Source organism: Triticum aestivum, chromosome 3A (assembly GCF_018294505.1).
Source record: "Triticum aestivum cultivar Chinese Spring chromosome 3A, IWGSC CS RefSeq v2.1, whole genome shotgun sequence".
NCBI classification, from domain to species: domain Eukaryota; kingdom Viridiplantae; phylum Streptophyta; class Magnoliopsida; order Poales; family Poaceae; genus Triticum; species Triticum aestivum.
Window position 1 is genome coordinate 679,982,560 of NC_057800.1, and position 60,948 is coordinate 680,043,507.

Consider the following 60,948-nt stretch of genomic DNA (forward strand, 5'->3'; position numbering starts at 1 on the left):
GCGTGAGTTGTGAAACTATTCCACATTTTCTTAAGTGTGCCCCAAACTCGTGACTCAAGTATTCTCCTCCACGATCTGATCGTAGAAACTTGATTTTCCTGTCACGTTGATTTTCAACCTCACTCTGAAATTCCTTGAACTTTTCAAAGGTTTCAGACTTGTGTTTCATTAAGTAGATATACCCATACCTACTTAAATCATCAGTGAGGGTGAGAACATAACGATAGCCACCGCGAGCCTCAACACTCATCGGACCGCACACATCAGTATGTATGATTTCCAATAAGTCGGTTGCTCGCTCCATTGTTCCTGAGAACGGAGTCTTGGTCATTTTACCCATAAGGCATGGTTCGCACGTGTCAAATGATTCATAATCAAGAGACTCTAAAAGTCCATCAGCATGGAGCTTCTTCATGCGTTTGACACCTATGTGACCAAGGCGGCAGTGCCACAAGTATGTGGGACTATCATTATCAACCTTACTTCTTTTGGTACTCACATTATGAACATGTGTAGCATCACGTTCGAGATTCATAAAGAATAAACCATTCACCATAGGAGCATGACCATAAAACATATCTCTCATAAAAATGGAACAACCATTATTCTCAGATTTAAAAGAGTAGCCATCTCGAATTAAACGAGATCCCGATACAATGTTCATGCTCAAAGCTGGCACTAAATAACAATTATTAAGGTTTAAAACTAATCCCGAAGGGAGATGCAGAGGTAGCGTGCCGACGGCGATCACATTGACCTTGGAACCATTCCCGACGCGCATCGTCACCTCGTCCTTTGCCAGTTTCCGCTTATTCCGCAGCCCCTGCTTTGAGTTACAAATGTGAGCAACTGCACCGGTATCAAATACCCAGGAGCCACTACGGGCACTAGTAAGGTACACATCAATTACATGTATATCACATATACCTTTTGTTTTGCCGGCCTTCTTATCCGCTAAGTACTTAGGGCAGTTCCGCTTCCAGTGACCGCTTCCCTTGCAATAAAAGCACTCAGTCTCGGGCTTGGGTCCATTCTTTGGCTTCTTCCCGGCAGCTTGCTTGCCGGGCGCGGCAACCTCCTTGCCGTCCTTCTTGAAGTTCTTTTTACCCTTGCCTTTCTTGAACTTAGTGGTTTTATTGACCATCAACACTTGATGTTCCTTCCTGACTTCTACCTCTGCTGATTTCAGCATAGCAAATACTTCAGGAATGGTCTTTTCCATCCCCTGCATATTGAAGTTCATCACAAAGCTCTTGTAGCTTGGTGGAAGCGACTGGAGGATTCTGTCAATGACCGCATCATCCGGGAGATTAACTCCCAGCTGAGTCAAGCGGTTATGCAACCCAGACATAGTGAGTATGTGCTCACTGACAGAACTGTTTTCCTCCATCTTACAGCTGAAGAATTTGTCGGAGACTTCATATCTCTCGACCCGGGCATGAGCTTGGAAAACCATTTTCAGCTCTTCGAACATCTCATATGCTCCATGTCTCTCAAAACGCTTTTGGAGCCCCGGCTCTAGGCTGTAAAGCATGCCGCACTGAACGAGGGAGTAGTCATCGAAACGTGCCTGCCAAGCGTTCATAACATCTTGTTCTGCAGGGAGAACGGGTGCGTCACCAAGCGGTGCTTGTAGGACATAATCTTTCTTGGCAGCTATGAGGATGATCCTCAGGTTCCGGACCCAGTCCGTATAGTTGCTGCCATCGTCTTTCAGCTTAGTTTTCTCTAGGAACGCGTTGAAGTTGAGGACTACGTTGGCCATTTGATCTACAAGACATATTGCAAAGATTTTAGACTAAGTTCATGATAATTAAGTTCAACTAATCAAATTATTAGTGAACTCCCACTTAGATTAGACATCCCTCTAGTCATCTAAGTATTACATGATCCGAGTTAAACTAGACCGTGTCCGATCATCACGTGAGACGGACTAGTCAACATCGGTGAACATCTTCATGTTGATCGTATCTTCTATACGACTCATGCTCGACCTTTCGGTCTTCTGTGTTCCGAGGCCATGTCTGTACATGCTAGGCTCGTCAAGTCAACCTAAGTGTTTGCATGTGTAAATCTGTCTTACACCCGTTGTATGTGAACGTCTGAATAAAACACCCGATCATCACGTGGTGTTTTGAAACAGCGAACTGTCGCAACGGTGCACAGTTAGGGGGAACACTTCTTGAATTTATTGTGAGGGATCATCTTATTTACTACCGTCGTTCTAAGTAAACAAGATGCAAAACATGATAAACATCACATGCAATCAAATAATAAACGTGACATGATATGGCCAATATCACATAGCTCCTTTGATCTCCATCTTGGGGCTCCATGATCATCTTGTCACCGGCTTGACACCATGATCTCCATCATCATGATCTCCATCATCGTGTCTCCATGAAGTTGCTCGCCAACTATTACTTCTACTACTATGGCTAACGCGTTTAGCAATAAAGTAAAGTAATTTACATGGCGTTTCTTGATGACACGCAGGTCATATAAAAGAATAAAGACAACTCCTATGGCTCCTGCCGGTTGTCATACTCATCGACATGCAAGTCGTGATTCCTATTACAATAGCATGAACATCTCATACATCACATATAGATCATTCATCATTCATCACAACTTTGGCCATATCATATCACAAACCACTTGCTGCAAAAACAAGTTAGACGTCCTCTAATTGTTGTTGCAAGTTTTACGTGGCTGAATTAGGGTTCTAGCAAGAACGTTTTCTTACCTACGTTAAAGCCACAACGTGATTTGTCAACTTCTATTTACCCTTCATAAGGACCCTGTTCATCGATTCCGCTCCAACTAAAGTAGGAGAGACAGACACCCGCCAGCCACCTTATGCAACTAGTGCATGTTAGTCGGTGGAACCGGTCTCACGTAAGCGTACGTGTAAGGTTGGTCCGGGCCGCTTCATCCCACAATACCGCTGAAGCAAGAAAGGACTAGTAACGGCAAGAAAGTTGACAAATCTACGCCCACAACAAATTGTGTTCTACTCGCGCAAGAAGAACTACGCATAGACCTAGCTCATGATGCCACTGTTGGGGAACGTTGCAGAAAACAAAAATTTTCCTACTCGTTTCACCAAGATCATCTAGGAGTTCATCTAGCAACGAGTGATTAGATGCATCTACATACCTTTGTAGATCGCGAGCGGAAGCGTTCAAAAGAACGGTGATGATGTAGTCGTACTCGACGTGATCCAAATCACCGATGACCAGCGCCGAACGGACGGCACCTCCGCGTTCAACACACGTACGGAACAGCCACGTCTCCTCCTTCTTGATCCAGCAAGGGAGGGAGGAGAGGTTGAGGGAGATGGCACCAGCAGCAGCACGACGGCGTGGTGTTGATGGAGCTGCAGTACTCCGGCAGAGCTTCGCTAAGCACTATGGAGGTGGAGGAGGTGTTGGGGAGGGAGAAGGAGGCAACCAAAGGCCAAGGCGTTCAGGTATGAAGTCCCTCCTCTCCCCCACTATATATAGGAGGGCCAAGGGGGGTGGCCGGCCCTAGGAGATCCAATCTCCTAGGGGGTGCGGCGGCCAAGGGGGGTTTCCCTCCCCCCCAAGGCACCTAGGAGGTGCCTTCCCCTCCTAGGACTCTTCCCCCTTCAAACCCTAGGCGCATGGGCCTATGTGGGGCTGGTGCCCTTGGCCCATTAGGCCAAGGCGCACCCCCTACAGCCCATGTGGCCCCCCCGGGACAGGTGGACCCACCCGGTGGACCCCCGGGACCCTTCCGGTGGTCCCGGTACAATACCGATAACCCCGAAACTTGTCCCGATGCCCGAAACAGGACTTCCCATATATAAATCTTTACCTCCGGACCATTCCGGAACTCCTCGTGACGTCCGGGATCTCATCCGGGACTCCGAACAACATTCGGGTTACTGCATATACATATCCCTACAACCCTAGCGTAACTGAACCTTAAGTGTGTAGACCCTACGGGTTCGGGAGACAAGCAGACATGACCGAGACGACTCTCCGGTCAATAACCAACAGCGGGATCTGGATACCCATGTTGGCTCCCACATGCTCCACGATGATCTCATCGGATGAACCACGATGTCGAGGATTCTATCAACCCCGTACGCTATTCCCTTTGTCTATCGATATGTTACTTGCCCGAGATTCGATCGTCGGTATCCCAATACCTCGTTCAATCTCGTTACCGGCAAGTCACTTTACTCGTACCGTAATGCATGATCCCGTGACCAGACACTTGGTCACTCTGAGCTCATTATGATGATGCATTACCGAGTGGGCCCAGTGATACCTCTCCGTCATACGGAGTGACAAATCCCAGTCTTGATCCATGTCACCCAACAGACACTTTCGGAGATACCCGTAGTCTACCTTTATAGTCACCCAGTTACGTTGTGACGTTTGGCATACCCAAAGCACTCCTACGGTATCCGGGAGTTACACGATCTCATGGTCTAAGGAAAAGATACTTGACATTGGAAAACTCTAGCAAACGAACTATACGATCTTGTGCTATGTTTAGGATTGGGTCTTGTCCATCACATCATTCTCCCAATGATGTGATCTCGTTATCAATGACATCCAGTGTCCATAGTCAGGAAACCATGACTATCTGTTGATCAACGAGCTAGTCAACTAGAGGCTCACTAGGGACATGTTGGTGTCTGTTATTCACACATGTATTACGATTTCCGGATAACACAATTATAGCATGAATAAAGACAATTATCATGAACAAGGAAATATAATAATAATGCTTTTATTATTGCCTCTAGGGCATATTTCCAACAGTGATGAGACCCACAGGCGATGGTACGGGTGGCGACTTGGCGCATGTCTGGTTGTTGCCTGCTGAAGAGTAGGTGGATGAGCAGCTAGCGGACATGGTTGTTGCGGCCAGAGCTTCTGATGCTAGGCAGAGTAAGTAGAGAAGAGGAGAAGCAAACATTGGATATGTCGGTTTCATTACTTGCAGAGTAGTATAGATAGTCATAGTCTAGGTTTGGATTCGAACCAGCTAGAGGAGCACGTCTTTCTTTTTTCTAAAACTCGACAATGTCTCTTTACTGGTACACTAGCTTGTTCTGTACGCCTTCCCAAGTCTTTGATTTTCTTTCTATATATAAAAAAGTATGCTACTTGGTGTCCGCTTAGTCAACAAACGATTGTGCCAACCTTGACCGTTGGATTGACATTCAACATCTGTTGCGTTTCTTCAGTCTCTTCTTCCTCGAGCCGCCAAAGCCAAACCAGCGCCGGCGGGACCGCCTGCTCCCGCCTCCCACGGCTAGCTGTGATCTTCCCCGGCTCCTGTTTGTTCCCGTCCGAGGCCTCACCATCGTCCTCCGCCTTGGTTCGCTCGCTGCAGCGCCGCCCTCCGGTGTTGTCAACATGGTCAACAACTGAGAGGAATAAGGAGATGACTGTACAGGGTGATGATGACAGTAGGGACCCAGCAGTGCGCGTAGTAATTTTGTTTTTTCGTGACGGAGAAGGGTATCAACTGGGTTGTGCGGGACCCGTGGCCTGTCTAGCCCAGGCATTTATTTCATATGTTTAGCACACGACCAGCCCAGTCTGTTTTTTTTCTTTCTGAAAATGGCTAGCCAGCTATTTTGTTTTTTGCAGAATAACCAACGTAGGCCTACTTGCTTTTCTACGCCCTACTGGGCCAAAAATCTTTCAACACGAGGAGGGATGCATTTTGCCCAGAAAATGGGCTATAAGTAATAAGAAATGGGCTATAAGTAATGATAAATGTGCTGTAAAATGAAAAAATACAGCAAACAGACAATTAGTTCCATAATAATGTTTTCTTTCGGATTTTGATATTTTAAATTTCATTGTTTTTGTGCGGGTAAAATTTCATTGAATTTAAATTAAGGTATATTTAGATTTAAAATTAATTTGAGTCTGGCTAGAAATTTTGGGTTGTATGCTGTTTGGGACAGATTTGGAGGCTGACTTGTGGGTCTACTAGGTTGACGTGTACTTTGGCTTTGTCAACTTAGTCCACAAACGATTCTAGCAGTAGTGACCGTTGGATGTTAATCCAACGGCCGTGCTGCTTCTTCAATATCTGATCTTCTTGCTCCAGCCTCCCAAACCAGCTCCGGTGGGACTACCTGCTCCCACCTCTCGTGGCCGGCTGTGCAGCCACACAGGCCGCACCGCTCCACCCTACTTCATTGTTGGTCAGGCCATTCCTCTACTCGCCCACACCTCCTGTTATTTTCCGGCGACGGCAAACGGGCCAGTAAACCCTCGTACTCCCCACCGCTTGGGCAACCATTGCCGAGTCTTCCCCGGCTCCGTGTCGTTCCCTTCCTAGGCCTCGCCGTCATCCACTGCGATGGTGCTCTCGGCGCGGCCTGGTCAACATGGTCAACGAACGACATCCATCGACCGTGGACTGTATGCATAGAATAATGATTCCTCCACCTGGCAGCTGGGACCCACCGGAAGGGCCTCTATATTTCGCGAAAAAAACGTTCCCCCGCTGACATGTCGGACCCACCAGCTATATCTTCGCACGCAAGGAAGTGCCTCCTTATTACGCACAAAAAAATGAATACCCCCTACTAGCCGGGACCCACCATTGTGGGAGGCTGACTTGTGGGCCTACTAAGTTGACGGGGACGGAGGGCTTTGTCAACTTAGTCAATATGAACGATTCTAGCTCCAGTGACCGTATGATGTCCATCCAACGGCCATAGTGCTTCTTCAACCTCTGGTCTTCTTGCTCCAGCCGCCCAAAGCAGCGCCAGTTGTGTCGCATGCTCCTACTTCCCATGGCCGGCTGTGCTGCTGCGGAGGCCTCACCGCCCCCTACTATTCCCACCGCTGGCCAGGCCCTGCAACGACGGCAGCCTCACACCGTAGCCGAACCAGTGAACCCTCGTACTCCTCTCCGCGCGGGGGCTTCCACTGCTGCGTCTTCCCCGACTCCGCGTCGTCCCTTTCCTAGGCCTCGCCGTCATCCACCGCCGTGGTGCTCTCCGCGTGGCGTGGTCAACATGGTCAAGGAACGACTTCCATCGGAAGAGTACTGTACGTGGAGAGGCTGACAGCTGGGTCCATGGCCACGGCCCAGTTTTTTTGTGATTTGCCAAGTAAGTCGCTTTGTCAGCCCTGTTGGGCTGCAAATCTTTCAAGACGAGGAGAGCTTTCATTCGGCTGCTGAGAAAATGGCCCATCAGTAATGAGAAATGGGTTGTACATTTTTAAAACACATCAAACCGGCAATTAGTTTCAAATATCTTTTTTTTCATTTCGAGATTTTAAATTACATTAATTTTTATGCGTGGAGAATTTGTTGGATTTTATATTGACATACATTTATTCTTAAAATCAGTTTGAATGTGAGTCGAAATTTCGGGATTAAAAATAGTTCGGACCGCACCGAAATATGCAAAATTTCGTATAATTTTTTAACCGTGGCCACAATATGGGCTGTAATGCTAACAAAAATAATATGAGCTCCAAAAAAACCTTAATAATTAGGAAATGGGCTGCAAATTATTAGAAATAATGGCAGATGGGTTGTATGCTATTTTCCACAGATTTGAGGCTTTCCTAAAAAAGGTTGACGCACAAGCAGTGACTATTAGATGGCCATCCAACGGCCGTCGTGCTTCTTCAATCTCTGCTCTTCCTCCTCCAGCCGCTCAAACAAGCGCCGGCAGGACTGCCTGCTCCCTCCTCCCCGCGGCCGGCTGTGCTGCCGTGCAGGCCTCACCGCCCCACCGTACTCCCATCGCTGGCCTAGCCATCCCTCTACTCACCCACACCTGCTGTTATTCTCCGGTGACGGCAGACGAACCAGTAAACCCTCGTACAGTCGTACTCCCCTCCGCGTGGGAAACAACTGTCGAGTCTTCCCTGCCTCCGTGTCGTTCCCTTCCTAGGCCTCGCCGTCGTCCACCGCCCTGGTGCTCTCGGCGCGGCCTGGTCAACGTGGTCAACGACCGACATGCATCTGAAGTGGACTGTACGTGGAGAGGCCGACAGCTGGGTCCACGGCCGCACGCAAGGAAATGCCTCCTTATTACGCGCAAAATAATGATTCCTCCACCTCACATCAGGGACCCACCGAAAGGGCCTCTGTATTTCACGAAAAAAATGTTACCGCCACTGACAGCTCGGACCGACCAGTTATATCTTCACACGCACGGAAGTGCCTCCTTATTACGCACAAAAAATGAATACTCCCCCTGTTAGCTGGGACCCAGTATAGTGGCAGGCTAACTTGTGGGCCTACTAAGTTGACGGGGACGGAGGGCTTTGTCAACTTAGTCAATATATGCACGATTCTAGCTCCAGTAACCGTACGATGTCCATCCAACGGCCATAGTGCTTCTTCAACCTCTGGTCTTCTTGCTCCAGCCGCCCAAACCAGCGCCGGTCGTGCCTCGTGCTCCTGCCTCCCGTGGCCGGGTGCGATGCGGCGGAGGCCTCAGCGCCCCCTACTACTCCCACTGCTGGCCAGGCCACCCCTCTACTCACCCACACCCCCTGTTATTCTGCGGTGATGGCAGCCTCACACCGCAGCGAACCAGTGAATCCTTGTACTCCTCTACGCATGGGCATCCACTGTCGCGTTTTCCCCGGCTCTGCGTCGTCCCCTTCCTAGGCCTCGCCTTCGTCCACCGCCCTAGTGCTCTCGGCGCGGCATGGTCAACGTGGTCAAGGAACGACTTCCATCATATGTGGACTGTACGTGGAGAGGCTGATAGCTGGGTCCACGGTCGCAGCAAGGAAGTGCCTCCTTATTACGTGCAAAATAATTATTCCTCCACCTGACAACGGGGACCCACCGGGCCACCGTATTTCGCGAAAAAAATGTTTCCCCCTGACTGCTGGGACCCACCAGCTACACCTTCGCACGCAAGGAAGTGCGTCCGGGTAAAAAACAAAACGATTCGCCCCCCTGACTACTGGGACCCACCAGCTACATCTTCGCACGCAAGGAAGTGCCTGACAGTCGGGACCCACCTGGTCGAAGCATACGTAGCATTGTCATTCTGGTCGCGAACGTGTACGTACATATATATTGGTCGATGTAGAGGCGCGCACGTGTCGTAGTAGAGGCGCGCACGTAGCATGTACACGTACGTACAGCGGCCAGGGTGCAAGAAAGAAAATACGGCCACGTACGTACGTACGGGCAGGGTCTCGAATGCCTACTCGCGCATACGTACGGCCAGGGCTCGTGTACATGGTTGGGTCGGAACGGATAAACAGCGTCATCGTCGTGTTCATGGGGAGGCAACGGAATGCGTCGTGTTCATGGGGAGGCAACGAAATGCGTCATGTTCATCGGGAGGCAACGGAACGCGTGGGAGCCAACCGGCTGGGTTGGAACGGAATGTGCGGCCGTGTTCATCAGGAGGGCTTGGACGGAACAGGCGATGGAAACGAGGCCTGGCGTACCGCAGAACGGAGGAAACGAACCTCCTATGGTCGAAACGGGGGTCCTGTTGATCGGGAGGGGTGTGGCGTACCACAAAACGGAGGAAACAGACCTCCTACGGTCGAAACAGGGGTCCTGTTGATCGGGAGGGGTGTGGCGTACCGCAAAACGGACCTCCTACGGTCGAAATGGGGGTCTTGTTCATCGGGAGGGGTGTGGCTTACCGCAAAACGGGACTCCACGGGATACTGTTCATATCCACTGTCGACCTCCTCCAGCCTCCACGGGCTACCGTCAACCTCCTCCAGCCTCCACGGGCTCCTATTCATCCAGCCTCCACCGCGCGCTACTCCACTGGCTACTGTTCAACCACCCCTCCACGGTCTATTGTTCATCCAGCCCTCCACACCATGGGGTCCTGTTCAACCACCCCTCCACGGGCACCCCTCCATCGTCTACTGTTCATCCAGCCCTCCACCACACCACGGGGTCCTGTTCATCCAGAGGCAACGCCACCGCTCACTGTTCATCCAACCCCCCCACAACGCTCACTGTTCATCCCAGAGGCAGCATCGATCGGCTTCAGTTAGCAGCAGTAGCGAAGGAATCGCTCGATCGGGTTCAGTTAGCAGCCATCGATCGATCGCTCGGGTTCAGTAACGCGTAGCCTGCAGTGCAATCGTTCGGGTTCAGTTAGAGCCCAATGCCTCGCTCGGGTTCAGTTAGAGCCAACGCCTCGCACACACGCGCGTACGTGTACGAGAGAAACGCGCATCGCTCGGCCCCCGACCTCCCACCGTAACCGGGAACTCCCCGAAATTTTCTTCGCCCTTGCTTCTACCACGATTTTTTCTGTTATGGACGGCCCAAAGAATGTCATGCAGCTGCGTCTCCGGCCCGCCCAGGACAAAAAGCCCATTTTTTGTCATGATTTTTTTTCATAGAAGTAGGAGCCCACCACATCTATGATGATACCAGGTTTTGTCACAATTATCATCATAGAAGTGTCATATGTATGACAAAAAAAATCGTTCGGCCCAAAATGTCACGGATGTGCCTTTTTGTAGTGTTTGATCTCCATCTCCAAAGCACAGTCATGATCACCATCGTCACCGACGCGGCACCTTGATCTCCATCGTAGCATCGTTGTCGTCTGGCCAACTATTGCTTCTGCGACTATCACTACCGCTTAGTGATAAAGTAAAGCAATTACAGGGCGATTGCATTGCATACAATAAAGCGACAACCATGGCTCCTGCCAGTTGCCGATAACTCCGTTACAAAACATGATCATCTCATACAAAAATATAGCATCATGTCTTGATCATATCACATCACAACATGGCTTGCAAAGACAAGTTAGACGTCCTCTACTTTGTTGTCGCAAGTTTTACGTGGCTGCTATGGGCTGAGCAAGAACCGTTCTTACCTACGCATCAAAACCACAACGATAGTTCGTCAAGTTAGTACTGTTTTAACCTTCTCAAGGACCGGGTGTAGCCACACTCGGTTCAACTAAAGTTGGAGAAACTGACACCCGCCAGCCACCTGTGTGCGAAACACGTCGGTAGAACTAGTCTCGCATAAGCATACGCGTAATGTCGGTCCGGGCCGCTTCATCCAACAATACCGCCGAACCAAAGTATGACATGCTGGTAAGCAGTATGACTTGTATCGCCCACAACTCAATTGTGTTCTAGTCGTGCATATAACATCTACGCATAAACCTGGTTCGGATGCCACTGTTGGGGAATGTAGTAATTTCAAAAAAATTCCTACGCAGACGCAAGACCATGGTGATGCATAGCAACGAGAAGGGAGATTCGTCCACGTACCCTCGTAGACCATTAAGCGGAAGCGTTATGACAACACGGTTGATGTAGTCGTACGTCTTCATGATCGGCGATCCTCAGTACCGAACGTACGGCACCTCCGCGTTCAGCACATGTTCAGCTCGGTGACGTCCCACAAACTCACGATCTAGTAGAGCTCGAGGGAGAGTTTCGTCAGCACGACGGCGTGGTGACGATGTTGATGAAGCTACCGTCGCAGGGCTTCGCCTAAGCACTGCTACAGTATGACCGAGGTGGATTATGGTGGAGGGGGGCACCGCACACGGCTGGGAGAGATCAATGATCAACTTGTGTCTTCTAGGGTGCCCCCTACCCCCGTATATAAAGGAGGGAGGGAGGAGGTGGCCGGCCAAGGAGAGGCGCGCCAAGAGGGGGAGTCCTACTCCCATCGGGAGTAGGACTCCTCCTTTCCTAGTAGGAGTAGGAGAGGGGGAAGGAAAGGAAGAGGAGGAGAAGGAAAGAGGGGGTCGGCCCCCCTTGCGCTAAAGCAATTCAGTTTGGGCCTGGGGGGCGCCCCACACTCCCCTTGCTTCCCTCTATTTCCATTAAGGCCCATGTAAGCCCATTAAGCCCTCGGGGGGGGGGGGGGGTTCCAGTACTCCGGTATTTGTCCGGTAACCCCCGAAACCCTTCCCGTGTCCAAATATAACCTTCCAATATATCAATCTTTATATCCCGGCCATTTCAAGACTCCTCGTCATGTCCGTGATCACATCCGGGACTTCGAACTACCTTTGGTACATCAAAACATATAAACTCACTCTTGCAAGTGGCCGTGAAGGGATTGACAACCCCTTTATCGCGTTGGTTGCGAGGTTCTTATTTGTTTGTGTAGGTACGAGGTGACTCGAGCATGGTCTCCTACTGGATTGATACCTTGGTTCTCAAAACTAAGGGAAATACTTACGCTGCTTTACTCCATCACCCTTTCCTCTTCAAGGGAAAACCAACGCAGTGCTCAAGAGGTAGCAAGAAGGATTTCTGGTGCCGTTGCCAGGGAGATCTATGCCAAGTCAAGACATACCAAGTACCCATCACAACTCTTATCCTCCGCATTACATTATTTGCCATTTGCCTCTCATTTTCCTCTCCCCCACATCACCCTTGCCGTTTTATTCGCCTTTCCCCTCTCGCCCTCTCTTTCCATTCGCTTTCTCTCTGCTTGTTTGCTTGTGTGTTGGATTGCTTGCCTGTAATGATGGCTCAAGACAATACTAAATGTGTGACTTTGCCAATACCAACAATAATGACTTTATTAGCACTCTAATTGCTCCTCTTACCGATGCTGAATCTTGTGAAATTAATACTGCTTTGCTGAATCTTGTCATGAAAGATCCTTTTCTGGCCTTCCTAGTGAAGATGCCGCTACCCATCTAAACAACTTTGTTGATTTGTGTGATATGCAAAAGAAGAAGGATGTGGATAATGATATTATTAAACTTAAGCTATTTCCGTTTTCGCTTAGAGATCGTGCTAAAGCTTGGTTTTCGTCTTTGCCTAAAAATAGTATTGATTCATGGAATAAGTGCAAAGATGCTTTTATCTCTAAGTATTTTCCTCCCTCTAAGATCATCTCTCTTAGAAACGATATTATGAATTTTAAGCAACTTGATCATGAACATGTTGCACAATCTTGGGAGAGGATGAAATTAATGATACATAATTGCCCTACACATTGTTTGAATTTATGGATGATTTTACAGAATTTTTATGCCGGATTGAATTTTGCTTCTAGAAATCTTTTAGATTCGGCCGCGGGAGGCACTTCTATGGAAATCACTTTAGGAGAAGCTACCAAACTCCTAGATAATATTATGGTTAATTATTCTCAATGGCACACTGAAAGATCTACTAGTAAAAAAATGCATGCAATTGAAGAGATTAATGTTTTGAGTGGAAAGATGGATGAACTTATGAAATTGTTTGCCAATAAGAGTGCTCCTACTGATCCTAATGATATGCCTTTGTCTACTTTGATTTAGAATAATAATGAATCTATGGATGTGAATTTTGTTGGTAGGAACAATTTTGGTAATAACACGTATAAAGGTAATTTTAATCCTAGGCCGTTTCCTAGTAATTCCTCTAATAATTATGGTAATTCCTACAACAATGCTTATGGAAATTATAATAAGATGCCCTCTGATTTTGAATCTAGTATTAAAGAATTTATTACTTCGCAAAAGAGTTTCAATGCTTTGATTGAAGAAAAATTGCTTAAGATTGATGAGTTGGCTAGGAACGTGGATAGAATTTCTCTTGATGTTGATTCTTTGAAACTTAGATCTGTTCCACCTAAGCATGATATCAATGAGTCTTTCAAAGCCATGAGAATTTCCATTGATGAGTGCAAGGAAAGAACCGCTAGGATGCATACTAAGAAAGATTGCTTTGTGAAAGCGTGTTCTTCTAGTTTTCATGATAATAAGGATGAATATCTAAAAGTGATTGATGTGTCCCCTATTAAATATTTGTTTTGAAATATGAATCTTGATAATTAAGGGACTAGAGACGAGTCAACTTTAGTTAAAAGACGTTCCAATTATTTGGAGTTTTTAGATCTTAATGCTAAAATTGATAAGAGTGGGATTGAAGAGGTTAAAACTTTAGATAGCAATGAACCCACTATCTTGGATTTCAAGGAATTTAATTATGATAATTGATCTTTGATAGATTGTATCTCCTTGTTGCAATCCGTGCTAAATTCTCCTCATGCTTATAGTCAAAATAAAGCTTTTACTAAACATATCGTTGATGCTTTGATGCAATCTTATGAATAAAAACTTGAGTTGGAAGTTTCTATACCTAGAAAACTTTATGATGAGTGGGAACCTATAATAAAAATTTTAATTAAATATCATGAGTGTTATGCTTTGTGTGATTTGGGTGCTAGTGTCTCCACGATTCCAAATTTTTTTGTGATTTGCTAGGTTTCCGTGATTTTGATGATTGTTCTTTAAACTTGCATCTTGCAGATTCCACCATTAAGAAACCTATGGGAAGAATTAATGATGTTCTTATTGTTGCAAATAGGAATTATGTGCCCGTAGATTTCATTGTTCTTGATATAGATTGCAATCCTTCATGTCCTATTATTCTTGGTAGACCTTTCCTTAGAACGATTGGTGCAATTATTGATATGAAGAAAGGGAATATTAAATTACAATTTCCATCAAGGTAAGGCATGGAACACTTCCATAGAAAGAAAGTTAAATTACCATATGAATCTATTATGAGAGCTAGTTATGGATTGCCTACCAAAGATGGCAATACCTAGATCTATCTTCGCTTTTATGCCTAGCTAGGGGCGTTAAACGATAGCGCTTGTCGGGAGGCAAACCAATTTTATTTTTATTCCTTGCTATTTGCTCCTGTTTAGTAATAAATAATTTATCTAGCCTCTTTTTTGGTTGTTTTTTGTGTTTAATTAGTGTTTGTTCCAAGTAGAACCGTTGGGAAGACTTGGGGAAAGTCTTTTTGATCTCGCTGTAAAAAACAGAAACTTTAGCGCTCGCGAGAATTGCTGCCATTTTTATTTGGAGAGTGCTATTTAGTTAATTATTTTTGCAGATGATTAATAGATAAATTCCTCACGTCCAGCAATTTATTTTAGAATTTTTGGGGTTCCATAAGTTTGCGTTAGCTACAGATTACTACATAGTGTTCTGTTTTTGACAGATTCTATTTTTCGTGTGTTGTTTGCTTATTTTGATGAATCTATGGCTAGTAAAAGAGTTTATAAACCATAGAGAAGTTGGAATAAAGTATGTTTAACACCAATATAAATCAAGAATGAGTTCATTACAGTACCTTGAAGTGGTGTTTTGTTTTCTTTCGCTAATGGAGCTCACGAGATTTTCTATTTTGAGTTTTGTGTTGTGAAGTTTTCAAGTTTTGGGTAAAGATTTGATGGATTATGGAACAAGGAGTGGCAAGAGCCTAAGCTTGGGGATACCCATGGCACCCCAAGGTAAAATTCAAGGACACCAAAAATCCTAAGCTTGGGGATGCCCCGGAAGGCATCCCTTCTTTCGTCTTCGTCTATCGGTAACTTTACTTGGAGCTATATTTTTATTCACCACATGATATGTGTTTTCCTTAGAGCGTCTTGTATGATTTGTGTATTTGATTTTTAGTTTACCACAATAATCCTTGCTGTACACACCTTTTGAGAGAGACTCACATGATTTGAAATTTATTAGAATACTCTATGTGCTTCACTTATATCTTTTGAGCCATATAGTTTTTGCTCTAGTGCTTCACTTATATCTTTTGGAGCATGGCGGTGGTTTTATTTTATAGAAATAGTTGATCTCTCATGCTTCACTTATATTATTTTGAGAGTCCTTTAGAACAACATGGAAATTTTCTTTTAGGAATAATATAAAAACTTTCATAGAAGTGCATTGAATACTATGAGAAGTTTGATACTTGATAATTGTTTTGAGATATGGAGATGGTGATATTAGAGTCATGCTAGTTGAGTGGTTGTGAATTTGAGAAATACTTGTGTTGAAGTTTGTGATTCCCGTAGCATGCACGTATGGTGAACCGTTATGTGATGAAGTTGGAGCATGATTTATTTATTGATTGTCTTCCTTATGAGTGGCGGTCGGGGATGAGCGATGGTCTTTTCCTACCAATCTATCCCCCTAGGAGCATGCACGTAATACTTTTTTCGATAACTAATAAATTTTTGCAATAAGTATGTGAGTTCTTTATGACTAATGTTGAGTCCATGGATTATACGCACTCTCACCCTTCCACCATTGCTAGCCTCTCTAGTGTCGCGCAACTTTCGCCGGTACCATAAACCCACCACTTACCTTTATCAAAATAGCCACCATACCTACCTATTATGGCATTTCCATAGCCATTCTGAGATATATTGCCATGCAACTTTCCACCGTTCCGTTATTATGACACGCTTCATCATTGTCATATTGCTTGCATGATCATGTAGTTGACATCGTATTTGTGGCAAAGCCACCGTTCATAATTCTTCATACATGTCACTCATGCATCATTGCACATCCCGGTACACCGCCGGAGGCATTCACATAGAGTCATATTTTGTTCTAAGTATTGAGTTGTAATTCTTGAGTTGTAAGTAAATTAAAGTGTGATGATCATCATTATTAGAGCATTGTCCCAGTGAGGAAAGGATGATGGAGACTATGATTCCCCCACAAGTCGGGATGAGACTCCGGACGAAAAAATTTAAAAAGGGGGAAAAAAGAGGCCAACAAGAAATTAAAAAAAAAAGAAAGAAGGCCCAAATAAAAAAATAATGAGAGAAAAAGAGAGAACGGACAATGTTACTATCCTTTTTCCACACTTGTGATTCAAAGTAGCACCATGATCTTCATGATAGAGAGTCTCCTATGTTATCACTTTTATATACTAGTGGGAATTTTACATTATAGAACTTGGCTTGTATATTCCAATGATGGGCTTCCTCAAAATTGCCCTAGGTCTTCATGAGCAAGCAAGTTGGATGCACACCCACTTAGTTCTTTTGTTGAGCTTTCATACACTTATAGCTCTAGTGCATCCGTTGCATGGCAATCCCTACTCACCACGTTGATATCTATTGATGGGCATCTCCATAGCCCGTTGATACGCCTAGTTGATGTGAGACTATCTTCTCCTTTTTGTCTTCTCCACAACCACCATTCTATTCCACATATAGTGCTATATCCATGGCTCACGCTCATATATTGCGTGAAGATTGAAAAAGTTTGAGAACATCAAAAGTATGAACAATTGCTTGCCTTGTCATTGGGGTTGTGCATGATTTAAATATTTTGTGTGGTGAAGATAGAGCATAGCTAGACTATATGATTTTGTAGGGATAACTTTCTTTGGCCATGTTATTTTGAGAAGACATGATTGCTTAGTTAGTATACTTGAAGTATTATTATTTTTATGTCAATATTTAACTTTTATCTTGAATCTTTTGGATCTGAACATTCATGACACAATAAAGAAAAATTACATTGAGAAATATGTTAGAAAGCATTCCACATCAAAAATTCTTTTTTATCATTTACCTACTCGAGGACGAGCAAGAATTAAGCTTGGGGATGCTTGATACGTCTCCAACGTATCTATAATTTTTGATTGCTCCATGCCATTATATTATCTATTTTGGATGTTAATAGGCTTTATTTTACACTTTTATATCATTTTTGGGACTAACCTATTAACCGGAGGCCCAACCCAAATTGTTTTTTTGCCTATTTCAGTGTTTCACAGAAAAGGAATATCAAACGAAGTCCAAATGGTATGAAACCTTCAGGAACGTGATTTTCTCAACAAACGTGATCCAGGAGACTTGGAGTGTGCGTCAAGAAACAATCGAGGAGGCCACGAGGCAGGGGGCGCGCCTGCCCCCCTGGGCGTGCCCTCCACCCTCATGGGCCCCTCGTTGCTCCACCGACCTACTTCTTCCTCCTATATAAGTCCACGTACCCCGCAAACATCCAGGAGCACCACGAAAACCTAATTCCACCACCACAACCTTCTGTACCTGAGGGATCCAATCTTGGGGCCTTTTCCGGAGCTCCACCGGAGGGGGCATAGATCACGGAGGGCCTCTACATCAACTCCATGGCCTCTCCGATGATGTGTGAGTAGTTTACTTCAGACCTTTGGGTCCATAGCTAGTAGCTAGATGACTTCTTCTCTCTCTTTGGATCTCAATACAAAGTTCTCCTCAATTCTCTTGGAGATATATTCGATGTAATCTTCTTTTGCAGTGTGTTTGTCGAGATCTGGTGAATTGTGGGTTTATGATCCAGATTATCTATGAACAATATTTGATTCTTCTCTGAATTCTTTTATGTATGATGGGTTTGTCTTTGCAAGTCTCTTCGAATTATCAGTTTGGTTTGGCCTACTAGATTGATCTTTCTTGCAATGAGAGAAGTGCTTAGTTTTGGGTTTAATCTTGCGGTGCTCAATCCCAGTGACAGTAGGGGAAACGACACGTATTGTATTGTTGCCATCGAGGATAAAAAGATGGGGTTTATATCATATTGCATGTTTATCCCTCTACATCATGTCATCTTGCTTAAGGCGTTACTCTGTTCTTATGAACTTAGTACTCTAGATGCATGCTGGATAGTGGTCGATGTGTGGAGTAATAGTAGTAGTAGATGCAGAATCGTTTCGGTCTACTTGTCGCGGACGTGATGCCTATATACATGATCATGCCTAGATATTCTCATAATTATTCACTTTTCTATCAATTGCTCGACAGTAATTTGTTTGCCCACCGTAATACTTATGCTATCTTGAGAGAAGCCACTAGTGAAACCTATGGCCCCTGGGTCTATTTTCCATCATACAAGTTTCCAATCTATTTTATTTTGCAATCTTTACTTTCAATCTATATCATAAAAATACCAAAAATATTTATCTTATTATTATTATCTCTATCAGATCTCACTCTTGCAAGTGGCCGTGAAGGGATTGACAACCCCTTTATCGTGTTGGTTGCGAGGTTCTTATTTGTTTGTGTAGGTACGAGGTGACTCGCACGTGGTCTCCTACTGGATTGATACCTTGGTTCTCAAAAACTGTGGGAAATACTTACGCTGCTTTACTACATCACCCTTTCCTTTTCAAGGGAAAACCAACGCAGTGCTCAAGAGGTAGCAATGGCCTTCCGCCTCTCCTCATTAAATCGGCGAAGAAATCGCTTGACCGGCTTAAATTTCGGGTCAATATTAAGAGTGTGCTCAGCGAGTTCCCTCGGTACACCCGACATGTCTGAAGGCTTCCATGCAAAGATGTCCCGGTTCTCACGGATGAACTCGATGAGCGTGCTTTCCTATTTTGGATCCAGATTAGCGCTGATGCTGAACTGCTTAGATGAGTCGCCATGGACGAAGTCAACCAATTTAGTATCATCTGCTGATTTAAACTTTAACAAAGGATCATGCTCCGTAGTTGGCTTTTTCAAGGACGTCATGTCTGCCGGGTCAACATTATCCTTGTGAAATTTCAGCTCCTCCATTGCACAAACCAATTCAGCATAAGCCGTATCCCCTTCCTCATACTCTAGGGCCACCTTGCGACTCCCATGCACTGTGATGGTGCCCTTGTAACCCGGCATCTTAAGCTGGAAATAGACATAATAGGGCCTCACCATGAACTTAGCATAAGCCGGCCGCCCAAACAGAGCATGATAAGGGCTTTTGATTTTGACCACCTCAAAGGTTAAAGTCTCAGATCGGGAATCATGCTCGTCTCCAAAGGCAACTTCCAAAGCTATCTTACCCATTGGGTAGCCGACTTACCCGGCACCCACTATGGAAGACAGTGTTTGACGACTTAAGATTCTTATTTGTCAGTCCCATGCGACGAAAGGTCTCATAATAAAGGATGTTAATGCTGCTACCTCCATCCATGAGCACCTTAGTAAACTTATAGCCCCTAACCTGAGGCACCACCACCAGAGCTAGGTGACCCGGATTATCAACCTGGGGCAGATGATCCTTACGACTCCACACAATAGGCTGCTCTGACCATCACAAATAACGTGGCACCGCCGGCTCAATCGCGTTCACGGCCCTCTTATGAAGCTTTTGGTCCCGCTTACATAAGCTAGTGCTGAAGACATGATATTACCCACTATTCAACTGCTTTGGGTTGGTTTGATAACCAGACTGCTGCTGCTGTTGACTCCCCTGATTACTCTGCTAATTGTAACCACCCTTGTTACCGTGACCTTGAAACTAGGAGCTTGAGCCGCCGCCTCCATGACCCGGACCATGAGAACCGGACCCTGATCCGCCATCCGGGCCATGGTGGCGCTGGATGGACTCCCAAAAGCTTCTCATTATGCTGCAATCCTTCCACGAATGAGTAGCCGGCTTCTGATCCGTCCCGTGTTTCGGACACGGTTGATTTAACATTGCCTCAAGGTCGAACCCTGTCCTTGGAGTCGACTGTCCCTTACGACGTTGGTTAGAATTGCGTGCATCGGTGTTAGCCACGAAGTCATCAGCTTTGCACTTACCGTTGCCACCCTGATTGGTAGAATTGTACTATTGTCCTTTCACGCCGCTACTCTTCTTTCCCTTTCCCGATCTTTCATCCTCAGAGTCGGCATACTTAACAAGATCCGCCATTAGCTCCCCCATGTCGTTGCAATGACACTTGAGCCACCCAAGCTTCTGCTTGAGTGGAACGAATCGGCAATCTTTCTCCAACATCAGAACCGCTGAGCCGACGTTGATATTCTCTGACGAATGTATGATGGTTGAGACCCGGCGCACCTAGCTGGTCGTTGACTCGCCCTCAGCCTGCACACACGAAACCAAATCCACAATCGACATAGGCTGCTTGTACGCATCTTTAAAATTCTGGATAAAACGGGCCTTCAGCTCCACCCATGATCCAATGGAATTAGCCGGCAACCCCTTCAACCAGGTACGAGCCGTCCCCTCCAACATAATGGTGAAATACTTAGCGTATGCAGCCTCGCTAACATCCAGCATCTCCATGGCCATCTCATAACTCTCCACCCACGCCTCAGGGGGTTGATCGTATTGGGGAACGTTGCAGAAAACAAAAATTTTCCTACGGTTTCACCAAGATCCATCTATGAGTTCATCTAGCAACGAGTGATTGGATTGCATCTACATACCTTTGTAGATCACGCGTGGAAGTGTTCAAAGAACGGGGATGAGGAAGTCGTATTCGACGTGAACCAAATCACCGGAGATCCTAGCACCGAACGGACGGCACCTCCGCGTTCAACACACGTATGGTCAGCGTAACGTCTCCTTCTTCTTGATCCAGCAAGGGGGAAGGAGAGGTTGAGGGAGATGGCTCCAGCAGCAGCACGATGGCGTGGTGGTGATGGAGCTACAGTACTCCGGCAGGGCTTCGCTAAGCACTATGGAGGAGGAGGATGTGTTGGAGAGGGAGAGGGAGGCACCAAAGGCGTGTTGTGAGAGGCCCTCCTTCCCCACTATATATAGGGAGTCCAAGGAGGCAACAATTATTAAGGTTTAAAACTAATCCCGAAGGTAAATGTAGAGGTAGCGTGCCGACGGCGATCACATTGACCTTGGAACCATTCCCGACGCGCATCGTCACCTCGTCCTTTGCCAGTCTCCGCTTATTCCGCAGCTCTTGTTTTGAGTTACAAATGTGAGCAACCGCACCGGTATCAAATACCCAGGAGCTACTACGAGTACTGGTAAGGTACACATCAATTACATGTATATCACATATACCTTTCGTTTTGCCGGCCTTCTTGTCCGCTAAGTATTTGGGGCAGTTCCGCTTCCAGTGACCACTTTCCTTGCAATAAAAGCACTCAATCTCGGGCTTGGGTCCATTCTTTGGCTTCTTCCCGGCAGCTTGCTTGCCGGGTGCGTCAACTCCCTTGCCATCCTTCTTGAAAGCTTTCTTTCCCTTGCCCTTCTTGAACTTAGTGGTTTTATTCACCATCAACACTTGATGTTCCTTTTTGACTTCTACCTCTACTGATTTCAGCATTGCAAATACTTCAGGAATGGTCTTTTCCATCCCCTGCATATTGAAGTTCATCACAAAGCTATTGTAGCTCGGTGGAAGCGCCTGAAGGATTCTGTCAATGACCGCGTCATCCGGGAGATTAACTCCCAGCTGGGTCAAGCGGTTATCAACCCAGACATAGTGAGTACATGCTCACTGACAGAACTGTTTTCCTCCATCTTACAGCTGAAGAACTTGTCGGAGACTTGATATCTCTCGACCCGGGCATGAGCTTGGAAAACAATTTTCAGCTCTTCGAACATCTCATATGCTCCGTGTCTCTAAAAACGCTTTTGGAGCCCCGACTCTAAGCTGTAAAGCATGCCGCACTGAACGAGGGAGTAGTCATCGGTACGTGCCTGCCAAGCGTTCATAACGTCTTGTTCTGCAGGGAGAATAGGTGCGTCACCTAGCGGTGCTTGTAGGACATAATCTTTCTTGGCAGCTATGAGGATGATCCTCAGGTTCCGGACCCAGTCCGTGTAGTTGCTGCCATCGTCTTTCAGCTTGGTTTTCTCTAGGAACGCGTTGAAGTTGAGGACTACGTTGGCCATTTCATCTACAAGACATATTGTAAAAAAATTTAGACTAAGTTCATGATAATTAAGTTCATCTAATCAAATTATTCAATGAACTCCCACTTAGATAGACATCCCTCCAGTAATCTAAGTATAACATGATCCGAGTTAACTAGGCCGTGTCCGATCATCACATGAGACGGACTAGTCAACATCGGTGAACATCTTCATGTTGATCGTATCTTCTATACGACTCATGCTCGACCTTTCGGTCTTCTGTGTTCCAAGGACATGTCTGTACATGCTAGGCTCGTCAAGTCAACCTAAGTGTTTGCATGTGTAAATCTGTCTTACACCCGTTGTATGTGAACGTTAGAATCTAACACCCGATCATCACGTGGTGCTTCGAAACAACGAACTGTCGCAACGGTGCATAGTTAGGGGGAACACTTTCTTGAAATTATTATGAGGGATCATCTTATTTACTACCGTCGTTCTAAGTAAACAAGATGCAGAAACATGATAATAATCACATGCAATCAAACAATAAAAGTGACATGATATGGCCAATATCACATAGCTCCTTTGATCTCCATCTTGGGGCTCCATGATCATCTTGTCACCGGCATGACACCATGATCTCCATCATCGTGTCTCCATGAAGTTGCTCGCCAACTATTACTTCTACTACTATGGCTAACGCGTTTAGCAATAAAGTAAAGTAATTTACATGGCGTTTCTCAATGACACGCAGGTCATACAAAAAATAAAGACAACTCCTATGGCTCCTGCCGGTTGTCATACTCATCGACATGCAAGTCGTGATTCCTATTACAATAGCATGAACATCTCATACATCACATATATATCATTCATCATTCATCACAACTTTGGCCATATCATATCACAAAGCACTTGCTGCAAAAACAAGTTAGACGTCCTCTAATTGTTGTTGCATGTTTTACGTGGCTGAAGTAGGGTTCTAGCAAGAACGTTTTCTTACCTACATGAAAGCCACAACGTGATTTGTCAACTTCTATTTACCCTTCATAAGGACCCTTTTCATCGAATCCGCTCCAACTAAAGTGGGAGAGACAGACACCCGCCAGCCACCTTATACAACTTGTGCATGTTAGTCGGTGGAACCGGTCTCACGTAAGCGTACGTGTAAGGTTGGTCCGGGCCGCTTCATCCCACAATACCGTTGATGCAAGATAAGACTAGTAGCGGCAAGAAAGTTGACAACATGAACGCCCACAACAAATTGTGTTCTACTCGTGCAAGAGAACTACGCATAGACCTAGCTCATGATGCCACTATTGGGGAACGTTGCAGAAAACAAAAATTTTCCTATGGTTTCACCAAGATCCATCTATGAGTTCATCTAGCAACGAGTGATTGGATTGCATCTACATACCTTTGTAGATCACGCGCGGAAGCGTTCAAAGAACAGGGATGAGGAAGTCGTATTCAACGTGATCCAAATCACCGGAGATCGTAGCACCGAACGGACGGCACCTCCGCGTTCAACACACGTACGGTCAGCGTAACGTCTCCTTCTTCTTGATCCAGCAAGGGGGAAGGAGAGGTTGAGGGAGATGGCTCTAGCAGCAGCCCGACGGCGTGGTGGTGATGGAGCTGCAGTACTCCGGCAGGGCTTCGCTAAGCACTATGGAGGAGGAGGATGTGTTGGAGAGGGAGAGGGAGGCACCAAAGGCGTGTTGTGAGAGGCCCTCCTTCCCCACTATATATAGGGAGTCCAAGGGGGGGGCGGCCCTAGGAGATCCAATCTCCTAGGAGGGGTGCGGCCAAGGGAGGAATCCCTCCTCCCCAAGGCACCTAGGAGGTGCCTTTCCCCTTTGGGACTCTTCCCCTCCTTGAACCCTAGGCGCATGGGCCTCTTGGGGCTGGTGCCCTTGGCCCATATAGGCCAAGGCGCACCCCCTACAGCCCATGTGGCCCCCGGGGCAGGAGGCCCCACCCGGTGGACCCCCGGGACCCTTCCGATGGTCCCGGTACAATACCGGTGACCCCGAAACTTGTCCCGATGCCCGAAATAGCACTTCCTATATATAATTCTTTACCTCCGGACCATTTCAAAACTCCTCGTGACGTCTGGGATCTCATCCGGGACTCCGAACAACATTCGGGTTACTGCATATACACATCCCTACAACCCTAGCGTCACCGAACCTTAAGTGTGTAGACCCTACGGGTTCGGGAGACATGTAGACATGACCGAGATCGCTCTCCGGTCAATAACCAACAGCGGGATCTGGATACCCATGTTGGCTCCCACATGCTCCTCGATGATCTCATCGGATGAACCACGATGTCGAGGATTCAAGCAACCCCGTATACAATTCCCTTTGTCAATCGGTATGTTACTTGCCCGAGATCCGATCGTCGGTATCCCAATACCTCGTTCAATCTCATTACCGGCAAGTCACTTTACTCGTACTGTAATGCATGATCCCGTGACCAGACACTTGGTCACTCTGAGCTCATTATGATGATGCATTACCGAGTGGGCCCAGTGATACCTCTCCGTCATACGGAGTGACAAATCCCAGTCTTGATCCGTGTCAACCCAACAGACACTTTCGGAGATACCCGTAGTATACCTTTATAGTCACCCAGTTACGTTGTGACGTTTGGTACACCCAAAGCACTCCTACGGTATCCGGGAGTTACACGATCTCATGGTCTAAGGAAAAGATACTTGACATTGGAAAACTCTAGCAAATGAACTATACGATCTTGTGCTATGTTTAGGATTGGGTCTTGTCCATCACATCATTCTCCTAACGATGTGATATCGTTATCAATGACATCCAATGTCCATAGTCAGGAAACCATGACTATCTGTTGATCAACGAGCTAGTCAACTAGAGGCTTACTAGGGACATGTTGGTGTCTATTATTCACACATGTATTACGATTTCCGGATAACACAATTATAGCATGAATAAAGACAATTATCATGAACAAGGAAATATAATAATAATGCTTTTATTATTGCCTCTAGGGCATATTTCCAACAGATCGGCCGTGTAATTAGGCACCTTACAAGGGCCTTTGAAGTCCTTGGGCAGACGCTCGTTTCGTATAGCTGCCGTTAGACACGGCACACCGAAAGCCTTGGAAGTCACTCCCGCCTCCACTCAAGCTATCGGGTAAACCGACGCGTGCTGATGAGCCGCCAGTTGAGCCACCAGTTCGGCCTCCCGACGCGCTCTATTCTGGTGCCCCAAATCTAGCGGACTGGCCCCATTGTGCGCCGGGTCATGTCCATGAGGTTGGTTACGGCGCTGCTCCGTACTCGAGACCACTGGTGAATCTATGTGCCTGCTATAGCTCCGACTTGGACGAGGGGTCGCATGAATCCGATCACGACTATAAGAATAAGCCTGCTGCTGTACCAAAGCTGTTTGAAGAAGTTCCCTGGCCCTTTGGGTTTCAACGCCGCTGGAGTTTCACCCTCGGCAGGCAGAGCCGCCAATCGTGTAGCTGCAATAATCATGTTGTCCAGAGGGGTGGAGTAATGACCCGATGGTGTCACCACACGATGAGGCGGAGTGTTGTTCATATGCGGCTGGCCAGGCGGTTCAACCATCCGATTCACCACCGGCAGGTTACTGGCCCTTGCTCCAGGGGTATTGAAAAGGTCCCTCGACTCATAAACCAAGGGCAAACGACTCCGATGCTTTCTCCTCAAGACCTCGTGTGAAGCGTTCTGATCTACCATGAGCCGATATGAATCTACTTGAATCCGCTGCGCTTGGGCTTCCAAAACGGCCCTCTCTACAGCCGTCCTGGCGTTTCTGCTGCTAAGTCCGCCTTAGCCTGCGCTATCTCATCACACAACTTAGCTATCTCTACTTTGTGCTGCTCCTTGGTGTCTGGGGTTACCTCAACCTCCATCAGAGTCGCCAGAGCATCCAATAGATCTGCTAAAACTTGAGCCATCGGGCGGACTGACCCGCCAGCACCTGCAGTTGTCATTGCTGCTGCACCAGATGTTATGGCCGTGACGGCTGTCGAGCTGAGAATCGGCTGGGTGCCCGCCATGAAGATCGTCACCCTGTTCGGTGGCTCGCGGGGCTCCGGAATACTGTCGCCATCGGAACAGCCCGCAAGCCATCCATCTTGCAGTTATTGAATTGGTCTCGCCTGTGGACTCATCCTCAGAGCAGATTTCCGTCTCACCGCCAGAGACATAACCTTCCAACTCAGCCCCATGGGTGAACCCAACGAAAACATGCCTTACGGGGGGTGGAACCCGGGCGGGTCGTGCACGCTGAGCCGTCTCGATGATGTCGGTGCAGATGTCCGGCTTAGGGCCCGGCTCGCCAATCTTGCCGATGAAGATGTGGATTCCGCCGAAGGGGACCCGGTACACATACTCAATTGAGCCGGCCTCGGGGCCCTAGTCTACATCGTCGATGTAGAGCTTGCCGCGATGACTCCTGGTCATCCGGCCCACAGTGTATCCCTTGATCCCTTCGAAGCTGCCCTTTAAGAACTCAAAACCACCGTGCGCTGGCCCCACGGTGGGCGCCAACTGTCGTGGAAGTGTCACAGCAGAGGTCCTCATAGTAGGACTTAGTTGTGGAGCCATTACGACAAGGTTAGCTTAAAAGGGGTTAAAACGGGACAAAGCACACGGGGACTTTATACTGGTTCGGCCCCTTGCGGTGAAGGTAAAGGCCTACTCCAGTTTGAGGTGGTATTGCTAGGGTTTCGATTACCAGGGAGCAAACACGCTTTGCCTGGCTTTCGATTTGATGTTTCTTGCCCTAAGCCGCTGCCGGGTCGTCCCCTTATATACATGGGTTGACGCCCCGCTGCCTACAGAGTCCCGGCTGGCTCATACAACGTGTTCGGCTCGGTGACGTATCTTACAAGTCTACACGTATATGGCGGTTTACACTTACTGGCCTTAAGCCACCTCTGGACTTGGGCCTCTCACAAGCCTATCTATGAACCGCCATCTTAGTATACTCTTGGGCTTCATTATAGATGAATCGTCATAATGGTTGATCCAGCCCCTCCTGGGCGGGTCATATCCCCAATAGCTTTCGACGAAGCAACCACTAACCCGCCGAGCGCAGCTACGAAGAACCGCTGAGCCGCAGCCGCAGCCTTTCTAGATGGGAGGGAATGAAGGTAATGGGATAGAACAGATAGGTTTCCTTGATGAGTTTCTCTTTGTTAGGGAAGTTTTGGGCCTCTCCGTGTTCAGTCCGCTTAAATGTAACTCGAGCCTTCCAGCGACCACAAGATCGGTCCGCACCATTTCATGCAGCAACTGGGTATATATGCGCATAGCGCCGCTTGGAGCGTTTTGAACAACGGTTTCACCACGACAGTGCACTTTCGCTAGCAATTTTAATTTTTGGTTTGCGCACATCCGCCTGGCCTTCATATCCTCCATGGGGCGGAAGATGATTGCAGATATGACGAATCTGCTAGATTTGCTCTTAGCACACAAGGTGAGTTCGCATGGTTTCAAAAATGCATGAACAATACGTCTATCAAAATCTGGCCATGCAATTGCAAACAAAAGGAATTCGAAAAGTATACGATCTTATTTTTCTCAAAGGATGCAAAAACCAAAGTTTTCCCGGTTCTTACAGAAGAATCAGATTGATCCGAGATTTATACGCACGGTCTCGTCCCATCATGACTGCATCGGCATTTATTTATTTGTTTATTTTTATTTGCCTGTCGCAGAATTAACTCTCGACTGTAAAAGACCTGTGAATCGCAAAGCCAAAACTTCCGAACCAGTAATGGCGGGCTCTCCCTCCCCACTCCCAAACCCCAAACCCCAGTCCCCTTCCCACAGCCCGAGTCCCCTCCCAGTCCCACATTTCCACGCCCCCAACCGCACGACGAGGATGGCGCCGTCGGTGCCGAAGAAGAAGCGCAAGGTGAACCTCCGGGAGAACGAGGAGGTCGCGGCCAGGATCTTCGAGAAGCACCGCTCTTGGCGGTGCAGCAGCCGGCCGGCCTCCTGGACCACCAGGGCCGCGCGCTCTCCGCCGCCTACAGCGGCGTCTGTACCGCCAAGGAGCCCATCCGGACCCCCGGCGACCTGGCCTGTCTCAAGTGCGCATTTTCTCTCAACCTTTTCCTCTTACGCTATTGCGACGAGGCTAGGTTTCGGTCGATTTCGGGGTCGCGCGCTTGGGATTATGTATCGGGTCACATCGCTGCTCTAAGACGAATGGGTCGGTTTATGATTTGGGTGCCTCAGCTCCAGAATCTTAGTTTTGTTCGGTGGATGTGACGACTTACTCCTTAGGGGATTTTAGTTGTGCCCATTTGGTCTGAGCATGGATTTTCGGTTTGGATAGCTATTGATCTGTGGAATCATAAGTTTCAGTTCAGTTCCCCTTATGTTTGCTCATCTGCTGCGGCCGTTGATTTGCTGCAGGTATATGCTGAAATCGATTCAGGCCATTGCCATTTTTATATGGCGAGGTGTATTTATATCCATCCCTTTAGGGTTGTCATTCTACTTGGGATTTGCCTGCAAGTAGATAACCAGAGAAATGGTTCATATAGAACTCTTTCCCTTTGATTTTTCTTTTGTGTGTTCAATTTAGATGTGGAAATCACACATCAATCGTTGCTTTCTACATTGAGTTGCATCGATTTTTGAAAAACTTTACATTTTCTGAATTACTTTAATCATTGTTGTTGCTTCCTCAGTTCTATTATTTTTGTCAGGGGAGTTGAAGGTTGGGTTGTTGATGTTATGGAAGACTCCTTTCCAGGGTCCAGCCTTGATTTGTCTCCTCCGACAAGTAATACACCAGGAGAAACGAGTAATAGTTTTCATGACTGCTCACGTGTCCTCTGGAATCTGTTATTCCTTTTTCATCATCAGGATGGCAACAAGTCTTCTTCCCCTTTAGTTTTATCAATACTCGGTTCAATGGAAACAAGACTATTATCATAATCTTACAGGGTACTGTCCTTTTAACAGGGAAGAAGAACACATGAAACAAACCTTATGTGCCACGGTTGAAATCAGCTGCTTATGCAATAATGATCACACTCTACAGGTATGATTTTTTTTGGGGTGGGGGGGTGGGGGGCTATCTTACCTACATTTTTGCTGTTCACGCTGCAAAATTAGTGGAACCTTAGTACAAAGGGCAACATTTAGTCAGAGGAAAAGGGAAAAGACACTTGAATATGCAACAGCGGATATTGACAGTTGTTTCCCCCCTAGGGAAATGGAAAGAGGGAAGGAATTTATGATGAGGCAAGAGCTTATTGATGTTGCTGAGGCCAGTGGTCTGTCAGAACATGCAATAGGGTACAGTTTCAGTGATTCAGTATATGCCACGGTTGCTGATTTCAGCTGATATTTTAGTGCATCACTAACTGTCTCTGTTGTATTATGAGCAGCCCAAACAACAGTAGGAATTCTCGAAATGAAGGTTACAGTTACACTGGATGGAATAGCATGAAGACGTTAACAAATAAGGATCTGGTTGAGAAAAAGAGTAATCCTGCAAAGTAATGTACCAGGCTCATCCCCATGTTAATGTTATATTTTTCTGTCATTTACTAAAAAGAATTGGATCTTTTAGGGGGGGTAAACCCAATATGTTTTATACTCACGTATTAGACCAGACAAGTTTCATTACCTTCACATCACTGGCTATTGCTGTATAATGTACTATTGTGGCTCTGCTAGCTATTGATTGTGAACTTTTTACTTTGCCTGGTCTTTCTTAAATGATAAAATGATATTACAATGGACTCAAACTCAAGGAGATACCAGAGCTATAAAATATTGCACTTGTATGCATGAACTTGACTCTCATTAAAGGGTTCATAGGGTTCTCACGTAGTATTTAAGTATGATTGTGTCTGCACTAGTTTATCTGATTCATTCTCTTGCGACATTCACCGGATAGAAAAGCCTCTCACATGTTTTGGTCTGAGTGTGGATCGGCTAGATCCAAAAATGCGGCTAACCTTTGGACTCTGGTGTGCTTTTGCTGTTTGGTACATGTGTTCTCTAGTAATTTAACTTGTATCAAGAAACATTCCTACTTCAGTTTTTTCTCTTGGTCGGAGAAGTTTGATATAGTGCAGCAGTGAAGTCATATATATGCTAGCAGAGTTTCAACATCTGATAGTTTGCTAGTTGATGCTTGTTGGCGCCTTAGGTAATATAATGCCCTCTAATCTTTTGAGCTAATTAAGAAAATATATCTTTTAAACATACAGCTCTGCAGTGGTATATCATCAATTTTCTATTGATGGAATAGAAGTAGGCATGTCCAATTCCATAGCTCCTTTGAACTTATCTGGTCCACAATATGAACCTGAAACATGTTTATAAAAATCTTGCACATGTGGCCATTTGGGAATGTTCCAGATGTATGCTAGTTTGCTACATGAACCAGATCTTGTTCATTACTTTGGTCCTACAGTTATCTCCTTTATTTCCACCCTGAATACAAGCAGAAGCTCGCCCTGTTCAGTTTGCATCTCCTCTTTCTCTCTGGGGCTTTATTTACCAAGCACACACATTCTGTTGAGATAACAAGCATAGACTTGGGGCTCACCGTATATGTTTGCTGTAGGTATTACCTAACAGAAAAGGGCAAAGAAACAACTCGCGATTGTCTCGCACGGTCTGGATTGGATGGTCCTGCAGGACCTTTAACGGCGACCGGTCATCCTGCAGTTGTGCTCAGTGATTCAGATTCTGATGAATATGACGGCAGCAGTCCCCTGATAGGTATTAATAAAGTTTTCTGCTCATGCAGTATGAATTTCCAGATAACCAATTATTGTACCCCAGCAGCACTATAATAACTTCCTTTTACTCAAATGGAGGTTCTGAAAGAAGTGGATTTCCAAACTCAAAAGCAGGCAGTTCCAGTTCCTTTGGTATCAGCATGCTTTCTTTGCATATAATATGATGATATATTCCATAAGAAAAATATTACTCCCCGCTGATCTTTATAGTTAATGCCATTATTTTTTCAGGCAACGGCCATGCTATTAATTCTCCTCTTTCATCTCGAGGAATGTTTGGACAGCAATCGTTTAGTGCTATGGTACACTTGAATTTCCCTTTCCGTACCCTTCTTTTTCAAATGGAACATAATGCAACATTTCTTTTCTAACGTCAGGGTTCTGCTGAAAAGTGTTTACTAGCTGTGCCACCTCATCAATCTAATGAAAGTTTTCTGAAAGCTTATGAAGTGGTGTTGATATTGTATGATCGAGATACTTTCGGGTCTGTATGATCGTATCTTACTCATGAGTTGTATTTTTAGTTGTGTCTGATATTTAAGTAGGATCATATTAAGGCTGTCTTAGCAAATAAACAATATATGTCCCCCCCCCCAAATAAAAACATCTTTTGAGGAGGGTAAAGTAACTGAGGATTGGGAGTATGCTTACCTAGTTTCTCTTTCGCATGACCTGCAAGGGCACTCTATTCTTCATGTTAATCTTATTTCTGGTAAAATAAGATAGGCAAGGGATTTCACATATTTATCCACTTACTGCTGGAATTGTGAATTTCGATGACACTTTGATTCGTTATCTCGTGTTACTTGAACTGTTTAACCTTCTGCTTCTGTGTATTCTGTATGTTGTTTAATTAAACGATTTTCCAAGGAAACAAATTGATTATTGTTGCACCCAATAGTTTTTTGTTTTATTTAATCATCCATGTATGCATCAGAATTCAGTTCTCTTATGATTGCTCCCTTTTTGTGCAGGCCCCGTTCCAGAAGAAAAGTTGTTGATAATATACGCTCGCAGTTTAATATTCCTGTAGAGGTTAGTTGGATTGAGAGTTATGTAAACTCTTCTTTGTTTAACCCTGTTTGCCCTTTCCTTTCTTCTTGTATCTAATTCATCAGTACTCCTCTGGGTGTTATCCTTGTTCATTTCTTCAGACAACCAAAATACACTGCTAAAAGTCATTATATGCATCAACACGGCTCTAAATTAAATGCCCTGTACTGCTGGATTAATTATCTGATATGTTTGGTCACTGCCCCACCGTGTTGATGATTGCTGACTGCATACTTTTCTTGCTTGTGCGCAAGGAGACAGCATAATAATATTACCAAAGTTGCTTTGCATAGATTGAACTGTTCATATAATGTGCCAAAGAAAATGGTGCTGATCCTTCTGTTTGAACCATGTCATCCAGATTAAACACTTGCCTGTTGGAGATGCTCTTTGGATTGCTCGCCATAAAGAACTTGACACGGAGTATGTTCTTGATTTCATTGTTGAAAGGAAAAATGTGGATGATTTACTTGGCTCAATTAAAGACAACAGATACAAAGATCAAAAACTAAGACTGAAGGTACCATCTGAAAATAGCTTTGATTTTTGTCAATAATATTATAAACCTTCCATCTTAACTTTCCCAGTTCTTCATGCTTTCAATTTCTCACTGATAGTAAAAAAGGGCATCCCACATGCTATCCCCTGTGATTTGATGTTGCTTGAGTCTAATCTTAGTCGAGGAGATTTTTTTCCTTATTCTTTGTTATCATTAATTGAAAAGCATAGCCCATATTTGGGTATGAGATGATGAAGGACGATGTTATTAGCAGACATAAGCTTGAGCCTGTAGATTGTGCATATTCCCAAAGAAACTGTATTTCTTGTCCATATATATGGGTTTGCTGTGGTTATTTCAGCAACAATACGATGTGATACCTCCATTTCCTGTATCCTTTGCAGAAATGTGGGCTAAGGAAGCTAATATATCTAGTTGAAGGGGATGTAAACACTGTAGATGGATCAGAGAGCGTTAAAACATCGTATGTACTCTTCTCATGAAGCCTGGACGATCATGTCAACCCCTGAATGGTAGTACTTTTTTTCGTTGTTTAACATTATTATTAAATATTGTTCCCAATGCTTTGACTGTCAGCTGTATGCCCTGTTAACTCTCCTCCACATGCCTTTTATTTCAGCTGCTTCACTACTGAGGTTCTTGAAGGATTTGATGTCCAGAGAACCACTGGGTATGCTGACACTGAAAAGAAATACGGCCACCTCACGGGCTCTATAATTGATTACTATAGCAGAAACTTCTCTGCTGGTGCTGATACCTCTCGACTTTGCCTGACCTACGACGAGTTTGTGAAGAGGTGTTCTGACCTTGAGAAGGTCACTATGAGCGATATATTCGCCCTTCAGCTTATGCAGGTAACTGGGCGAATACAGCCACCTCCACCAAAGTTTGCCGGGTAGTCCATTTCATGCAGTAGTTTGCTCATTTATTTTGTATCTAAATCAGGTGCCACAAGTGACAGATGAAGCTGCCCTTGCTGTCACGAGTCTCTACCCCACTCTTCTCTCGCTTGCTAAGGCATACACCATGCTTGTGAGTCCTCTTTTCCTTTCAACTTATACAATGTTCTTTACATATACAACTTATACAATCTTACTTACTCATTGGAACAGTTGTGACCAGTGTATGTACACACACATCCTTAGCTGCTCCTCACGCAATTGATGTACAGAACAATTCAACATGTCTGTAGAACTAAAAGTTTAACCTTGTAACTATGAAGGATGGCGATAGGCGTGCCCAGGAGGAGATGCTGAAGAACAAGAGCGACATGGTCAACGCGGGGGCCAGCAAGAACATCTTCAAGCTCATCTGGGCGGAAGGATGAACACCCCGTACTTAGCCGGTCTTTTGGTCACCGTCGCGGTGATTTCGGACCGCCTACGCAAGTTCCCAAGGTGAAGACAGGAGGGACCCTTTTTGTGCTGTGCCTGATGCCTTGGAGAACTTGAAAGTCACTGAACATGTAACCACCACCTAAAAGAACGCCTTGGCGTATCCTCACTCCCCGTTTAAATTACTACTTGTACGTCCTAGAATTGCATGCCGCATATTATGGAGTCGTCGTGTTAAGGTAGTGCATTAGCGCTTCGTGTGTGTATATATATAGACACTAATATTAGCTCTTGACTCAGTTGATTGGATCATCTGTTATCTCGTGTCATCTCAACCTTGCTTGCATGGAAGCAGACAAGGCAGGTATTAGAATTTAGCCTGCTGGTAAAGTGAGCGTAGACTCCCTAGAGCCCATCGTTTTTGATCCATGTGCTTGATGAAACATGTAAGCGTTCTTTGGTTGGTGGCATGTCCATGTTCTGCAAGAACGACATGTTGAGCAGATTCCTTTCTGTGAAGATTCTGGTGTTGAGGAGACGATTGATCATGCACGTTTCTCTTGCACCTGGGCCAAGCTGTTCTGGTCTGAACTTTGCTTCCTTCTAGTCAGAATCCCCTCTCTTCATTCGGATTCATGTGCTGCAGATATTGTTGATGGCAAACAAGTTTCAGAACCGTATGCTGCTATCATTTTGTGTGGGTTCTGGATGATTTGGACTGGAAGAAACAATAGGAGACATGGAGAATTTCAAATGGGCCGTTGGTACCATCCACGATCTAGCCGAGCTAGTGGGCTCAAAGACGGCACAAGAGCCGAGGGAGAAATCGGTCTGGATACCCCCCGAGGTCACTTACATCAAGGTGAATGTTGACGCGAGCTATTATGAGCAAGATGGCTATGGTAGTACGAGAGTTGTTCTTCGGGACCATATCGAAGCGCTGGTTCGGGCACAAGCAATTTTGGTATCGGTTTGCACAAAATGCAAGCACTATGGAAAGCCTTGGCGCTTCGTGATGGCATTTGTCTTGCTCTTGGACATCTCAAGGTGATCATTGGAAGTGATGCTCAAGATGTCGTGCGAATGCTAAATGAGGCAAAAATTTCAAAGCAGACCTGGCTCCATTGTCCATATCAGCCGAAAAGAAAATGTGGATGCGAGCTCCAGTTTTCAATCTTGCTCAATTCTACATATCAACCGAGAAGCAAATGAAGCGGCACACAAGTGTGCCAAATAGGCTAGTGAGGATCGTAGAAGATGTATCTCGGTGAATTACACCCTACTTTTCTTCTAGAATGTATTCACACACTTTGTAATCCTCCTGAGTAATTCAATATAGCCTGTTGTTGCAAAAAAGAAATGTTCGACCTACTCAGAGCATCCCTTTGTTGTCATTCAGGTGGGGATCTTAGAGAGGTGCCCTTGAGTGTAGGGGCACGAGACATGAAAGAACCGTAAAGAAAGAAAAAAGCGAAGAATCGCAGGCCATACCGCTTTGGCGCATGGCGCCAAGTGGGACAGATCGCCGCCCCTTGGGTCCAGTGGGAGCTCCTATAGGGCGCCTTGTTGAGCTTCTTGGCGCCCATGCGCCCCGCTCATGGGCCGGTCTAAGAAGAAAATAGCGGTTGACTGGTTTCCTAGTTCTCTTGATCGCGTTAGACCGGTTGCGGTCAACCAGTTGACTTTTGAAAAATAAGGTTTTTTTAAATAGTGAACTAAAAAATGTCCATGGTTTTTGAAAGACGAGTTCACAAACTTAAAAAACGATCACGAATTTGAAAAAAAAGTTTATTGAATTTGAAAAAAAATCACATGTTTAAAAAAAGTTAATTGATTTTGAAAGAAGCTCATCGAATTGAAAAAAAATCATTAAATTTGAAAAAAAGTTAATCGGTTTTGGGAAAAAGTTCACAAAAATTGAAAAAAGTTCATCGATTTTTGAAAATAAGTTCATTGAATTTGAAAAGGGGTTCATCAAATTTGAAAAACACTTCATTAAATCTGAAAGAAAATTCATCAAATTTGAAAGAAAGGTCATCGAGCACCCCGAGCACCCACCTTCGGAATCCGCACAGCCGCCGCAGCCCTGCCATCCGCCCACGCCACCGACGCGCTCGTCTGACTCGCTGCCGCCGCGCCCCCAGCACGATGCCGCATGCCGCATTGCGCACACCATCAGGAGGGGAGAAACGCCGCGCCGCCACCTGCACCAACGGCGGGATGCGAGGAGAGGCGAGGAAGGGGAGGGAAGCGGCAGAAGCTAGAGCGGGCGAGACGAGTTGTCGATCAACTCGGATACGTAGGTGTTTCTAACCCGAACACATTTACTTTCAGCACTAAAAAATGAACACATTTGTTTTCACCACGCAATCAATCTGATTTTCTGAAGAAAAAAAAAAGAGACACGCACGACAACGGTACCCAGGGGCATCTGCCGCGTGGAAAACTCCCGTTCCGCCGCCGGATCCAGCCCCGCTCCACTTGCCTTTCATACCCGCAGCCACGCCACGAGCACCTCAGCAAGGACAAGCCTCCGCCCGCCGCCACCGCTTCTGCCCCGCCTATAGAGCTCTGCCCTTTGCCGGCCCGCTCCTCCTCTCTCCGTCCGGGCCGCGCCTCTCGCCTCCTTCCTTCGTCCTCGGCCCGTCCTGGCCGCGTGGTGGCCTCCGTTACGGCCGCCGACCCCAAATCCACCCGCGCGCTCGCGCCCTGCTCCCTCTCCTCTCCGCCTGCGGGGCCGCGCCGCTCCCCGAGGACGCGGGGCTCGGCCAAGTGGCAGGCGACCGGCGGCGGGGGCACCGGCGTCGTGTGCCAGCGCGCGCTCGTCCTCGACTCGTGCCTCTCCTCCTCTCGCGCCCGGTGAGGCGACTCGTCCTCGGTTCTTGCCTCTCCCCGTCTCGCGTCCGGTGAGGCAGTTCGTCCTCGGTTCCTACCTCTCCTCCTCTCGCGTCTGGTTCCATGTTGCTCCTCCTCGCTCGATTATTCCGTCGTTTAGAGTAGAAGAATCGCTTCTGATTTGTTCGATTCTGCTCGTCCTCGATTCCTCTGTTCTGAAGCGCACCTGATTTGGTTGATTATATGCTCGTCCTCGATTCGTCCGTTTAGATAGAAATGCGCGTCCGATTCGACTTGCTCGTCCTTGCCGCCATCGTTAGTTCAGAGTCGCGTGTGGTTTGATTCTTGCTCGTCCTCGCCGTCGCCCTGATGCTCTTGCGTGTTCTTGGGGACGTCTCGTCGGGGGTCTGTGACTCTAGGAGGAAGCGAACGAGCGGTCCGTCGGTTTGGGTCACCATCTGGTTTGCGAACTAACAAGTCCGTTTGAGAAACTTCTGTTCCTGCGTTCCTTGTTCACGGTGGAGCGATGGTTCATGCGCTTCTGTTATCCGACGGTCATGCATTTCGTCTTCGCGTCGGGGCGACGGTGTGCGGTTCTGGTTTTGAAATTGGAGCAGCGTCGAATCCGTTCCTCTGTTCCATCACCTGCATTGTTCGTCCTCTATCGATTCTTGTTCTACCGGCAAGCGTGTGTGCTCCCATCCTAGATGCAACGAATCTTGTTCTTGTCTGTTACGGTTGTTCTGATGGTGTTCTTTTCAACTTGTTTCTTGCTATCATGCTTTGCTTATGTTCCAATATATGATGATGTGTGTTCAACTTGTTTCTTGTTATCATGCTTTGCTTATGTTCATATGTGATGATGTGTGTTCAACTTGTTTCTTGTTATCATGCCTTGCTTATGTTCCAATATGATTCGTGTTCAGGGGTGCAAACCATGTAGGCCATGGGTACCGTGATGTGAGGCTCCTCTCCTGCTGATAAATTAGGACGATGGGCTGAGCAGAAAAGCTTGACTCTTGTAACAATCACTTGCTTGGTTTCCATTCATTGTGTGGCCGATTTGGCATCCAATGCATCCGATGCCTACCTTATTTATCAATAATCACGTTTTCATTGTTTGTTTTCATATCCAATGCATCCACTCATCAGAGCACCCTTTTCCTTGTTTGTTCCCTTTTGAAGTTCCCCGATTCAAATCTGATGTGAAAGGTAGGAATATTGATGTCACTTCTGTGTTATATACTAGCGATGGTGTGTTTTTAACCATATCTCCTACAAATTTGCCTTGAGATGCTACATGTTTATATGGCATGATTGATTGCTGTTTGTGTATGGTTATTAAGATTGATTGATTGTTGTTTGTTGATTGATTGATTGATTGTTTGTTGTTTGTTGATTGATTGGTTGATTGTTGTTTGCTGTTTGTTGATTGGTACTCCTGATCATAGGTAACTGACCTTGCACTATTCTTTCTTCCACTGTTCCTTGTTCCCTTTTGAAGTTCAATTATTCAAATCTGATGTGGAAGGTATGAATATTGATATCACTTCTGTGTTAGTATACTAGCTATGATGTGTTTTATTCAAGTTATTAACCATCTCTTACAAATTTTCCTTGAGATGGTACATTTTTATATGGCGTGATTGATTGCTGTTTGTTGAATGTGAACTCGTATCTTGATGAATAATCATTTAGGCTAACTTGGTCTTGGTAGTTCTTGATCATAGGTAACACCCTATTACTTGTTTAGTGTAGACTGACTATTCCTTTTTCTGAACTTTATTGTGATTATGTCTTCACATTGCATTGCTTCCAGATCCATATCGACATGCCCACGTTGTTTGATAAGGATAAAAATGTAAGGAACTTCTCCCAAGAATCTCTCTTGCTCCTTGTATTAACTTGGCGACTAGACTTTACATGTTAATTTTTTTCGTGAAACTGGAGCTCCTTGCTGTAACCCATTATATGACTTTGTGAGCACGCACCACTTTCAGGTTATGAAAAAATGGGGTGCTCCAAACAAGATTGACTTCCTCTCTCTTTCTTATACAAGGCATGCAAAAGATGTGCGGCAAGTAACTCATTATGTCATTATGACTTCACAGTACCATCTTTCCCAACAGATTGAATTTTTTATATTGATATTTTGTTGAATAGCATCACATGTTTGTTTGCACTTCATACTTTGGAAAGATGTTCCTAACGTTGATAGTATTTTTCCTGCAATAGGCACGGGAGTTCCTCTCAAAGTTAGTTATCTTAGCCAAAACTCTGATTTTTGCCAAAATTGAGAATGTGGAGGTAATTAACATGTATTTTTCTATTGAGTACTACTTTGTTCGTTCTTTAGGTGTTCTTATTTCAAAAGTGCAACATGGCTGGAAAGCCTGCTGTTGTTATTCGTTGTAGCGACCAGACCTCAAACAGTCTGATCTCTGTGCTTCGGTGTCATCTCTGGATCAGTAATGCTGACACCACATAGTACTCGGAGGATTTATAGCAGAGTAGCAATCACACACTTATTACATCGAGTGTCTCAAAAGAGAACTTATTGTTGGGGAACGTAGCAGAAATTCAAAATTTTCCTACGTGTCACCAAGATCTATCTATGGAGAAACTAGCAACGAGGGGAAGGAGAGTGCATCTACATACCCTTGTAGATCGCTAAGCGGAAGCGTTCAAGTGAACGGAGTTGATGGAGTCGTACTCGTCGTGATCCAAATCACCGATGACCAAGTGCCGAACGCACGGCACCTCCACGTTCAACACACGTACAGCCCGGTGACGTCTCCCATGCCTTGGTCCAGCAAGGAGAGAGGGAGAGGTTGAGGAAGACTCCATCCAGCAGCAGCACAACGGCGTGGTGGTGGTGGAGGAGCGTGGCAATCCTGCAGGGCTTCGCCAAGCACCACGGGAGAGGAGAAGGACTTGGGAGAGGGGAGGGCTGCACCAAAGGCAAATGGTATGGCTGCCCTCCCACCCCCCACATATATATAGGGGCAAGGGAGAGGGGGGGCGCAGCCTTGGCCCTTCCTCCAAGGAAGGGTGCGGCTAGGGAGGAGTCCCTCCTCCCCAAGGCACCTCGGAGGTGCCTTCCCCCTTTAGGACTCTTCCTTTCCTTATCCCTTGGCGCATGGGCCTCTTGGGGCTGGTGCCCTTGGCCCATATAGGCCAAGGCGCACCCCCTTACAGCCCATGTGGCCCCCCGGGGCAGGTGGCCCCACCTGGTGGACCCCCGGGACCCTTCCGGTGGTCCCGGTACAATACCGGTGACCCCGAAACTTGTCCGGTGACCAAAACAGGACTTCCCATATATAAATCTTTACCTCCGGACCATTTCGGAACTCCTCGTGACGTCCGGGATCTCATCCGGGACTCCGAACAACATTCGGTAACCACATACAAACTTCCTTTATAACCCTAGCGTCATCGAACCTTAAGTGTGTAGACCCTACGGGTTCGGGAGACATGCAGACATGACCGAGACGTTCTCCGGTCAATAACCAATAGCGGGATCTGGATACCCATGTTGGCTCCCACATGTTCCACGATGATCTCATCGGATGAACCACGATGTCAAGGACTTAATCAATCCCGTATACAATTCCCTTTGTCTATCGGTACGATACTTGCCCGAGATTCGATCGTCGGTATCCCGATACCTTGTTCAATCTCGTTACCGGCAAGTCTCTTTACTCGTTCCGTAACACATCATCCCGTGATCAACTCCTTGGTCACATTGTGCACATTATGATGATGTCCTACCGAGTGGGCCCAGAGATACCTCTCCGTCACACGGAGTGAGAAATTCCAGTCTCGATTCGTGCCAACCCAACAGACACTTTCGGAGATACCCGTAGTGTACCTTTATAGCCACCCAGTTACGTTGTGACGTTTGGCACACCCAAAGCACTCCTACGGTATCCGGGAGTTGCACAATCTCATGGTCTAAGGAAATGATACTTGACATTAGAAAAGCTTTAGCATACGAACTACACGATCTAGTGCTATGCTTAGGATTGGGTCTTATCTATCACATCATTTTCCTAATGATGTGATCCCGTTATCAACGACATCCAATGTTCATGGTCAGAAAACCGTAACCATCTATTGATCAACGAGCTAGTCAACTAGAGGCTTACTAGGGACATGGTGTTGTCTATGTATCCACACATGTATCTGAGTTTCCTATCAATATAATTCTAGCATGGATAATAAACGATTATCATGAACAAGGAAATATAATAATAATCAATTTATTATTGCCTCTAGGGCATATTTCCAACAGTCTTCCACTTGCACTAGAGTCAATAATCTAGTTCACATCGATATGTGATTAACGCTCAAGGTCACATCCCCATGTGACTAACACCCAAAGAGTTTATTAGAGTCAATAATCTAGTTCACATTTACCATATGATTAACACTCGATGAGTTCTGGGTTTGATCATGTTATGCTTGTGAGAGAGGTTATAGTCAACGGGTCTGAACCTTTCAGATCCGTGTGTGCTTTACAAATCACTATGTCATCTCCTAGATGCAGCTACCACGTTCTATTTGGAGCTATTCCAAATAACTGTTCTATTATACGAATCCAATTTACTACTCAGAATAATCTGGATTAGTGTCAAAGTTTGCATCGGCGTAACCCTTTACGACGAACTCTTTTACCACCTCCATAATCGAGAAAATTCCTTAGTCCACTAGTTACTAAGGATAACTTTGACCGCTGTCCTGTGATCCATTCTTGGATCACTCTTGTACCCCTTGACTGACTCATGGCAAGGCACACTTCAGGTGCGGTACACAGCATAGCATACTGTAGAGCCTACGTCTTAAGCATAGGGGACGACCTTCGTCCTTTCTTTCTATTCTGCCATGGTCGAGCTTTAAGTCTTAACTTCATACCTTACAACTCAGGCAAGAACTCCTTCTTTGACTGATTCATCTTGAACACCTTCAAGATCATGTCAAGGTATATGCTCATTTGAAAGTTTCATTAAGCGTTTTGATCTATCCTTATAGATCTTGATGCTCAATGCTCAAGCAGCTTAATCCAGGCTTTCCATTGAAAACACTTTTCAAATAACCCTATATGCTCTCCAGAAATTCTTCGTCATTTTTGATCAACAATATGTCAACAACATATACTCATCAGAAATTCTACAGTGCTCCCACTCACTTCTTCGGAAATACAAGTTTCTCATAAACTTTGTATACACCCAAAATCTTTGATCATCTCATCAAAGCATACATTCCAACTCTGAGATGCTTACTCCAGTCCTCAGAAGGATAGCTGGAGCTTTGCGTACTTATTAGCATCTTTCAGGATTGACAAAACCTTTCGGTTGTATCACATACAACCTTTCCTCAAGAAAAATCGTCGAGGAAACAATGTTTTGACATCCTATCTGCAAGATTTCATAAATAATGCAGTAATCGCTAATATAATTCCAACAGACTCTTAGCATCGCTACGAGTGAGAAAGTCTCACCGTAGTCAACTCCTTGAACTTGTCGGAAAATATCTTAACGACAAGTCGAGCTTTCTTAATGGTGATACTTACCATCATTGTCCGTCTTCCTTTTAAAATCCATCTGTACTCAACAGCCTTACGACCATCGAGCTGTTTCGCCAAAGTCTACACTTTGTTTTCATACATGGATCCTCTCTCGGATTTTATGGCCTCGAGCCATTTATCGGAATCCGGACCCACCATCGCTTCTCCATGGCTCGTAGGTTCATTGTTGTCTAGCAACATAACTTCCAAGACAGGATTACATACCACTCTGAAATAGTACGCATCCTTGTCATCCTACGAGGTTTGGGAGTGATTTGATCGAAGTCTCATGATCAATATCATAAGCTTCCACTTCAATTGGTGTAGGTGCCACAGGAACAACTCTTTGTGCCCTGCTATACACTAGTTGAAGTGACGGTTCAATAACCTCATCAAGTCTCCACCATCCTCCCACTCAATTCCTTCGAGAGAAACTTTTTCTCGAGAAAGGACCCGATTCTAGAAACAATCCCTTATTGCTTTCGGATCTGAGACAGGAGGTATACCCAACTGTTTTGGGTGTCCTATGAAGATGCATTTATCCGCTTTGGGTTCGAGCTTATCAGCCTGAAACTTTTTCACATAAGCGTCGCAGCCCCACACTTTTAAGAAATGACAGCTTAGGTTTCTCTAAACCATAGTTCATACGGTGTCATCTCATCTGAATTACGTGGTGCCCTATTTAAAGTGAATGTGGTTGTCTCTAATGCCTAACCCATGAACTATTGTGGTAATTCGATAAGAGACATCATGGTATGCATCATATACAATAGGGTGCAGTTATGATGTACGGACACACCATCACACTATGGTGTTCCAGGCTGTATTAGTTGTGAAACGATTTCCACAATGTCTTAATTCTGTGCCAAACTCGTAATTCAGATATTCATCTCTATGATCATATCATAGATATTTTATCCTCTTGTCACGACGATCTTTCAACTTCACCCTGAAATTACTTGAACCTTTCAATAATTCAGACTCGTGGTTCGTCAAGTAAATATACTCAACATCTACTCAAATCATCTGTGAAGAACATAACGATATCCACTATACGCCTCAGCACTCATTGGACTGCACACATCAAAATGTGTTACTTCCAACGAGTTGCTATCTTGTTCCGTCTTACTAAAACGAGGCTTTCAGTCATCTTGCCCATGTGGTATGATTTGCATGTCTCAAGTGATTCAAGATCAAGTGAGTCCAAACGGTCCATTTGCATGGAGTTTCTTCATGCATATACACCAATAGACATGGTTCGCATGTCTCAAACTTTTCAAAATGAGTGAGCCCAAAGATCCATCAACATGGAGCTTCTTCATGCGTTTTATATCGATATGACTTAAGTGACAGTGCCACAAGTAGGTGTACTATCATTACTATCTTATATCTTTTGGCATGAACATGTGTATCACTACGATCGAGATTCAATAAACCATTCATTTTAGGTGCAAGACCATTGAAGGTATTATTCAAATAAACAGAGTAACCATTATTCTCCTTAAATGAATAACCGTATTGCGATAGACATAATTCAATCACGTCTATGCTCAACGCAAACACCAAATAACAATTATTTAGGTTTAACACCGGTCTCGATGGTAGAGGGAGCGTGCGATGCTTGATCATATCAACATTGGAAACACTTCCAACACATATCGTCAGCTCACCTTTAGCTAGTCTCCGTTTATTCCATAGCTTTTATTTCGAGTTACTAACACTTAGCAACCAAACCGGTATCTAATACCCTGGTGCTACTAGGAGTACTAGTAAAGTACACATCAACACAATGTATATCCAATATACTTCTATCGACCTTGCCAGCCTTCTTATCTACCAAGTATCTAGGGTAATTCTGCTCCAGTGGTTGTTCCCCTTATTACAGAAGCACTTAGTCTCGGGTTTGGGTTCAACCTTGGGTTTCTTCACTAGAGCAGCAGCTGAATTGCCGTTTCATGAAGTATCCCTTCTTGCCCTTGCCCTTCTTGAAACTAGTGGTTTCACCAACCATCAACAATTGATGCTCCTTCTTGATTTCTACTTTGGTGTCAAACATCGCGAATATCTCAAGGATCATCATATATGTCCCTGATATATTATAGTTCATCACGAAGCTCTAGCAGCTTGGTGGTAATGACTTCGGAGAAACATCACTATCTTATCTGGAAGATCAACTCCCACTCGATTCAAATGATTGTTGTACTCAGACAATCTGAGCACAAGCTCAACAATTGAGCTTTTCTCCCTTAGTTTGCAGGCTAAGAAAATCGTCGGAGGTCTTATACCTCTTGACGTGGGCACGAGCCTGAAATCCCAATTTCAGCCCTCGAAGCATCTCATATGTTTCGCGACGTTTCAAAACGTCTTCGGTGCCTCAACTCTAAACCGTTTAGCATTACGCACTGAACTATCATGTAGTCATCAAAACGTGTATGTCAGATGTTCGCAACATCCACAGACGACGTTCGAGGTTCAGCACACTGAGCGGTGCATTAAGGACACAAGCCTTCTATGAAGCAATGAGGACAATCCTCAGTTTACGGACCTAGTCCACTTAATTGCTACTATCAACTTTCAACTAATTTTTCTCTAGGAACATAACTAAACAGTAGAACTAAAGCGCGAGCTACGACATAATTTGCGAAGACCTTTTGACTATGTTCAGGATAATTAGTTCATCTTATGAACTCCCACTCAGATAGACATCCCTCTAGTCATCTAAGTGATTACATGATCCGAGTCAACTAGGCCGTGTCCGATCATCACGTGAGACAGACTAGTCAACATCGGTGAACATCTTCATGCTGATCGTATCTACCATACGACTCATGCTCGACCTTTCGGTCTTCTGTGTTCCGAGGCATGTCTGTACACATGCTAGGCTCGTCAAGTCAACCTAAGTGTTTGCATGTGTAAATCTGTCTTACACCCGTTGTATGTGAACGTTGGAATCAAACACCCGATCATCACGTGGTGCTTTGAAACAACGAACTGTCGCAATGGTGCACAGTTAGGGGGAACACCTTGTTGAAATTTTAATGAGGGATCATCTTATTTACTACCGTTGTTCTAAGCAAACAAGATGCATAAACATGATAAACATCACATGCAATCAAATAGTGATATGATATGGCCAGTATCATATTGCTCCTTTTGATCTCCATCTTCGGGGCTCCATGATCATCATCGTCACCGACATGACACCATGATCTCCATCATCATGATCTCCATCATCGTGTCTTCTTGAAGTTGTCTCGTCAACTATTACTTCTACTACTACAGCTAACGGTTAGCAATAAACTAAAATAATTACATGACGTTTATGTTGACACGCAGGTCATAAATAAATTAAGACAACTCCTATGGCTCCTGCCGGTTGTCATACTCATCGACATGCAAGTCGTGATTCCTATTACAAGAACATGATCATCTCATATATCACATATATCATTCATCACATCCTTTGGCCATATCACATCACATAGCACACCCTGCAAAAACAAGTTAGACGTCCTCTAGTTGTTGTTTGCATGTTTTACGTGGCAGCTATGGGTTTCTAGCAAGAACGTTTCTTACCTACGCAAAGACCACAACGTGATATGCCAATTGCTATTTACCCTTCATAAGGACCCTGTTCATCGAATCCGATCCGACTAAAGTGGGAGAGACAGACACCCGCCAGCCACCTTATGCAACTAGTGCATGTTTGTCGGTGGAACCGGTCTCACGTAAGCGCACGTGTAAGGTTGGTCCAGGCCGCTTCATCCCACGATGCCGCCGAATCAAGATAAGACTAGTAACGACAAGCATATTGAACAAAATCAACGCCCACAACTACTTTGTGTTCTACTCGTGCATAGAATCTACGCAATAGACCTAGCTCATGATGCCACTGTTGGGGAACGTAGCAGAAATTCAAAATTTTCCTACGTGTCACCAAGATCTATCTATGGAGAAACTAGCAACGAGGGGAAGGAGAGTGCATCAACATACCCTTGTAGATCGCTAAGCGGAAGCGTTCAAGTGAACGGGGTTGATGGAGTCGTACTCGTCGTGATCCAAATCACCGATGACCAAGTGCCGAACGCACGGCACCTCCGCGTTCAACACACGTACAACCCGGTGACGTCTCCCATGCCTTGATCCAGCAAGGAGAGAGGGAGAGGTTGAGGAAGACTCCATCCAGCAGCAGCACAACGGCGTGGTGGTGGTGGAGGAGCGTGTCAATCCTGCAGGGCTTCGCCAAGCACCACGGGAGAGGAGAAGACTTGGGAGAGGGGAGGGCTGCACCAAAGGCAAAGGTATGGCTGCCCTCCCACCCCCACACATATATATAGGGGCAAGGGAGAGGGGGGGCACAGCCTTGGCCCTTCCTCCAAGGAAGGGGGCGGCTAGGGAGGAGTCCCTCCTTCCCAAGGCACCTCGGAGGTGCCTTCCCCCTTTAGGACTCTTCCTTTCCTTATCCCTTGGCGCATGGGCCTCTTGGGGCTGGTGCCCTTGGCCCATATAGGCCAAGGCGCACCCCCTTACAGCCCATGTGGCCCCCCCGGGGCAGGTGGCCCCACCCGGTGGACCCCTGGGACCCTTTCGGTGGTCCCGGTACAATACCGGTGACCCCGAAATTTGTCCGGTTGACCAAAACAGGACTTCCCATATATAAATCTTTACCTCCGGACCATTCCGGAACTCCTCGTGACGTCCAGGATCTCATCCGGGACTCCGAACAACATTCGGTAACCACATACAAACTTCCTTTATAATCCTAGCGTCATCGAACCTTAAGTGTGTAGACCCTACGGGTTCGGGAGACATGCAGACATGACCGAGACATTCTCCGGTCAATAACCAATAGCGGGATCTGGATACCCATGTTGGCTCCCACATGTTCCACGATGATCTCATCGGATGAACCACGATGTCAAGGACTTAATCAATCCCGTATACAATTCCCTTTGTCTATCGGTACGATACTTGCCCGAGATTCGATCGTCGGTATCCCGATACCTTGTTCAATCTCGTTACCGGCAAGTCTCTTTACTCGTTCCGTAACACATGATCCCGTGATCAACTCCTTGGTCACATTGTGCATATTATGATGATGTGCTACCGAGTGGGCCCAGAGATACCTCTCCGTCACACGGAGTGACAAATCCCAGTCTCGATTCGTGCCAACCCAACAGACACTTTCGGAGATACCCGTAGTGTACCTTTATAGCCACCCAGTTACGTTGTGACGTTTGGCACACCCAAAGCACTCCTACGGTATCCGGGAGTTGCACAATCTCATGGTCTAAGGAAATGATACTTGACATTAGAAAAGCTTTAACATACGAACTACACGATCTAGTGCTATGCTTAGGATTGGGTCTTGTCCATCACATCATTCTCCTAATGATGTGATCCCGTTATCAACGACATCCAATGTCCATGGTCAGGAAACCGTAACCATCTATTGATCAACGAGCTAGTCAACTAGAGGCTTACTAGGGACATGGTGTTGTCTATGTATCCACACATGTATCTGAGTTTCCTATCAATACAATTCTAGCATGGATAATAAACGATTATCATGAACAAGGAAATATAATAATAATCAATTTATTATTGCCTCTAGGGCATATTTCCAACACTTATTACAATAAATATGGCTTAAGGCCATCTAATAACGATAACAGCGGAAGGCTTGGAAGATAAGTGAGTCCATCAACTCCAACGGCATCACTGAGTATAGAACCACGACCTAAAAACTCCTTAATCGTCGTCTGAAAAGTCTGCAACATTAACGTTGCAGCCCGAAAATGGGTCAGCACATGGAATATGCTGGCAAGGTAACACATAGAGTAATGGAATGAAACAGCTATACTATATGCATATTTGGCTGGTGGAAAGCTCTATGGTTACAGTTTTGCGGAAAGCCAATTTTTCCCTACTTTAAAGGAATAAAATTTAATTACTATCATGGTGGTTGTTAAACATTGAGAATGATTGACAGCATTCTCAATCCCAATTAAGCATCATCATTAAACATAACCCAGCAAAATTAATTTAGAGTAACATGTTGAGATTCACATGAAAATCCAGGTACTAGATACTCAAGATGTCCATAACCGGGGACACGGCTAACCATGATTAGTTTATTACACTCTGCAGAGGTTTGCGCACTTTTCCCCACAAGACTCGATCGCCTCCGTTTGGTTTCTCGCGCTACATGGTGTTTGAGTAGACGGATGACCGAGACATAGTCTTTCAGAAGCGCTAGCACCTTACGATCGGGTAGACCGTACCACCTACATCCCCTACATCTGCTAGTCTACCACTGTAAGAGTTCGCACAACTTAGTCAACTATGCTAGAGCCCATAATAGCTTGTGGCTGCACACGGAAGTTTCTAGTATGAATAGTCTCATGATCCCTTTGAGCCTGGGTGGCGGTCCAAAAGAAAACAGGCAAGTCCTAGAATACCCAGGTGCCTCAATTCACCCAGATGTGTGTTTAAGTTGCCACCTTAGATAAACCATTAATTAACAAACTCACATCTGTCATGGATATCACTCACCCAATCCACATCTACTAGCATAGCATGGCATAATAAGCAAACGTAGAAGTAACTCCCAAAGGTTTGATAATAACAGGTAATAGGTACTACCTCATCTACTTCCCATCCCACAATTTAATTAGATCCTAATCATGCAATATGTGAGGATTAATCTAATGCAATAAAACTGGGTAGTAGGAAAAGGTATGATCAAAGTGTTACTTGCCTTGCTGATGATCCGCGAAACCTAACGATTCGAAGTAACAGGCGGCGCACTCCGGGTATTCTATCGCAGACAAACAAACAAGCATACAATAAGTACTCATCTAATGCACAGGTAAAACTCAAATAAGAGATCTAACCATAAGGTTCAACTTAAGAACTCCGGTTGGCAAAAAGAATCAAATCGAACGAAGCAACGAAAAACAAACGGCGAAAGAAAACAACTTCGTTCTAGTAATCTGGATCTAGGGCAAATTTTACAGTAACAAAAACTTGTTTAAGTTGGTTAAACGGATAGAGGGTTTCGAGACGAAACTCTAGGCGCTTGAATCGCCTGATTCCGATAAACGAGCGAAAAGTTAAACTAAAAAGAAAATTGGATCAGGAATCGCGATCAGAAAAATCGCGGATTAAATCCGAGAAAAAGAAAAACGATGAATGCTGAAAAAAAATTCTCTTTTTTTTCGGCACGGAGAACGAGGCGCGACAAACCTAGGGCGGCGGGATCGTCGGCGGCGGCGGCTCCGGCAGCGCGCGCGGATTGAGGCGGGGCTGATTGGCTGGGGCGGCTCGGGACGGCGCTATTTAAAGGCTGCCCCCGGGCGGTGTCCCGCTCGGGTATGACCCGAAGTCGGTTCGTTTTTTTAATTATTCCGCTCGGAAGAAAAATAAAAAGAAATACTAAACGGACTCCAAAAATTCCGAAATAAATTTTCACGGGCTTCTAAAATCAAGCCGCACAAGGTGAACATTTATTTGGGCCCTAAATGCAATTTTGAAAAATGCACATTTTTCCTAAATTCAAATAAAACACCAAAAAACTCCGAAATAAAATCTTATTTGATTTTTTATTAAATCCTCAATATTTCTTTATTTTGGGAAAGTCATTTTATTCCCTCTCTCATATTTTTGTAATAGAAATAATTGATGATAAAATAAATAAAATCAAATGATCCTATTCTCAAATTTGAGAGAACTCAAATATGAAAAATAACGAAATCCCCAACTCTCTCTGTGGGTCATTGAGTTGCGTAGAATTTCTATGATCAACCAAAATGCAAAATAAAATATGATATGCATGATGATCTAATGTATAATATTCCAAATTGAAAATTTGGGATGTTACAAACCTACCCCCCTTAAGATGAATCTCGCCCTCGAGATCCGGGTTGGCTAGAAAATAGGTGAGGGTGGTCTTTGAGCAAATCTTCCTCTCGTTCCCAGGTGGCTTCATCCTCTGTGTGGTGACTCCACTGAACTTTGCAAAACTTGATAACCTTGCTGCGAGTAACTCGGCTGGCAAACTCAAGAATCTTAATTAGTTTCTTCTCGTAAGTCAAATCGTTATCCAACTGAATAGTTTCCAAAAGCACTGTATCTCTCAACGGTATGTCAGCCATCTCCGCGTGACATTTCTTTAACTGAGAAACGTGGAACACATCATGTACTCCTGACAATCCTTCTGGCAATTCCAACTTGTAGGCTACTTCTTCCATACGCTCCAAAACTCGATATGGTCCTACAAATCATGGCGCTAACTTCCCTTTAACTCCAAAACGCTTTGTTCCCCGAAGTGGAGATACTCGAAGATAAGCTCTGTCTCTGACTTCATAAACTGTCTCCTTGCATTTAGAATCCGCATAACTCTTCTATCTGGACTGGGCTACCTTGAGCCTATCGCGAATCAGCTTCACCTTCTGTTCAGACTCTTTAACCAAGTCAGGACCAAACAACTGGCGGTCTCCAACTTCATCCCATGACAACGGTGTCCTGCACCTCCTTCCGTACAAGGCTTCGAAAGGGGCCATCTTTAAACTGGTTTGGTAACTGTTGTTGTAAGAGAACTCTGCATATGGCAAATTATCGTCCCAACTAGATCTGTAATCTAGCGCACAAGCTCTCAGCATATCCTCCAAAATCTGATTAACTCTCTTGGTCTGTCCATCTGTCTGTGGATGAAAAGTTGTACTGAATTCTAGCCTGGTTCCCAAAGTTTCGTGCAACTGCTTCCAGAACTTTGAGGTAAACTGGGTTCCTCTATCTGATACGATACTCCTTGGAACTCCATGCAAACATACGATCCTGGTCATGTATATCTTTGCCAACTTAGCACTGGTATAAGTGGTCTTTACTGGGATGAAATGAGCTACTTTCGTCAATCGATCAACTACAACCCAAATCGTGTCATAGCCTGAACGAGTCCTGGGCAATCCCATGATAAAATCCATGCCTAGCTTATCCCACTTCCATTCAGGTATCGGCAATGGTTATAACAATCCTGCTGGCTTCTGATGCTCTGCCTTTACTCTCTGGCATACATCACAAACTGCTACATACTCCGCAATATCCTTCTTCATTCCGGTCCACCATAAAATATCCTTCAAATCCAAATACATCTTGGTATTTCCTGGGTGAATTGAATACGTTGAGTCATGTGCCTCTTGCAGTATCAACTTCCTGATCTTCGGGTCATTGGGCACGTAAACGCGGTCTTCAAACCATAGGGTGTCGTGCTCATCCTCACAAAATCCTTTAGCTTTTCCTTTGCTCAGTTTCTCCTTTATAGCGGCAATCTCTTTGTCAGTCCTTTGAGCTTCTTTGATTCTATCCATCAAAGTTGACTGAATCTCCAATGCTGCTACATAACCTCTCGGAGCTATTTCCAAACATAGTTCACGAAGATTTTATGCTAACTCTGTGGGTATTTCTCCCGTCATTAACGTATTGACATGGCTCTTACGGCTTAATGCGTCAGCTACTACATTAGCCTTTCCAGGATGATAATGCAATTTCATATCATAATCCTTGATAAGCTTCAACCATCTCCTTTGTCTGAGATTCAACTCCTTCTGTGTGAAAATGTACTTCAAACTCTTATGATCCGTGTACACCTCATAATGATTTCCAATGAGAAAATGTCTCCATGTCTTCAATGCATGCACTACGGCTGCTAACTCCAAATCATGCGTGGCATAATTCAACTCATGAAGTTTCAGCTGTCTTGAGGCATATGAAACAACTCTCCCTTCCTGCATAAGCACTGTTCCAAGTCCTCGACGTGAAGCGTCACAATACACCTCATAATCCTTGGTCTGGTCTGGCAAAATCAACACCGGTGAGGTAACCAAACGTTTCTTCAACTCCTGGAAACTAGCCTCACATTCCTCTGTCCATATGAACTTGGTATCCTTCTTCAACAACTCAGTCATAGGCTTCGCAATCTTTGAGAAATTCTCAATAAATCTCCGGTAGTATCCTGCGAGTCCAAAAAAACTCCGGATCTCTCCAACTGTTGTTGGGGCTTCCCACTTGGTCACGGTTTCAACTTTAGCGGGATCTACTGCTATACCTTCTCCAGATATAACGTGTCCGAGGAATCCTACTTCCTTCAGCCAAAACTCACATTGCTGAACTTGGCATATAACTGATGTTCTCTGAGCTTTCCAAGTACCAAACGCAAATGCTCCTTATGCTCCTCTTCATTCTTCGAATAAACCAGGATATCATCAATGAACACTACGACGAACTTATCCAAAAACTCCATAAACACTTTGTTCATCATGTTCATAAAATAGGTAGGTGCGTTAGTCAGACCAAATGACATAACGGTATACTCATACAGCCCATACCTGGTGGTAAAAGCTGTCTTCGGAATATCCTATTCTCGAATCTTCAACTAGTGGTATCCTGATCGCAGATCGATCTTGGAAAATACCTTAGCTCCTTGCAATCGATCAAACAGATCATTGATCATTGGTAGCGGGTACTTGTTCTTGATCGTTACTTCATTCAATCCTCGATAATCAACAACCATCCTTAACGATCCATCTTCTTCTCCACTAGAAGTACTGGCGATCCCCAAGGCGAAGAACTTGGGCGAATATATCCCTTATCCAGTAACTCCTTAATCTGCTTCTTAATTTCCACCAAATCCTTTGCTGGCATCCTATATGGTCTCTTTGATATTGGCCCTGTGCCTGGCAATAGCTCAATCAAAAACTCAATATCTCTATCCGGTGGCATGCCTGGCAACTCCTCTGGAAATACATCAGGGAAATCCCTTACCACTGGTACTTCCTCCTGCACAACTCCTGTTAGGCAATTTACTTGAGTCCTCTTTGGCACATGCCGGGATACATACTTGATCCTTCTCCCTTCTGGGGTGGTAAGCAAAATTGACTTACTAGCACATTCAATATTCCCTTCATACTTTGATAACCAATCCATGCCTAATATCACATCCAATCCTTGAGATTCCAATACTATTAGGTCTGAGGGAAAAACATAGTTACCAATCCTTAATGGTAACCGATCACACCATAGACTAGCCACATACTCTGCTCCGGGCGAGGTTACTAACATGGGTGACCTAAGGGCTTGGGTTGGTAGGTTATACTTATCCACAAATCCCCTTGAGATGTATGAATGCGATGCACCAGTATCAAAAAGAACGAGTGCAGTAAATGACTTAACCAAAAACTTACCTATTACTGCATCGGGCTGAGCTTCAACCTCCTCCACGCTAACGTGGTTCACCTGTCCCCTGTTAAAAGGGTTCGGCTTCTTCCCAGAACTTCCATTGCTATTTCCATTTTGCAATTCAGGACATTCATTGGCATAATGTCCTGTCTTCGAACACTTAAAGCAAGTGACTTGGCTCAGGTCCTTCTTGGCTGGGGTTGAGGGGTTGGTGCGGTTCTGGCCGTTGCTTCCTCCATTGCCATTACCATTCTTGGTGCCATTGTGATTGTGCGAGCTACCTCCTCCATGGGTATGCTGAAAATGTCCTCCCGGTCTAGGGGTAAAACGTGGCTTCTGCTGAGCTCCTGAATTGTACTTTCCTTGTCCATACTTCCTCTTGCGATTCTCAATTTGCTGCTGCTTCCCTTCAATCATAAGAGCACGATCTACCAACTCCTGGTAGTTGTTGAAGGTTGCTACCATCAACTGCATGCTCAACTCATCATTCAGTCCTTCTAGAAACTTCTCCTGCTTAGCTGCATCCGTAGCGACGTCATCTGGGGCATAACGTGCTAACTTACTAAATTCCTCCACATACTGGCCAACTGTCCGTCCTCCTTGGCGCAAGTTGCGAAACTCACGCTTCTTCATGGCCATAGCTCCTGCTGAAACATGTGCAGTACGAAAAGCCTGCTGAAACTGGTCCCATGTGACAGTGTCGACTGGAAAAGTGGCTGTGAAATTCTCCCACCATGATGCTGCGGGTCCTTCTAACTGATGTGCGGCAAACTTCACCTTCTCCGCATCTGTGCATCCGGCTGTGGTCAACTCCCTAGCTGTCTTGCGGAGCCAATCATCTGCTACTATCGGCTCGGTGCTACTGGAAAACACCGGCGGATTCAGCCTAAGAAAACGGGCTAAGTGGTCAACAGGTGGTGGTGGTGGTGGTGGGTTGTTGTTGTTGTTCCCCTGATTCTGATTCTGGACTAGCAACTGCATCAATGTGTTCTGCTGCTGGATCAACTGGGTGAGCTCCGGTGGAAAGGCAAATCCGGGGTCACGTCTCGGAGGCATCTGAGGGTTTAGAAAGATGAGATATAAGAATAGAGGGGGTCTAAAGAGAAAACACTACCCATATGCACATGAGGCAAAACAAACAATTCACTTCAATCAATCAAACAAGGGCATACAATCGATCTATCTATCGCAAAAGTGCTCGGACTACTATATTTACATGGTGGACTACTACTACTGATGAGGTGGTCTACTAGAAATATTCTTCGGTCGTTGACTCCATAATATCTGCTCCAGCTTCATCAACATAGTCATCATCGCTACTATCTGCTTCCGAGTCGGTGCCGTCGATGATGATGTAGTCTTTCGGGCTAATTTCCTGGGGTTCTTCGTCTTCATCTACTGGCGTAGGGTCTCCCATAAATATTCCAATCTTCTTGATCAGGTCGTCATTCTTCTCCACCAATACTTCAATTTCCTCTTCATAATCTTCACGTGTAGCCTTGAGTTCTTCCTCCAGTTCCTTGATTCTAGTCTTGCCTTCTTCAGGTCTATCATGTCGGCGCACATCTGGTTCTCCTGTCGTCGAATGTGCTGATTTAGCTCCTGGATAAAAGTTGCGATTGATCTATCCTTCCTGGTGCTGATCATCTCCTAGTGTTCATCTCGGCGCCCACAAATCTGGTAGATAGTATCCTTGAGATCCTTGCGGTAGACTTCTCCAATGCGTCCCATGGCGATGTGAGCTGCCATGCTCTTTCCTAGACTCCAAGTTGGTGCATCAAAAGAAAATTCTATGGGCTCAGTGACTGGCATGAACGTCCTTCCTGGAACTTGAACTTGAATCATCCAACGCTCTTCTTCAGGTAAAGTGGCGTTGTAGGTTCCTGTGAAGCTTGGTACTCCTATGTTCAGGTATCTAGTGACTTCCTTCAAGTGGCGTCAAAAGGGTGTATCTTCATCCGGTTGTGTGAACTTGTTCCTTACATCCGCCATCCTAAAGAGTAGAAAAGATGAGAGGTCAGAAGAGAAGAGAGTGAATAGTGATCTAGGTCTTTAGCTTAGTGGTCGTGTCCTACAGTCAGCGTGTGCTCTGATACCATCTCTGTAGCGACCAGACCTCAAACAGTCTGATCTCTGTGCTCCGGTGTCATCCCTGGATCAGTAATGCTGACACCACACAGTACTCGGAGGATTTATAGCAGAGTAGCAATCACACACTTATTACATCGAGTGTCTCAAAAGAGAACTTATTACAATAAATATGGCTTAAGGCCATCTAATAACGATAACAGCGGAAGGCTTGGAAGATAAGTGAGTCCATCAACTCCAACGGCATCACTGAGTATAGAACCACGACCTAAAAACTCCTTAATCGTCGTCTGAAAAGTCTGCAACATTAACGTTGCAGCCCGAAAACGGGTCAGCACATGGAATATGCTGGCAAGGTAACACATAGAGAGTAATGGAATGAAACAGCTATACTATATGCATATTTGGCTGGTGGAAAGCTCTATGGTTACAGTTTTGCGTAAAGCCAATTTTTCCCTACTTCAAAGGAATAAAATTTAATTACTATCATGGTGGTTGTTAAACATTGAGAATGGTTGACAGCATTCTCAATCCCAATTAAGCATCATCATTAAACATAACCCAACAAAATTAATTTAGAGTAACATGTTGAGATTCACATGAAAATCCAAGTACTAGATACTCAAGATGTCCATAACCGGGGACACGGCTAACCATGATTAGTTTATTACACTCTGCAGAGGTTTGCGCACTTTTCCCCACAAGACTCGATCGCCTCCGTTTGGTTTCTCGCACTACATGGTGTTTGAGAAGACGGATGACCGAGACATAGTCTTTCAGAAGCGCTAGCACCTTACGATCGGGTAGACCGTACCACCTACATCCCCTACATCTGCTAGTCTACCACTGTAAGAGTTCGCACAACTTAGTCAACTATGCTAGAGCCCATAATAGCTTGTGGCTGCACACGGAAGTTTCTAGTATGAATAGTCTCATGATCCCTTTGAGCCTGGGTGGCGGTCCAAAAGAAAACAGGCAAGTCCTGGAATACCCAGGTGCCTCAATCCACCCAGATGTGTGTTTAAGTTGCCACCTTAGATAAACCATTAATTAACAATCTCACATCTGTCATGGATATCACTCACCCAATCCACGTCTACTAGCATAGCATGGCATAATAAGCAAACGTAGAAGTAACTCCCAAAGGTTTGATAATAACAGGTAATAGGTACTACCTCATCTACTTCCCATCCCACAATTTAATTAGATCCTAATCATGCAATGTGTGAGGATTGATCTAATGCAATAAAACTGGGTAGTAGAAAAGGTATGATCAAAGTGTTACTTGCCTTGCTGATGATCCGCGAAACCTAACGATTCGAAGTAACAGGCGGCGCACTCCGGGTATTCTATCGCAGACAAACAAACAAGCATACAATAAGTACTCATCTAATGCACAGGTAAAACTCAAATAAGAGATCTAACCAGAAGGTTCAACTTAAGAACTCCGGTTGGCAAAAAGAATCAAATCGAACGAAGCAACGAAAGACAAACGGCGAAAGAAAACAACTTCGTTCTAGTAATCTGGATCTAGGGAAAATTTTACAGTAACAAAAACTTGTTTAAGTTGGTTAAACAGATAGAGGGTTTCGAGACGAAACTCTAGGCGCTTGAATCGCCTGATTCCGATAAACGAGCGAAAAGTTAAACTAAAACGAAAATCGGATCAGGAATCGCGATCAGAAAAATCGCGGATTAAATCCGAGAAAAAGAAAAACGACGAACACCGAATTTTTTTTCTCTTTTTTTTCAGCATGGAAAATGAGGCGCGACGAACCTCGGGCGGCGGCATCGTCGTCGTCGGCGGCGTCTCCGGCGGCGCGCATGGATAGAGGCGGGGCTGATGGGCTGGGGCGGCTCGGGGCGGCGCTATTTAAAGGCTGCTCCCGGGCGGTGTCCCGCTCGGGTACGGCCCGAAGTCGGTTTGTTTTTTTTAATTATTCCGTTCGGAAGAAAAAAAACTAAACGGACTCCAAAAATTTCGGAAGAAATTTTCACGGGCTTCTAAAATCAAGCCGCACAAGGTGAACATTTATTTGGGCCCTAAATGCAATTTTGAAAAACGCACATTTTTCCTAAATTCAAATAAAACACCAAAAAACTCCGAAATAAAATCTTATTTGATTTTTTTATTAAATCCTCAATATTTCTTTATTTTGGGAAAGTCATTTTATTCCCTCTCTCATATTTTTGTAATAGAAATAATTGATGATAAAATAAATAAAATCAAATGATCCTATTCTCAAATTTGAGAGAACTCAAATATGAAAAATAACGAAATCCCCAACTCTCTCCATGGGTCATTGAGTTGCGTGGAATTTCTATGATCAACCAAAATGCAAAATAAAATATGATATGCATGATGATCTAATGTATAACATTCCAAATTGAAAATTTGGGATGTTACACTCGTTTTGTGGACAGTATGACGGACAACCTAAGGCCTACTCGTCTGGAGGCAACTGATTTGGCAAACGCGGTGCTGGACGGTTAGTTTTTGCCTCTTGCAGATATCTTATACTTTGGTGATCCTGTACAGCTGGTCATTACTGCACCCAAACAAACTATAATTACACAAGCTGTAACATGAATAACAATTGTTTTGTTCAGGTAGTGATGCCATTCTCCTTGGTGTTGAGACTCTCCGTGGGTTGTATACAATTGAGACTATTTCAATAGTATGCAGAATTGGTGCTGAGGTGAACTTTCTTTTGGAGGTCTATGTTCTCTTGATAAATACGTGCCTGTTTGGGAGGGCATTTATTGATAGGTTCCCTTTTGTAGCTCAAATCAAACTTCAATACTAAAATGTTACAAATAAATACTATTCTTCCGAACAGCCCCTAAATGTGTTCTCAACAAGTATATCTTTGGCACTCTAATGTAATCTAATGGAAATCCACTCCTTCTTGCCTTTTCTCTCTTCATATTTGGTGATATATTTTCATGAATTGTTTCACAGGCTGAGAAGGTCTTCAACCAGGATTTGTACTTCAAGCGAACCATGAAATACGTGGGAGAACCCATGACCCACTTGGAGTCTATTGCTTCCTCTGCAGTGCGTATTTTGGAACCTTGGATTTTCCAACCTTTTGTTAGTGTTTACAGGGGAACAATTTATGTCTTAAATAGTTCACTACCTATTTGCTAGGTGCGGGCTGCTATCAAAGTTAAGGCTTCGGTCATCATTTGCTTCACTTCATCGACAGGAGAAAAAGAGTATTTCTTCTTATAGGCGCTTCACCTCATCTTGTAGTTTAATGGAAATTGATTCATATATTATGCCGTATCGAGTATCTGCAGGCTAATTGCCAAGTAGATGTCCACCATGCCGTTCCTCGTCTAAAAAGAAATCAATTGAAGTGGAGCTTCACAAGCGCATTTGAAGTATGTGAACAACCTGTTTCTTTGTAACCTTTTTAGTACCTCCTTCTGTGTGTGCTATATCTAGGTAATAATGATTTAGAACTAGCATGCTGATCTTCAAACTTTGAAAGATAAGTTCAGACTATAGTTTTTGTTAATGACAAATCTAACACTGAACCTTGCACAATCGTGCAACTCAATATAGAGGAATAATATACAAGTATTTGCCATGTAATGCTAGAAAATTCATTTAGCATTTAACCTTCATGGTTTTGCCTTGATGATACTAGTGTCAAAAATGCTCTTATATTTTGGGACAGAGGGAGTATTTAACATCCTTCTTTTCTCTCAGCAAAATATTGATGATATTTATTGCTCCTTTATTTTTACTTGGTGCATAATTCTTACTACCTCCGTTTCAGTTTATAAGGGATGCCTGTATTTCTAGATCATCAGTTTGACCAACGAAATATGTATTATATGCTAAAGTATACCATTGAAATTCATATTCGAAATAGGTTTTTCATGGTGTACCTTTTGTAGCATAGCTCATATTTCATTGGCCAAATCGTTGATCTGAAAATACACAGGTGCGTAACAAACAGAAAGATTGGGAGTATGTTGTTCAACTTGACTCGCTAATATACTATAGAATTTACCCTAATGAGAAACAATGTGGTGTTCAACTAGACTCACTAATTAACATGTATTACCGCGTGTCTAATACATCTGTATCTTGACAAATCTAAGACAAGTAGTTCAGGACGGAGGGAGTACTATAGAATTTTGCCTGATAAGAAACAATACTGCTTATGTTGGACCAAGACTTATATTTGTTGCATTATCTTCCTGCAGGAAAGACAATCACTCATAGTTAGAGGCCTCTTTCCCATGCTTGCGATCCACGTCACCTGGTGAGTTAACCTGCCTTTCATCTGTTGGCTACATTAACCATTCTTTGGTGGTTCTTTTCAATTTTAGAATACATGACCCAGTATGTGTATAATAAGAAAAATAGGAACTACCTATATAAATATCTACGTCCTTGTTCTGAACATAAAGGAAATAATGGCAGTTGGCATTATTGCATTTTTTCCAATATGTGAAAAGTGGATGCTTTTACATACATCAGGCTAGTGAATTTATTCTGCTTTTAGGGTTTTTGCTTGTATCATGTTCTACTTACAAATGAAATAAACACTAGACTGCAGTTCACTTTCGAACTGTTGGCAAGTCATCATAAGCTTGGTTAGTCAGTACATTATTTTGAACTTGACTGGTGGTAGGCTGGTATGTTTATTCTATATAATATAAACGCAATACTTGAGCTTATAAGCTGGTGTGCACCCGTGAGGCTGATGTTTGGAGGTTTCATCTTGCATCCGCCTTGAATTATTTGATAGCTAGAATTCCTTGATTTGTACCCAAAAAGTAAGAAGCTTGGTTTGCCTGGTGATTTGTACTGACATTGTTTCTCTGCCCTGCAGGCTGAATCTACTAGCACTAGAAATGAATTAGTGTTGAACGTTTCTCTTGACCACGACAAAGCATCCGATGTGATCAAGTCGCATGGCTTACCTTAGCCAGAATTTCTGTAAGAATGTTTCTCATGTTACATGCCTTGCTTTCTCTAGTAAGTAGAACAAGAATACTGTGCCTACAAACTTGTGGGTATTGATGAAGATAATCACTTAATCAACCTCTAACTAACTTTCTATTTTCAGGAACGAAGATCTGGATCACTCTCGCCCCTCTAGAGAAATCAGTTTACTCATTCAAGTTCTGGAAATTCTTTATAGCCTTTTGAGTTTACTTCGGTCTTGCATGTATT

The 60,948-nt window shown here is 44.8% G+C and overlaps 1 pseudogene; it reads left to right on the top strand.

Annotated features, from left to right (window-relative positions):
* The first annotated feature begins 36,175 nt into the window (after positions 1–36,175).
* LOC123057138 (pyruvate kinase 1, cytosolic-like) lies at positions 36,176–60,700 on the top strand (annotated as a pseudogene).
* Positions 60,701–60,948: the final 248 nt, after the last annotated feature.